This window comes from Apium graveolens, chromosome 9, assembly GCF_009905375.1.
Source record: "Apium graveolens cultivar Ventura chromosome 9, ASM990537v1, whole genome shotgun sequence".
Lineage (NCBI taxonomy): Eukaryota > Viridiplantae > Streptophyta > Magnoliopsida > Apiales > Apiaceae > Apium > Apium graveolens.
The window spans coordinates 128,899,582-128,971,670 of NC_133655.1; positions in this window are offsets into that span (position 1 = coordinate 128,899,582).

Consider the following 72,089-nt stretch of genomic DNA (forward strand, 5'->3'; position numbering starts at 1 on the left):
TATATCATTTATAAAGCTACTTGAACTACCACTGTTCAAAGTATAATGAGCTTTCAACAGTTCATCACATAGATGAGACTACCAGACAAGATTTGAATAGATTAAACCTTTGAAATATTATTAAAGGAAATGAAGTTATGATATACTTCATTAAGTTCTGATATATATATATATATATATCCACATATACATCTTCTTTATACATTTCCTGAAAACCTCTGTCATGTAAAGTATGAACAGAGTTTGAAACATCCAATAAATTTTGGGAAAGGAAAAGAATTTTGGCATAAACCAGGTATCTCGCTGATCAGGCAAAGATACCAATAAGTAACTTTTTCTCCTAGTAGATGGACGAATTCCCCACTGGTCATCACCCTGGTCGTAATAGGACCTTATGTTGGACTGCCACTCAGCCACTTATGCATTTGATGGACTCCCACTGAGCCACTTACACTATCATGGACGCCCACTGAGCCCATGTTGCTTATGCCGACTCAATAGATGGACTTACTTCCCGAACGTTGGGTAAGTAATCAATTCATTTACCAAAACTGCAACCTTGTCGCGAATATAAAATACACCACAGAGCTGGATCCCTCAGGTTTTGAGCGAGTATTTAAATCCCCTTAAAAAGGAAGATCTTAAATATAAAAATGAGTTTTGGGATCCGCTCTAACTTTTAAAAATCATTTTGAAGACTCGAAAACACTTTAAAGAGTGTTTGGAGTAAAGCTGATTTAATGAAGTAAATCAGTCCCCAGTATATTTAGAAAATGTCTGAATATTATTATTTAAATAATATTCCCATAAAGAATAATCTTTATAAAAATAATTGAAGTAGAAGTATTAAAACTTATACTTGAAACGAGTATTAAATAACCAAAGATATACTTATACGAAAGTACTATCTTTATTTGAATAATCAAAAATAAGTTTGATTATCGACACCTTATTCTTTAATATAATAAAGAATATTAATAAGTAATAAGCGGAGTCATAATACCTCGAATGAATATTATAAATAATATTCATAAAATAAAGGAGTCATACATCCTCAAATGAATATCCAAGTAATATCCAATAATAATATAAAAGAGTCATAAGCCCTCGAATAATATTCGAAATAATATTCAATAAATAATATAAAGAGTCATAAGCCCTCGAATGAATATTCAAATAATATTCATAAAATAAAATAATGTTATCGAATAAACCTTATTCGATTAATAGTTTTGAAAACTATGACCATATATATATATAAATATATATATATATACGGAATCTACTCGGGATCCTCGACTCCCGGTTTTAGAAAATGTTTTCACATTTGGGTCCCTATACTAAGGGTATATGCAAATTACCGCTATCCTCTAGCATAGGTATTATCAACTGAATCAACAATTATATACGGCAAGAATACGAAACAGGCATGCATATGTACCATATAACATGCTACAATATATATAGCAAGGATCTGCTATAACACATATGCATTTAACGCAAGATCATGCATATACACAAATACATCACAACAACAGTTATAACGGGTAGAAAACTTGCCTGAGCGACTTGGGGTGATAAAAGGCTCGGGACGAGTTTGGTAACCTATAAACAACAAGTAAGTTGGAATTAAACCAAAGTCACTTGTAAATCTATACTTTAACTAACTTAGACTCTAACGCTTGTTTTGCGCTTACTGATTCGCTTAAGTCACTCGGGTACCCTCGGCTCCACCATTTTTAATATTTTAACCTTTATGAGTTTTAAGGAGATTCCTTCGCGAGTGTCTTACCAACTGCCTAACACACTTACCATAAATGTTTAATATATTAATTAACCCTTTTTGGTCTTTAACCTATGTTTCAAAGTAAGGCGAGGGGAAAAGTTTCGTTCGCGAAACGCCGTTACTTGAAACGGTCGTTTCTCCTAAACCGTGCATCGGAATCGAACGAACTACATATCAAAATGAAGCTCGTAACACGAACTATCTAAACATGGCAATGGTCAAAATCTAGCAGGGGGATCTGGTCCTAATGTTATGCACAAAAACAGTCTAAAGAAAATCGGACGCTACGACGGCTATGTTTACGCGATTTCCCAATTTAAAACCATTCAAAACCAACCCAATTCAACCTCAATCCAACATTCAACCAACATCCATCCTTATCACATCATAACAACCCCAACCAATTCAATTTTAACATTTATACTTATGCCTAAGCTTGAATTTAACTATACTACATTCTTTTAACCAAAACAACAAGATTTACCAATCCGATTCAATACCATTTCAATCCCAAACTCTAAATCACAAACATCAAGCTACAATATCACCCTACTAATCAAAATCATCTTATAATACATAGGAATCTAGGGTTTGGAGATGATATACCTTCCTTGAAGTGGTGGGAGGAGCTAGGAAGCCTTAAGAAGCTTTGAGAAGTCTTAGGAATGCTTGGATCTTCAAGGAAATCAAGAAAAATTTCAAGTTAAAAACTTGAAAACATTATTCATTGTCTTCTTCTTTGATTAAATGAAGAAGATTGAGAAGGAATTGATGGCTTAAACTCATGATATAGCCCTAACTAAGCATAAGGATGATTAGGGAATTAACTCACCAATTTAGGAAGCTTGGATCTTTGATTTTGAAATTCCTTGCCTTTAAAATGTTAAAAAGCCGAGAGCATGAAGAACAATGCCTTGGTTTCTTTTTTTTTTGATTTTGATGAAAGTGATTTGCTTGGCTTGGTTGATTGGTTTTGTGTTTGATTTAGTTAATTACCTTGTTGCCCTTGATTTTGTGTGGTTAAAAAGCCACCACATCTCCTTCCTTCCCATGTCATGCCCATGTCATGTGGTGATGTCATCCTTCCCTCCTTGTCCTCTTCTCATTGGTTGGGTGACATCACTCTCTTTAATCCCTTTGATTAACTTCCTAATTGTTTGCCTAATGACCGCTGATCTGTTATACGGTTCGCTTAACTTTCATTCTCGTTTATCGTTTGAAGGATCATACCCGGGATCTTATTACTTAGGTTCCCTTAACCTTTCTCAATACATTATATTCCTTTTTATGATCCTCTATTATAATCCTTTAATTTAAATCATTTTTATCTTGTTACCTTATACTCAATTCTTTCCGCATCTAGGGTATTTCCGGGAAAAACCAAAGTGTTCGGAATTGGATTCTGACGATCTTTACATACACTCATATACCGTATAGAGTACTAATAAAATCTCATAATATCCATAACAGAACCCCTACATAGTGTGGCATGAAAAGTTTTCTCATTCAGGTAAAACACTATTCACAAGGGTTACAAAAAGTTGAAAATTTTGGGGGTTATTACATTTCCTCTTCCTATAGGGGCTCTTTCATTTACATCTTGAAGTTGATTAAGAATTTCCTTATGTTGTCTAAGCATCTCTTAATTTGTCATGTTAGGAAAATCATCAGCTAGATGAATAAGAGCTCTTCTTTCTTCCAACTGTTCAACTCTTCTATCCTTGTGGTAGATAGTGATTTTAGCACCAACTTTTATTCTAAAAGTTCTGTAAAACCTCTGTGCATCATCAGTATTATCAATTATCATTTCATATCTATTAGGATTTGCATATACTGATTGTTGCTTTTTCATCCAGATCTGAGAGTGAGTAATTGTTTAAGTTTTCACAGTTCTTGCATCATTCTTAAAGACATGAGTTGACTGTGTAGTTTGAGTTTGAGTTTGTATCCCAGTTCTAGATTGAACTACCACATCATCATAGGTCTCTTTACCTTAATTATCACCATCATTATTAGGATTGGCATATTTACCCAAAACTGATTTAGTTGTGTATTTTATCTTGGCTACCATCTCCCCCTTTTTGGCATCAAGACCCTGTAGTAAAAAGAAGATAGCATCCAGTTTCTGATTAGTAGCTTGCTGACTTGCTTCAATAGCCTCCAATATTTCAGTCATCTGTTCCTGTTTAAACTTCATATTCATCATCCTTTTTATTAAGTCATTGTGCTTGTTAGTGCCTTTAATGGTCACAGAAAGATCATCAATTTTCTCTCTTATATCACCATTTGAATTCTTTAAGGAAGAGATGGAAGAGTGCATCCCTTTGACCAACACAGTAGTAGTTTTAATTATATTCTTCAGGTTAGGATTTTGAGTAGAGTTAGCAACATGATCTGCAAGAGATTGAGCATCTTCTTTTGAGATTCTTTCACTGGGAAGCATCCAGGAATGATTCCACTCATGTACTCTATGAGGATCAAGAGTAATATGGCCTGATGAAGATCCATTAATAGACAATTTGGAAGCCTCAATAGCAGCCTTGAGTTGGGCATTGGTAGATCTTCATCATCAGAACCAGTATCGGAATCAGAGTCAGAAAACTTGTCAAGAACATCAGGAAATGATTCATCTAATTTGCCTTTCAGTTTTAGATCAGGAACTGATTTAGAAGGCCTTGCTTCCTGTAATAAACCTGAAAAAACGGAACATGGAACACCTAAATCTCTTTGTTCTTTTAAAGTGATCTCATCACTTCTCACACATATATTACCTTTGAGAGTAATATTTTGCTCACTTGTATCACTCAAATATACCTCTCCTTTTTCCAGTTCAAGAGACTGCCTATCAGAAAAGCCCAGTTCACTCACAAGAGAAGAAATAAGAGGGGCCAAGAAAAGTGTTCTGCATTCATATAAATAGGGGTATCCTTATATAAGGAGCTATTTACAGTGATACTAGCAGATAAAGTAGCAGTATGAGAAAGAGATGTACCTTTGATATTTGTTTCCATTGGAATAGCAGTAATTAGAGGTACTCGAATTTCTCCAGTGTTGTTCCTAACAGTAACCAATTCAACAGGATGATCAGGAATTATAGTGTCAAGAACAGCAACATCAGGATTAACATCAGGATTTGACTTGTCAGAAACTACTGTGTCAGGAAATGACCTTGTGTTAGGATTTCAAGATTTGTCTGCATCAGTACTTTGAACTGATGGTTCTTATGTGACTAGAGGTTTAAAAGCTTCTTCAACACTTTGAGTTGAAGGTTCTTGTATGCTTCCCTCAAAGATAGGATCATCTATAATAGCATCCAGTCTAGCTAAGTTCTCCTGATGAGCTTCCTTCTATTGAATTGGTCTGTAGCTTCAACTTCCACAAAAATGAAACTCTCTTGAGCATTGTATGGAATATTTCTTTGTACATGAATGCCTTCACCCTCACTTTGAGCATTTTGAGTGGGTGGTTCTTGTGTGGCTGGAGCATCAACAGCTGCACTTCCATTTTAAGGAAGTGGTTCTTATGGGCTGTGCTCCTTCTGTGAAGATTGAGTCTTTGACTTCTTTCTTTAAAAGACCTCTGTAGCCTCAGTTTTTCTCTTGATAGCAGTATCAAGACCAACATGTTGAGCTAACTCCCTCATCCTCTCATATGAGATATCAATAATTTTGGCTGGAGGTCAGTCAGTATTGGCTTGATCAAGAATTAAAATAATTTCATCAGGAACTGATGATGTTGTTCCTTCAGGATATAATATAGTCTAATCAGAAGTTGCATGAAGTGGCATTTACATCTTGACTGTCGTCTTTTGAGCTTTAACCCTGACAGCCAGTTTCATCAATTTCTTTTTTTTCTTGGGAACCTGTTCTTCAGAAACAGTCTTTGTACCCTCAGCAACATCAGCTTGTGTATCCTTACTAATAACACCAGTATCCTCTACTGGTTTAACCCTGAGCTTGAAAAAAATAGGCCTTTCATCACTGTCAGTATCTGATGACTCATCTATCAGTTAATACCAGCTCTAGATTTTCTTTTCTTAGCAACCAAACCTTGTTTGCCTCTGTGAGTTGGCACATGCTTAGTCCTGATTTCACCTTGTTTCTCCAGTGATGTTGGTGATGGTGAACAAATTCTTGGACCTGATTTCCCTCCTGACACATTAGTCTCAGCTAGTGGTTTTGATTTTACAACTAATTCTTTTTGGGAAGAACCAGAGGTGGAAATATGTTTAGATTTAGGAGTGGAAACAACAATACTTGGGTCGGGAACATGGTTGGATGTATCATATTACATAGTGTCAGTATTTGTTATATTGTATTTATGTGGCATTACCCTTTTCAGGAATTGCCACATCTCCCTTGGTAAAGAAGCTCCACCTACAAATTTATCCTTTCTTTTGACGAAATATAGCAGTGATTTGGATGTAATTTGGAAAACCGTGATTAATTCATACTTATCAAAAGAGACATCATGTAACAAATAAATAAAGATCAATTGCAAAACCTAGTATAGCCTATGACACCTTCTTTGTCACCTATCCTAGCTATCATTAATTGCATAATGATATTTCCATAATCAAATACATGACCATATATCATTGAATATCCAATCTGTAGAGATACAAGAAACAATGCATCAAAGTTTGTTACCTTGTTCAGAAATGCACGACTAATGCAATCAAAATAGAAGTTCCATTCCTTCTTCAATTTTGTCCTGAATAGTTCCCTCACCTTTGTAAATTCAGTACTATGCCCAATACTCCTGACAAAATTGAACAGTGTGTTTGTAGGAGTCATTAAAGTAGTTTAATCATCAAGAATAGGAAGACCCAAAGTTTTCTCCACCAATTCAGATGTAATAGTCTATTCCTGATTATCATAAGTGAAGACAATAGTTCCTTTTTCAGCATCAGTTTTTGTAGTATCCCAAATTTGCATTACCTGCTCAAACCAAACCTTGGATGAAGAAGTTAAAGCATAGCCAATGTGGCTTTGCTTAAAAAATCAGAGATCATGTTAACCTCAAACGGAGTATCAGGATTATCCAAAGGAGCCTTAAAGTTATTAGCAGCAAAAGTCTTCTCATTAAACACATATTTAGTAGAGGTAAACTTAGAAACAGATTAGAGCTGGCCATTATGAGAATTACGATTTTTTTGTGAAATTTTAGGGTTTGAAAATTTTCAGAGTGAGGGAGTTTGAGAAGATGAACAAGTGTGTGTATTGTGTGTATAGTGAATTTGATTAGTTTTGTCAAAAACTGATCGAGAGCGAATACACAGCTAGACACAAGTACACATGGAAACAATTAATTGGATGTAATAATTAATGGACCAGTTAATGTGTAAAACTAGTTAATAGTGCAGGGCTTTTAAGAAATAATAATGTGATTGTGTGCTTAATAACCAGCAATAACAATTACACACCAATTTGAATTATAAACGTCTTTATAATTATGCACAAAAAATGGTCTCAAAAATCAAGTATTAATTAAATCAAGTATTAATTAAGAAAAATAATTGTAAAAAAATTAAAAATTACTCACAGTCAGTATCTGAGCTTATCAGAATTACATTACCTCATCAGGATTTGACCTTGTCAGGATATGACATACCTCGTCAGGATTTGATTGTCCATGTCAAGATTTGACTCACCTTGTCAGGACATGGTATGTCAGGATCTGACTAGTACAATCAGAATTTGATAGATCATTTTCGGTCATAGTTGATCATTCCAAGTTCATGTCTGAGCTTCACAAAAGTTATTTTTGATAATGGCTTCGTGAAGATGTCAGTTACTTGTTGATCAGTTGGAACAAAATGAAGCTCAATTGTCCCTTTCATAACATATTCCCTGATAAATTGATATTTCATACTGATGTGTTGAGAGTGTTGCACTGGATTTCCTGTAATAGCAATTGCACTTTAATTGTCACAATAGATAAGGATCTTTGAGTAAGACAATCCATAATCCAAACGCTGATTTTTCATCCAAAGAATCTGAGCACAGTAGCAACCTGTAGCAATATATTTAGCTTCAGTTGTAGATGTAGAGATGAATTTATGTTTCTTGTTTTTCCGTGTAACAAGTCTTCCACCCGAATACTGATAGCCACCTGAGGTACTCTTCCTGTCAATTTTGCATCCTGTAAAGTCAGTATCTAAATAGCCTATCAGACTAAAATCTGTTTCTCTTCTATACCATAACTGTGGCGCCCTCCAAGCCCGGGTCAGAAGTTTGGGGTCCACAACACACACACACACACCATATATAAACTTGTTTATGAAATATTATGTATGCAATGACCCTACGTACCATAATCCACGGATCGGAACAGTTTAAAGTCTTCCCACAAGCCACAACCTTATTTATATTAGAAACGTAACAAATCTCAGTTTATTTATCTTATAATGGAAGTAAACTTTATTACAAACTATCAACACAACTAATCCAAACATCATCTGCTAGCTTATTCCATTCCAACCTGGAAACCTAGCTCGTGCACTTGTCTGGGGATCCTTGCTACCACCAATTTCTTTTTTAACTGGAAAAGAACATTAACAAATTTGCAAGAGTGAGCTAACTAGCTCAACAAGTCACACTGACAACACTGAGATTAAACAATGATCAATTGAAATGATATAAGGAATCAAGTTTCCTGATAAGCAATGATTAGAATTGGATATTCACTTTTATTTTAAAAATCAAGGTTAGGCTGCTGATCAGTCATGCACTAACCCCGAGTAAGGCTCCCAGCTTTGCTCTATATACTGGATCCAAGGCGCATTGGCCTATTATGACCACAAATCTGGTCCGACCACGAATATGGTCCATATTTGAAAACAATCCAATCCTATAATAACAACACGTTAAACAAGGTAAATTCAATAAGCTGAATCATAAACAACATTTATCTCGAAGTATAAGGTGATTCATAACATCCTGAAGATATAACAACGTAAACAGGAAGATTGACTTTTAATGCAAGGAAAGAATCAGAAAGTAGAAGACCAAGGGTTCAATGGTTTCAAGGATTGGTCTTCTGTTATACAAGGCATAAAGGTTCATATGTTATGCAATTTCATATCACGAATCAGTATGTGGTAGATATGTATTTGTGGAGTGGTATCGTATATGTGTGGTTTGTATCTGAGAATTTCATAATCAATGGTTTACGAAGAATAAGGCTTACCGCTCAAGATCAATAACAATAATCAAGGTTCAGGGTTAAGTATTTCAAAGTACTTGCAATATAGGACAAGAACTATTTGAAATACTTGCAACATAATGAAGAGAGTTCGAAAATACTTGCAATTAAACTACAAGAAAGAGCTGAACCACTTGCCTAATCAATTCGCTTTTACTATACTTGCACTCGTCAATTAGTTCCCACTCACTGACCACTTGCTTTCCCTTTCTACGTCTCGCTTCCTCTGTTAAATATCACATGTATGTATCAATATTAATTGTAATATCCGGGGCATGACGTGTAATTGTTTTTATCAATAAGTGATTATTATGTGATTATTATGTGAATTTTGGTGAATTATTTGATGATTGGTGTGGTTATGTGGATGTTTATATGTGGTAAAGTCTAGGTATGTTAATTTTATTATGTCCAGAATAAAATATAGAGAATTAAGGTATTTTTCTAGTAATTTTTGGAGTATTATATGATTTTATATTGATTTATGAATTTATTAATTATTTTCTGAATAATTACAAAACTATTTTATAAAGCCGGGAATCGTCCAACCTCAACCGTTTTTACGTTTTACAACCCGAAACTCTTCCGAAAACTCCTTCCTAACCTAATTTGGTAATTCCGGATATTTTCCATGTTTTGACTTTTTCGATCCGGATTACGGTTTTACCCGTGCGCGGCCCGGCGCAAAATTTTGGATACAATATCCCTTTTCGATAACATTGTCTTCGTACAAAGCGTTTTATAAAAGCCCGGTTTTGATAATTATCCAAAACCTTTTATGCTTATCCAAAACAGGAGAATACTTATCCAAAATAGAATAATGTTTATCCAATCCGATAGGATCGTTTTTATAGTTACTTAGCGGCAAAGAAATGTATTTATCGATCCAACACGATCCAGAACGTACTAATATTCCGTAAATATAAATAGCCCTTTTCTTATTTCATTTTACTCATAAAATCATAATTAGACAGTACAAACCAGTAAAACACAGAAAAAACCCTAATAAAATGTCGCGTTCTTGAAAATCAATCGCACAAACGAAGGCATTATCGAACTCCGATTCGGGTATGCAATATATCAAAACGAAACTCTCGAAAAACTCTTTCTGAATCAACCATCTATTTTTGTGCACAAATCAAGGAATTTTTATTATTTAATTATTTTATTTCGAATTATCTATGGATTAAATTAGGAATTTTTGTTCTTGATGTTTTTGATATGATTTGATGGCATAATCATGTAGATCTTTTCTTCCTGGTCATTTTGGTATATTTTATGTCAAATTTGGAGTTCAATAACATGTAGAAAAGTTGGTTTGATCTTTGAGTTTGAATGTTCTTGGTGTTCTTGAATAATTTCACCCGAAAATTATTATTGTTGGCCGGATTTTTGATCCGTTAAACCTGGGTACATACAACTTGCATCAATGAATAGATCGTGTTATGGGAAATCGTATCATGTGAACAAATCATATGTTAAAGGCCGGAATCGCTCACCGAAATTTGGGGAAGCTCGCCGGTGGCGAAGCTTCAACCTCATTTTCCGGCCAATCGGTTACATTTCTGGACAATTCAAGGACAACAGCAAGTTCTTGGGGATGTAACAATCAATTCTTGCTACTTTTGCATGATCCTAGGCAGGTTACAGTCGCCGCCGGCAAGCTCGATGGCGGCGGCCATGGCTGCCGGTGGCGAGGGTGAAGGTGGTGGTGAAATTTCATTTTCATCACCCACTTTTCACCTATTTTGCATTTCAGTCCTTTCTTTTTAAAATCATTTCAAAAACGATATTCTGTTATTTTAAAAATCAGAAAATTGTTTATTTAATTATTTTAAATTCTGAAAATTCTTTTTAATTATTTATTTACTAAAAAATTAAATTTGATTTATTTTATTAATTAATTTTAATTAGTTATTAATTATTTTAATTAATCGATTAATTTAATATTAATTGATTAATTAATTTAATTAATTATTGATTAATTTTAATTGATTTAATAATTGGATTTAATTAATTATATTTTAATTTAAAAATTCCAAAAAAGTTTCGAGCTTTAAAATATTATTTTAAATTATTTTAAAGGCTCGATATTTATTATAAAATTATTTTAAAGTCAGATTCAGGTGTTCGAACCCTATTATTTAATTATAAAATGATTCGGAGTCCCATTTTAATTCCGAAAAATGTTTAAAAATTCGTAATAAATACCTGGAAAATCATTTTAACCCCGAATCTTCTTTGAAAAATTATTTTAATCAAATATCTTACATGCCATGTGCTCTATGTGGTCTGATTGCTGTATAATATGATTGTATATGCGTTGTTTGACTATTTTTGTTGTAACTTTTAATCCGTACATTGAATTTGGGTGAAACGAAGGGTAGATAGTAGCTTGTATCGAATAGAATGAGATGAAAAGTATTGTTGATAAGTATATGTGATGTCTACCAGAGGAAGCGAGATGAAGAAAGGGAAAGCAAGTGGTCAGTAAGTAGGAACCAATTGACAAGTGTTAGTAAAGTAAAAGGGAATTGATAAGGCAAGTGTCCTTGAACTTTCTTGTAGTATAATTGCGAGTACTTTTGAACTCTTTTCATTATGTTGCAATTATTCCCAGTAGTTCATATTCTATATTGCAAGTACTTTGAAGTACTTAACCCTAAACCCTGATTCTTATTGATCTTGAGCCGCAATCCTGATATCTTATAAATCATTGATTGTTGAATTATTGGATACGAACCACACATATCCGATACCACTGAACAAATACATATCTACCACATACTGATCCTTGATATTAGATTGCTTAACAGACGAAACTTTATGCCTTGTATAACAGAAGACCATTCCGTGTAACCTTTGAACCCTTGGTCTTCTACACTCTGATTCTTTCCCTGGATTGAAAGTCAATCTTCCTGTTTACCTTATTATACCTTCATGGTGTTGTGAATCACCTTATGCTTTAAGATAAATATTGTTTATGATTCAGTTTATTGAATTACATTGTTTATCATGTTATTATTATAGAATTGGATTGTTTTTAAATATGGACCAGATTCGTGGTCGGACCAGATTCATGGTCATAATAGGCCAATGCGTGCCTTGGATCCAGTATATAGAGCAAAGTTGGGAGCCTTGCTCGGGGTTAGTGCGTGATTGATCAACAGCCTAACCTTGGTTTTTAAAAATGAAAGTGAATATCCAATTCTAATCATTGCTTATCAGGAAACCTGATTCCCTATATCATTTCAATCGATCTATATTTAATCTCAGTGTTGCCATTATGACTTGCTGAGCAAATTAGCTCACTCTTGTGAATCTGTTTATGTTCTTTTCCAGTTAAGAAGGAAAATGGTGGTGGTGAGGATCCTGAGTCGAGTGTGCAAGCTAGGATTTCAGGTTGAAATAGAATAAGCTAGCGGAAGTTGTGTGGCTTGGTGCGTGTTAAAAGTTTGTAATAAAGTTTGACTTCAGATGTAAGATAAATAAATTTGGGACTTGGTACGTTTGTAATAAATAAGATTGTGGCTTATGGACATACTTTGAACTTTTGTGATCCATGGTTATGATAAGTAGGGTCATTGCATATATTATTATATTCATAAACAAGTTTAAATATGGTGTATGTGTGTGTTGTGGATTCCAAACTTCTGACCCGGGTTTGGAGGGCGCCACAGGTTTGGTATCAGAGCTATAGTTTAAAAGTCACTGCCACAAGTCTAGATTATCGGGAATGGGTAGAGGGTTAAGATTAGAATTAAGAAATGGAAAAATGGAACGTCGAGAGGTTGAGTGCGGCTAAATAGTAGTTTTTAGAATGATTCGCGATAAGATTCGAGATTCTTATCTAGCAACATAACTTTCAGATAGTGGCGATGGCAGATTCCTTTGTCCCGACGTCATCTGATCACTCGAAACCTTCAGTCGCGGGACCGTTTGCGACGCCCTCAATCTCGGGGTTAGGAAATGAGGACTCACACACCTCCAATCTAGTAATTAAATAAGCGTAAACCCCGATTAACTACTAACAGGATCAACAAGATAAAGTATAAGACAAGATTACAACTACCAATCATAAAATATAACTTACAAACCCAAAATATTATTAAATAAACAATATCAATTCTGGCTGGGAACCGACAGATAACCCATTGTATCTTTAAACATTTCCTTCTAGGCGCGAGCTCACTCACAAATACCACTACCTGCTCTGGCAACCAGAAGCCCTCAACACGGTAGGGACCACCAGGTACGCTCTTACGAGCAGTGTGCCTAAGCCTGGCCATCTTCTTGCTTAACTGCCATGGTTAGAACAAAACAAATGAGTATAAAACTCAGCAAGTAACTATATAGCAGTTCTGCAATATCAATTCACAATATGCTTTACCAAACTCAGGGCATTCTACTTTATTTGAGCTAGGTGGCAGATTTCCAGCTTTTGGGTTAAGGAAAGGTTTTGAAGGATAATGTGGGGCTTTCAAGGAACAAGGCTCAATGCAGGACGAAAGCCGACATTTATCACAAATCATTAAAGGATCAGAATAGTTCTTTCAAGAGAGGAAAGCAACAGTATTTCAATATATGGAATCAATCATATGATCAACAAATTCAAGAATCAGGGTTCTCGAGCTTTAAGCTTCACATTGACATAATCAACTCTATTCAAAACAATATGAACCCTTTTCATTTTCAAGAATCAATTTTACTGAACAGATAGTTTCAGTTCCCTTTTTAAATAATCATTTAGAACCCTTGATTGGATCACTTTATCTTTCCATTTCATTATGTACGGGTGATCAGCCCGTACCGACCTCCATTCCGGTCTTTAAGGTACCAATCGACATAATTTCAGCCTTAAGTTGGACTAGCCCCGCTAGCCTCTTACCATGACTGGACTAGTCCCACTAGCCTCTTATGTCCCAATCCAATCCATCAGGAATTCATTTGGAAAACCTTGAGTTGGAACAACAAATAGGTTTTCTAAAATTCATTTTATCATTACCAAGAATTTGAAATTATTCGGACACTTTCAAGTCGAAGCTCATTCTTAATTCAGATTTTAAGGAAACAAAGTTCAGGGAGTGATTCAAATATATGCAAGGAACAATTCATAAGGATTCTGTATCAGGGATAATAAAGCACTTAAGTTAGAAGGATCAACATCTGTTTAGGGATCAATAGGGTGATCAGGAAAATAGTGTATCATTAAACAGGGTTAACAAGGATAATCAGAGGATTCAATATAATCCATGGCTTAATAGATAACTTGAACAGAAAGGACAGATTATCAAAGGGTTGAATCATTAAGCTTATCAATAACGGTTTCTCAAGAACAAAGGCAGGGTATCAATATCAGGGTTTCATAATTAAACAGTTCAATACTCTACATGGTATGAACAACATTCTCTTTATAAACATTTACATAAGTAATCATAGTTACTTGCCTGAATTTGTTTTCCTGAAGGTTGAACTACTACCACCTAGTATATCCTTTCCTTTCCTAGCCTGAATGCCCTCACGCTCCGAATCTACAATCAAAACCAAAACCTTAATCAGTTTCTTAACTCTCGTTCTCGGAACGATCACTCGATTATGATAACTCGATTATACTGTTGACTCAAATGTACGAGTATAGCTTATACACATAAGCACATAGCACATCATATACTATATTATTAACCTTTTCACCTTTATATATATATTCGACAATCGACTTATAAACATCCATATCTCGACTCGAAATCAAATCGTACTCTATATTGGTACACATAGCTCCTTATACTTGAAATTCTTATACAAATAAACAAACGACAAAACTAATAATGACAACCATAGTTATCACAGATCAGTCATTCCCCTTTCTCTTATACTTTAATTCGAACCAACATAGCAAATTAGGCAAAAATCTCACATACAATCCTTAACTAATCTCCATGATCGATTCAAGCACTTAAATTAGAATTTGACCCTTTTAAGTACTATAAACCATTCGGCCTTTCTATAAACACCTTCCAAATTCAAGCAAATTTTCATACCAAATCCACATAACATATAATCAATCAAACCTTCACTTAATCCAACTTAATATTTCCAATTAAAACAACCGTATCATTCGAATTTTCAAGAACAACGACATGCATTTCAATTTTTGATCTCATACATAGCATGCAAGCATCTTTCCATAGTTTTAATCCTAAATCCTAATGAATCCAAGCAAGAACAACACACCAATTTACTTCTTCTTTCTTATCAATAAAATTCGAACCAAGGCAACTTACAATCTCATATTTATGTTCGAATTTCTCATCCCTAATTCCATTAAACACTCTATTTAACTTGTCATTTTCAAACAACCATCAAGCAATCTTTTTTTTTATCAACTAAAATCAATTCATTCTTGATAAATCAAAGCCCTATACGGCTTTTACTTCACATAAACACATGCATGGTCTATTTTTGCTTTAAATTCATCCAATCATTCAAATCAAATCATAATTTATAGACTTAAACTTTAACAACTCATTCCTACCAAGTATTTATCAACTTAACTAAAAAAATATCAAAACCCTTTTTGAATTTCAAACCAACCAAGCATGCAAACACAAAATAGTCGATTAAATACTAGAGCTCAGTGTTTAACATCATTGCTCACCACCGGTTCACCGGAGTTCATCACCGGTGGCGGTGGCATCTCGGTGGTGCCCCCATTCGGGGGTTTCCAACCATCAACCACCAATTTTCTCAAGTAATACACACATGCAAACACATATCTTTTTTCTAAATCATTTAAGAGAGAGAGAGAGAGAGAGAGAGAGAGAGAGAGAGAAATCCGAGAGGATTGAAGAAAATGAGAGAAAAGAAAGAGAAGAGAGAAGCTCGGGTGAAAAAGAAAGAAAAGAGAGGGTGGGTGTGATTATATACTACCAAGGGAGGGGTAGTATGGTAATTGGGTTATCTTGTTTCTGATTTGCTTTTTATTCTTGAAAGAAAACATTTTTGATCTTCAAATATCTCTCTCGGAAAAGATGAATTTGATACGAATGTTAATTTTAAAACGTAAATCTCAAAATTAGCTTTTTAACCATTACCCATAATGGATTTTTGAGCGGGCGGTTGATTTTATATGAATTTCGCAAGCTCGCTTTAATAATAACATTTTCCACATAAAAATCAATTTAAAATGCAAGGACCACCAAATAAATCCACTCTTCATTTTTAAAAAGTCTCTAGGACCACCGTGAAGATAACAGAACAAATCCCATGTTTTTTTCTTACTCGGATGATTTTATAAAAATGCACGAAGATTAAATAAATCCTTACATAATTCTCTTAATTTCATAAAAATGTCACAGAGCACATAGTCATGCACACAGTCAAGCAATCACACATATACAATCAAATAACGACTCAGGTCTGATCATAGAATTTATCCATCTTTAATCTTTTATCCTTTTTACGCGTACCGGGTCACGTTCAGTCTAATGGCCCGACGCTCAACATTTCGATTATGCTTCTCATTATCATTATCAATCGACACGTCACTTAGGACGAAATACTTTATTTAAACATTCATTTCATTCAATCACACATAATTCATATTTTATATTCTTTAACTCCTTATTAGGACGGGTTTCGTTCTACCTGACGGCCCGACACTACAGCTTAACTTCTAAGCTGACTCTTTAAATTGGAACGTTTTTATTTACGCTCCTATATTCTAATATACAGAAAAGACAATTAATCAGCACTTAGTCACATAATTATAATCACATCACATAACACATACTTTATTGACTTAATTACGTCGCAAAATTCTCAGTCGTCACACCATTAGCTGATCAACGCCCTGCTCCTCCACCGGTGTCAGCTATAGTACCTGTTGTGACGGTTGCACCATTACAAGCTATTCCACTTCCTGGAGTGAGACCACCTATTCGAGGACCCCCACCTGCTGATTCTTACTCTATCAGACTTTCTGTAGCGGGTGCATCTTTTCAGTTTAATCCACACCCTGTCCCATGTTATAAATATGAGGCTCTTCTTTTAGAACGAGAAGCCTTGTTGGCCCAGATTCAAGAGTTACAGCACATCATAAGGACTATAGATGTTGACAGGAAAGTAAAGGAGTTTCAGAATGAGATTCAGGTGACCCATAAAATACTTGAGGCTAGATTTCATAGAGCTACTTGCGAGTATGCAGCCCCAGATGCTCTTAGGGGGTGGTCCAGAGAAGCATTGGAGGATTTTGAAAGACTTGGTGGACCAGAGTTTCCATAACGCTAAACGACAGGAATGATGCAATAAGTGATCTATGTAAAATAATATGTAATGTGTATTATTAGACTTTTGGTGAGCACGGGAATAATCTAGACTTGTTGAATAAGGAGTAGGCTTGTTGTACCTTTGCCTTTAAAAAAATGTTTTGCTCTTGTACCACCAAACTTTGATATATATATATCAGTACCTTTCCTTTCCAACATTGTCATTTACTTTACCATACCTCTTTTACCTTACTGCACCAGTTAGGAAACTTTTGTGATAACATGTACCCTATTCCGCTTAACTGTTTACATTCTGTAAAGAAGCATGCAATTTAATTAGTTCGACTATTGAAAATGTTTTTGAAAGAGATATTTTCTGTACTACAGGATATTTTCATAAAAAGGATTTTCTTTTAAAGGCTAAATAAGTTGTTTGATTCTTTACAGAAAATGCCTCCCAGAAGAAATACCCGTCCAACCAACCAGAATGAATAAACCAACAACAATAACAACACTCAAGACAGCACAACCAAAATGCCAACCCAAGTCCCATAGACCCAACTGTAGATCAGATTCTTCAGATCTTGGCTCAACAAACAGTTCACCTGACTCAACAACAGTATAGGCAGACCAACCCTCAGGTAACCTTTAAGACCTTTCAGGCGGTAAATCCACCAGAGTTTAGGGGTTCTGTAGATCCTATTGAGGCAAGAGTCTGGTTGAAGGAAATTGAGAAGGCGTTTGCCTTAGTTAAAGAAAGAGAGGAGCAGAAGACTGAGTTTGTGAGTTACTATATGAAGAATGAAGCCACCTACTGGTGGGAAACTGTTAAGATGTTGGAAGGTACAGATGATGTTACGTGGGATAGATCTAAGGAGCTGTTTTTAGAGAAGTATTTCCCTCAGTTTGTTCAGGATCAAGTGGAGTTGCAATTTCTGGAGCTAAAGTAGGGAAATATGTCAGTGGCAGATTATGAAAGTAAATTTGAGGAGTTATTTAGGTTTGTGCCATTATATGTGGATACTGATAGAAAGAAGGCTAAGAGGTTTCATCAAGGACTCAAGCCATGGATCCGAGGGAAGGTGGCCATATTTGAGTTAGATACGTATGCGGGAGCTGTGCAGAAGGTTATGATTGCAGAGACGGGGAATAAAATGTCTCAGAAGGAGAAGGAAGGTAAGAAGAGGAAGTTTGAGGGAAGTGAACAAAAATCCCAAGCAGGGAAGTTTTAAAATTTTAATCAGAGAAAGGGCAAGTTCCAGCCCGGAAGAAATTTTAACAGACAGAATGCAGGCAACGAAGGTCAAGGTAACCACCCAACCATTGGGAACCAGCCAACCGAGCAGAGACCATCTATACCAGACTATCAAGTCTGTGGAAAGAAACATGGCGGAGTTTGCAATAAGTTGAATGTGGTTTGCTATAGATGCAACCAGAAGGGACACTATTCAAGGGAGTGCCATAATCAGCCAGCCAGAGAGCCAGTCAACAAGGACCAGCCTACCACGAATTAGGCAGGAAAGGTTCTAGCAATGGGATTTACTTGTTTCAAGTACGGGAAGCCAGGACACATAGCAAGGGATTGCAAAGCACCAGTTTCATTCAATAATACACTGAAAATCATGGGAACTACTCCAACAGTGAATTAACCTCCTAGAGCTAGAGTTTATGACATGTGTGTGAAGGATGCTATCGTGGACACTGATGTGGTGGCAGGTACGCTTACTGTGAACTCCTTATGTGCTAAAGTGCTAGTAGATTCGGGAGCAACTCAATCAATTATTTCTTAAGATTTTGTTGATAAGTTAAATTATCATGTCAAATTATTAAGTGAGATTATGACGGTAGAATTAGCAAATTAGGAACGTGTACCTATTAACCAAGTGTGTAAGAGCTGTGAGATTGAGATTTCTGGCCATAAGTTTGATGCTGACTTGATACCATTTAAGTTAGGAGATTTTGACGTTATTTTTGAAATGGACTGGCTATCTAAGCATGATGCTCAGTAGACTGTCGTAATAAGAAAGTAATCTTAAAGACCCCAGATGAGGATGATTCAAGCGAAGAAGTTATTACGGCAAGGATGCGAGCATTTCATTGCTTATATAATAGATATAAGTCAAGAGCCAGCAAAGCTGGAAGACAGTCCAGTGGTAAATGAATTTCCACACGTATTTCCAGATGAATTACTAGGACTTCCTCCAGACAGAGAAATCGAATTTGCAATCAACTTAGCACTTGGAACGGAAGCAGTATCTAAGGCCCCATACAGAATGGCATCAGTTGAAATGAAGGAATTGGCAAAGCAATTGCAAGAATTATTGGAGAAAGAAGTGATTAGACCTAGTGTATCCCCATGGGGTGCACCGGTACTCTTTGTTAAGAAGAAGGACGGAAGCATGAGATTATGCATCGACAATCGAGAACTTAATAAGCTTATGATCAAGAACAAGTATCCATTACCTCGAATTGACGATTTGTTTGATCAGCTGAAAGGAGCCAATTATTTCTCTAAGATTGATTTGAGATCCGAATATCACCAGTTAAAGATCAAACCTGAAGATATACCAAAGACAGCTTTCAGAATAAGGTACGGTCATTATGAATTCTTAGTGATGTCTTTTGGATTAACCAATTCCCCAGCAGCATTTATGGACTTGATGAACATAATTTTCAAGGAATATTTGGACAAATTTATAATTGTGTTTATCGATGATATTTTGATCTACTCAAAGTCAACAGAGGATCATGTAGAGCATCTAAGGATATCTTTGGAAATTTTAAGACAGAGATAAGTTGCATGCAAAGTTTTCAAAGTTTGAATTTTGGTTACAAGAAGTTCAATTCTTCGGACACGTGGTAAGTCGTGAAGGAATCAAAGTGGACCAGCAAAAATCGAAGCTGTTATGAATTGGGAAAGGACAAAAACACCAACAGAGGTGAGAAGTTTCTTGGGATTAGAGGGATATTATCGATGATTTGTTTAAGATTTCTCAAAGATTGTGACGCCTTTGACGAAGCTTACCAGGAAAAATAAGAAGTTTATAAGGAATGAGAAGTGCGAAGAAAGTTTTCAAGAATTGAAGAAGAGGTTAATCACGACACCTGTTTTGTGACTTCCAGATGATCAAGGAAATTTCATAATCTATAATGATGTTTCTCATAAGGGATTAGGTTGTGTCTTGATGCAGCATGACAAAGTTATTTCATATGTATCTCGAGAACTGAAACCTCATGAGCAGAAGTATCCTACTCATGACTTGGAACTAGCGGCAATAGTCTTTGCCTTGAAGATTTGGAGACATTATCTATATGGAAAAAATTGTGAGATCTATATGGATCATAAAAGTTTGAAGTACATATTCACACAAAAGGAGCTTAACATGAGACAGAGGAGATGGTTGTAGTTGATCAAAGACTATAATTGCACGATTAACTATCATCCGGGAAAAGCGAATGTGGTGGCAGATGCGTTAAGAAGAAAGAAAAGACTGAACATGTTGATGATACCTGAAGAGTTATACAGAGAATTTCAGAAATTGGACTTGGAAGTCAGAATTTGTAAACCTGATGAAGCAAAGATGTACAGTATGACTTTTCAACCATAATTGTTAGAAAAGATAAAAAAGTGTCAAGAGGAAATAATGGATCAGGATATCAATCGTTTGGTTGGAGAAGAGTTATGCACTCAGAAGGACGATCAAGGTATTCTCAAATTTTCATCCAGAATTTGGATACCACCAGTGACCGAATTGAAGAATGAAATTCTACAAGAATCTCACAATTTAAAGTATTCCATTCATCCGGGAAGTACCAAGATGTACAGAGATTTAAAGGAAAATTATTGGTGGCCAGACAAGAACAGAGAAATTGCGGAATGGGTTAGTAAATGTTACATGTGTCAGAGGGTCAAGGCAGAGCACCAGAGACCAAGTGGATTATTGCAGCCACTAGAGATTCCAAAGTGGAAGTGGGAGCACATTGCTATGGATTTTATAGTTGGCTTACCAAGGACAAAAGCGAACCACGATGCTATTTGGGTTATAGTGGACAGACTAACCAAATCAGCGTATTTCTTGCCTATTAATAAAAGATTTTCACTGGATAAGTTGGTTCACATGTATTTGAAGGAAATAGTAGTGCGTCATGGGGTGCCTGTTTCTATTGTGTTTGATCAAGATATACGATTTAATTCAAAATTTTGGAAAAGTTTTCAAGAATGTTTGGGAACTAACTTGAATATGAGTACGGCTTATCATCCGCAGACAGACGGCCAAAGTGAGAGAACAATCCAAACAATTCAAGACATGTTACGTGTGTGTGCCATTGATTTCAAAGAAAATTGGGATGAGCATTTGCCCTTAGTGGAGTTTGCTTACAATAACAGTTATCATTCCAGTATTGGAATACCTCCCTATGAAGCTCTTTATGGACGCAAATGTCGATCACCAAAATATTGGGACGAAGTCGGAGAACGTAAGATACTTGGACCCGAGTTGGTACAGAAGATAAAGGAAGTTGTTGAGATCATTCAGAAAAGGCTAATTGCAGCTCAAGATCACCAAAGGAAATACACAAATCAATTTAGGAAGGACGTGGAATTCGAAGAAGGAGATCTAGTGTTACTAAAAGTGTCACGTGGAAAGGATTATCGAGATTCAGAAAGAAAGGAAAGTTGAGTCCCAAATACATTGGACCTTTTGAAATTTTAAACCGTGTCAGCAAGGTAGCATATGAGTTGGTGTTACCCCCACACATGGAGCATATTCATAATGTTTTTCACGTATCGATGCTTAAGAGATTTAATCCAAACTCTAGGCATATAATTGAGTATGAGCTGATAAAACTTATGGCTGATTTATCGTATGTAGAGAATCCAATAGAGATTCTAGAAAAGAGAGAGAAGGTATTGAAAAATAAAGTTGTGAATTTATTAAGAGTATTGTGGAGAAATCCAAAGGTTGAAGAATCAACCTGGGAGTTAGAAAATGATATGCGAGAAAAGTACCCTCAGTTGTTAACTTAGGAGATTCTGAGGAAAGAATCCTTTAAAGGGGTGGAGGATGTAATATCCGGGACATGACGTGTAATTGTTTTTATCAATAAATGATTATTATGTGATTATTATGTGAATTTTGGTGAATTATTTGATGATTCGTGTCGTTATGTGGATGTTTATATGTGGTAAAGTCTAGGTATGTTAATTTTATTATGTCCAGAATAAAATATAGAGAATTAAGGTATTTTTCTGGTAATTTTTGGAGTTATTAATTATTTTCTGAATAATTACAAAACTCTTTTATAAAGCCGGGAATCGTTAAACCTTAACCGTTTTCACGTTTTTACAACCCGAAACTCTTCCGAAAATACCTTCCTAACCTAATCTGGTAATTTCGGACATTTTTCATGTTTTAAGTTTTTTGATCCGGATTACGTTTTCACCCGTGCGTGGCCCGACGCAAAATTTTCAATACGATAACCCTTTTTGATAACATTGTCTTCGTACAAAGCATTTTATAAAAGCCCGGTTTTGACAATTATCCAAAACCTTTGATGTTTATCCAAAACAGGATAATGTTTATCCAAAACGTTATCCGATAGGATCGTTTTTATAGTTACTTAGCGGCTAAAAAATGTTTTTATCGATCCAACACGATCCAGAACGTACTAATATTCCATAAATATAAATAGCCATTTTCTTATTTCATTTTACTCATAAAATCATAATTAGACAGTACAAACCAGTAAAACACAGAGAAAACCCTAATAAAATGTCGTGTTCTTGAAAATCAATCGCACAAATGAAGGCGTTATTGAACTCCGATTCGGGCATGCAATATATCAAAATAAAGCTGTCGAAAAACTCTTTCTGAATCAACCATCTATTTTTATGCAGAAATCAAGGTATTTTTTTTATTTAATTATTTTATTTCAAATTATTTATGGATTCAATTAGGAATTTTTGTTCTTGATATTTTTGATATGATTTGATGGCATAATCATGTAGATCTTATCTTCTTGGTCATTTTGATATATTATATGTCAAATTTGGAGTTCACTAACATGTAGAAAAGTTGGTTTGATCTTTGAGTTTGAATATTGTTGGTGTTCTTGAATCGTTTCACCGGAAAATTTATATTTTTGGCCGGATTTTTGATCGTTAAACCTGGGTACATACAACTTGCATCAATGAATAGATTGTGTTATGGGCAATCGTATCATGTGAACAAAGCATATGTTGAAGGCCGGAATCGATCACCGGAATCTGGGGAAGCTCGCCGGCGGCGAAGCTTCAACCTCATTTTCCGGCCAATCGGTTACGTTTCTGGACGGTTCAAGGACATCAGCAAGTTCCTGGGGATGTAACGATCAATCCCTGCTACTTTTGCATGATTCTGGGTAGGTTACAGTCGTCGTCGGCGAGCTCGATGGCGACGGCCATGGCAGCCGGTGACTAGGGTGAAGGTGGTTGTGAAATTTCATTTTCATCACCCACCTTTCACCTATTTTGCATTTTAGTCCTTTCTTTTTAAAAACATTTCAAAAACGATATTTTGTTATTTTAAAAATCAGAAAATTGTTTATTTAATTATTTTAAATGCAGAAAAAAAATAATTATTTATTTACTAAAAAAATAAATCTGATTTATTTTATTAATTTATTTTAATTAGTTTTTAATTATTTTAATTAATCTATTAATTTAATATTAATTGATTAATTTAATATTAATTGATTAATTTATTTAATTAATTATTGATTAATTTTAATTGATTTAATAATTGGATTTAATTAATTATTTTTTATTTAAAAATTCTGAAAAATAGTTTCGAGCTTTAAAATATTATTTTAAATTATTTTCAAGGCTCGATAATTATTATAAAATTATTTTAAAGTCATATTCGGGTGTTCGAACCCTATTATTTAATTATAAAATGATTCAGAGTCACATTTTAATTCCGAAAAATATTCAAAAATTCGTAATAAATACCTGGAAAATCGTTTTAACCCCGAATCTTCTTTGAAAAAATATTTTAATCATATATCTTATGTGCTATGTGCTATATGTGATCTGATTGTTGTGTAATATGATTGCATGTGCGTTGTTTGACTGTTTTTGCTATAACTTTTAATTCGCACGCCGGATTTGGGTGAAATGAAGGGTAGATAGAAGCTTGTATCGAGTAGAATGAGATGAGAAGTAGTGTTTATAAGTATATGTGATGTCTAACAGAGGAAGCGAGATGAAGAAATGGAAAGAAAGTGGTCAGTGAGTGGGAACCAATTGACAAGTGCTAGTAAAGTAAAAGCGAATTGATAAGGCAAGTGTTAGGAATATGTTGTGAACTTGATGATAAATTAAAAAAAATCACCTTAATAGATATAACTTAGTGAAATTTGTAGCTATCGATGGATGATCTAATATAGTCCTGACGGATGAACTTTATAGTCCCGACGGATGACAATTTAACATCTATCGAGAGTGTAGCTTATGTAACAAATAAGTATTGTAGCACATTTCTGCAAATAACATATTTTAGTCTAATAGATTGTGTAGGGTTTTCTAAGTCATGTTGACTACTAGATTGATATGCAGAATAGGTTGACCAATTGTAAATATGAGATGTCTTATAATTCTGTATAAGTGAAATAGAGTCAAGTGGCAGATAGACTCCCGACGGATGATCTACAAGACTCCCGACGGATGATCAACAAAGCTCCCTACGGATAATCATCAAGACTCCTGACGGATGACCAACATAGTCCTGACGGATGATCAAATTCAAAATAGTTGTTGACAGTGACAACACAGTCACATGCGTTGGGTGTTTGCAAAAGGAATGTGGCAGCCTGTTAAGCGGGATTTTGAGAACAAAGAAGCATTACTATTTCCATGCAAATGTGAAGATATTCAAAGATGCTGGAATAGAGTAGTGAAGCAGCATCGAATTAGGCTAGATATATTTTTGTTTTATTATCTTGTCTTACTCTCATGTAACTTGGTGATATATAAACCAAGAGTAGCAAGTAGAACAATTAACTAAGAAAATACATTTTCTCAGAGAAACATATCAAGCTGTATTCTATAAGTATTTCGCTGAAGTTTGTTTGTTCAACTTGTAAAGCAACAGTGAGCTATTCAAAGCTTCACAGAGTTCTCATTCTAATATATATATATATGGTGGATATATTTAAATCCACCAGAAAGTTTTAAAACTTGTGTTTTATTACCTAGTGTTTTGATTTCAATTATCTGTCTATTCCGCACTACAGCAAATCAAACACTTTTATATGTATTAAGTTAGAACTGTTTTAAAATCTCGAAAAGAAGCCAGAATTACATTCAACCCCTTTTATGTAATTCTTGTTGTATTGTTAGGGAATAATAATTGGTATCAGAGCAAGCTCTTGAAGAACAAAGAGTATAAAGATCACAACAAACAACAAGATGAACAAAAAGGATGTTGGAGTAAAGATCCCATTTCTGGACAAATATAATTATCACCACTGGAAGGTGAAGATGCACCTACATCTTCTTTCCCAAGATGAGGCCTATGTGGACTGCATAGAGAGAGGTCCTCATGTACCAATGAGAGCTGCAACTGGCAATGAGCCATCTGTTCCAAAACCTAGGCATGAATGGTCAGACCCTGATATTGAGCAAGTCAGGAAGGACAAGAAGGCCATTAATATATTGTTCAATAGAGTTGATGGTGATATGTTTGATAACATCATTAAATGTAAAACAACCAAAGAGGTTTGGGACTCAATACAAATTATCTGTGATGGTACTGAGCAAGTAAGAGAGAACAAGATGCAGCTCCTGATTCAGTAATATGAGCATTTCCACTGTGAAGATAGTGAGTCACTCACTGGTATATTAATAGATTTCAAAAACTACTAAATGCTCTAAAGCTGCATGGAATAGTCTATCAAACAAAAGACTCTAACCTCAAGTTCCTTAGATCTCTCCCAAAAGAGTGAAAGCCAGTGACAGTCTCATTGAGAAATTTACAGGATTAAAAGAAGTTCACCTTGGAGAGACTGTATGGCATCCTGAAAACCTATGAGCTTAAAATAGAGCAAGATGAAATGATGGAAAAAGGAAGGAATAAAGGAGGGTCCATAGCTCTGGTTGCTGAGTTAGAGAAGGAGAAAGAGATGAAGGTAGAAGCTGTTGAGTCTACTTCAAAGGTCTGTGAAAGCAAGGGTAAAGGGCCGGTAGCTGAAAATGAAGATCATTTGAGCCAAGATGACATGGATGATATTGAGGAACATCTAGCATTCTTATCCAGGAGGTTTGCCAAGCTCAAATTCAAGAAGAATTTTGGAGCAGCCAAGCCAAATAGAAACATGGTTGACAAGTCAAAATTCAAGTGTTTCAAATGTGGCTTGGCGGGTCATTTTGCCAGTGAATGTAGAAAGTCTGATTCCATCAAAAAGAAGTTTGAGCCTGTTGATTATAAACATAAATAATTTGAGTTGCTCAAACAAAAGGAAACGGCTTTCATCACACAAGAGAATGACTGGGCTGCAGATGGATTGGATGAAGATGAAAAAACAAGCTATGTCAATCTAGCCCTAATGGCCAAATCTGATGAAACAGAAACAAGTTCTTCAAGCAATTAGGTAATCACCACTAACCTTGCACATTTATCTAAAGCTGAGTGTAATGATGCAATAAATGACATGTCCACAAAAGTATATCACATGCGTGTTACACTTAAGTCCCTCACTAAGGAAAATGCAAAAATTAAATAAAACAATTTGTTTTTAAGTGAGAGGAATAATGTGGTAGAGTCTCAGTTTATTGAATTTGAAAAATTGAGAATTGAGTGTAAGATTGCTTAGGATGAATTAACTGAGTTCTTGAAGAAAGAAGATATTTTAAAAAAGGAGCTTGAACGAGAACAGGAAGTGATTAAGGCATGGAAATCATCTAGAGATGTTCATGCTCAAATCACTAAAGTTCAAGGTATTGAGTCCTTTTGTGATGCAGCCTGGAAGAAGAGTAAAGAGAAGCTTGAGTCCAATTTGGTTGAAGGATTGTTGACAGATGTGGACTCGACGGATGATGAAAATCATCTGTTGGATAATCAAAAGGATTATACATCGAGAGACAAGGAGCCACATCCGTCGGCTGTGAGTAAACCGGTTAGCAAAGCTAAGCTAGCTAAGTTGAATAAGAAATATGGATCAGTTTCTAAAAACTTTATTCCAGGAGAATCAAGTCAAGTCAGAAAAGAAAAGAAAGTTAATGTTGGTCATTTGTCCATCAAGCAATTGAATGACATATTAGAAAAGATTGAGGTTAAAACAAAAGCTAAAAAGAAAAACAATAGAAATGGGAAAGTAGGAATTAAAAAACATAACAACTACACGCCTGATAAATATGCACCAAGGAAAATATATGTTAAGTGTGGTAGTGTTAATTATTTATCTGTTAACTGCAAATTTACTACGCCTACTCCCATGTTTGCACCCTCCTCTTTTCCCAACATGACTACCATGCCTATGAATGTTATGTCTACTCAGAATATGAATGCACAATTTGCTAATATGCCATTTGCACCTAATCCTTATTATGCTGCATTTAGTATGCCTCAAATGCCATTTAGCATGCCTTACTGGAATAACATGTTTTCAAATAGCATGCCTTTTCATGTAAACCAAAATATGCATGATAATTCTGTTTTAATGACTGGTTTCAAAGATTCAACTCAAATGACTAAGGATGAATCTGAAATTCCCAAGTTAAATGAGATCAAACCCAAGAAACCAAAGAAGAAAGCTAACAAGGCAGGATATAAGGAAATTTGGGTACCAAAATCAACTTGATTTGATTTTGATGTGTGCAGGGAAACAGAAAGAATCTTTGGTATATGGGTAGTGGTTACTCAAGGCACATGACTGGAGATTCTACCCTGCTCACTGAGTTCAAGGAAAAAGCTGGCCCAAGTAGTACTTTTGGAGATGACAGCAAAGGTTATACTTTGGGATATGGATTGATTTCAAAGGACAATGTCATCATTGAAGAGGTTTCCCTAGTGGATGGTCTCAAGCATAATTTGTTGAGTATCAGCCAGCTTTGTGATAAGGGCAACTTAGTTACTTTCAATTTAGAAGCCTGTATTGTGACAAACAAAAAGAGCAACAAAGTGGTTCTCGCTGGAGTGAGAAAAGGAAATGTGTACCTAGCTGACTTCAACTCATCAAATGCAGAATCTGTCACTTGTCTTCTCAGTAAAGTAAGTCAAGATGAAATTTGGCTATGGCACAAGAAGTTGTCCCATCTAAACTTCAAAACCATGAATGTGCTTGTCAAGAAAGAATTGGTTAGAGGTATTCCTCAAGTGAAGTTTACTAAGGATGGATTGTTTGATGCCTTCTAGAAAGGAAAGCAGATCAAAGCATCATTCATAAAGAAGCTTGATTCAACAATTAAAGAACCTTTATAATTGTTGCACATGGATTTGTTTGGACCAGTTAATGTATTTTCTATCTCAAGGAAAAGATTTTGCCTAGTAATTGTGGATGATTTCTCAAAGTTCTCTTGGACATATTTTCTAAAGTCCAAAGATGAAGCTTGTGAAATCACCATCAATCACATAAGGAAAGTCAATAATCATTCTGACTTCAAGGTTAGAAGAATCAAGAGTGACAATGGAACTGATTTCAAGAATTCTGTGATGAGATCATTTTATGAAGAAAATGGGATTATGCATGAGTTTTCTGCAGCAAGAACTCCACAACAAAATGGAGTAGTGTAAAGGAAGAACATATCTCTTATTGAAGCTACAAGGACAATGCTTAAAGAATCAAAGTTACCAACATATTTTTGGGCTGAAGCTATGAATATTGCTTGCTACACTCAGAATATCTCTTTGGTTAATCAAGAAAAATGCATGACACCCTACCAATTGTTCAAGAACAGGAAGCCAACTCTAAATTTTCTTCAAGTCTTTGGCTGTAAATGTTATATCTTAAGGAATCAAACTGATCAACATGGAAAGTTTGATGCTAAAGCAGATGAAGGAATCTTTCTTGGATATGTTGTTGGAAAAACATATAGATTCTACAATCTAAGAACCAACATTGTTATGGAATCCATACATGTTGTGTTTGATGATAAAAAGATTGAAGGACTGCAAGATGGAGATTTCCATGAAAGCCTCAAGTTTGATAATGTGGAGATGGTTAGTGATGACAGTGATGATTAAAGTGATCAAGAGACATTGGCTAAGGTAATGCAGAAAAATCTATAACTAATGAAGCACATAATTCAACATTTGTCGAGTTAAAAAATGCTTCAACCGTTAGTAGATAATCTGCCTCATCCATCGGGAGACAATCAGCTTCATCTGTCGAGATACAAAGTGCATCATCCATCGGAACAATGAGAGAAGCTGAAAGTCAGAATAGATCATCTACAGAAAATACCCCTTTCTCAAATCAAAGATTCACAAACTCAGGGGGAGTTTCTCATAATCAAAACTCAGTCACACATCAAGACAATAATGAGCTCTCTTTATCTAGAGCTAATCTACCTCAACAAAGAAAATGGACTAGAGATCATCCTTTTGAGCTCATCATTGGTGATGCATCTTCTAGAGTTCAAGCAAGGAAAATAACTCAAGAAGAATTTCTATATAGCATCTTTCATTCTAAGAAAGCACCAAAGAAGGTAGAAGAAGCTTTGTTGGATCCTGATAGGGTTTTAGCTATACAGGAGGAGCTAAACCAATTTGAAAGGAACAAGGTATGAAAGCCGGCACCCAAACCTAAAGGAAAGAATCCAATTGACACCAAGTGGGTATTTAGAAACAAGATGGATGAAAATGGCATAGTGGTCAGGAACAAAGCTAGATTGGTTGCTAAGGGCTACTTTCAACAAGAAGGAATAGATTTTGATGAAACTTTTGCTCCTGTTGCAAGACTTGAAGCCATCGGAATTTTTTTAGCCTATGCAGCCCATGCCAATTTCAAAGTCTATCAAATGGATGTCAAAAGTGCCTTTCTGAATGGAGATTTGAAGGAGGAAGTCTACCAAGTGGGTATTTAGAAACAAGATGGATGAAAAAGGCATAGTGGTCAGGAACAAAGCTAGATTGGTTGCTAAGGGCTACTTTCAACAAGAAGGAATAGATTTTGATGAAACTTTTGCTCATGTTGCAAGACTTGAAGCCATCAGAATTTTTTTAGCCTATGTAGCCCATGCCAATTTCAAAGTCTATTAAATGGATGTCAAATATGCCTTTCTGAATGGAGGTTTGGAGGAGGAAGTCTATGTCAGTCAGCCTCCTGGTTTTGAAGATCCAAATTTTCCAGAATATGTCTACTATCTTTTGAAAGCACTTTATGGATTGAAGCAAGCACCTAGAGCCTGGTCTGACACCTTATCAAAGTTTCTTTTGGAAAATCACTTCACAGGAGGTACTGTTGATAAAACTTTATTCTTTAGAAATGATAATGGCTCTAGTATACTTGTTCAAATTTACGTAAATGATATTATATTTGGCTCTACAGATAAAACACTTTGCAAAATGTTTTCCAAATTGATGCAAAATATGTATGAAATGAGCATGATGGGAGAGCTAACTTACTTTCTTAGTTTACAAGTTAAGCAATTTAGTAATGGAATATTCATTAGTCAAACCAAATATGTTTATGACATTTTAAAGAAGTTTGATCTAATGGATTGCACATATGTGAAAACTCTTATGGCCACTGCAACTAAACTTGAATTAAACACTATTGAAAAGTCTATGGATATTTCAAGCTATAGGGGCATGACTGGCTCACTTCTATACTTAACAGCTAGTAGGCCAGATATAATGTTTGCTACTTGTCTTTGTGCTAGATTTCAGGCTGATCCTAGAGAATCTCACTTAGTAGCTATTAAGAGAATTTTCAGATATCTCAAGAAAACACCAAAACTTGGCATTTGGTCCCTAGAGATTCTGGTTTTGATCTAACTGGTTATTCAGATGCAGATTATGCAGGTTGTAAAATTGATAGAAAAAGTACAACAGGAACTTGTCAATTTTTGGGGAACAAGCTTGTGTCCTGGTTCAGTAAAAAGCAAAATTCAGTTTCTACTTCTACAGCTGAAGCTGAATTATTGCTGCTGGTAGTTGTTGTGCACCGATTTTGTGGATAAAAAACCAATTGTTGGACTATGGTCTACAAGTGGACAAAATTCCTATTTTCTATGATAAAACAAGTGCAATTATCATCACTGAAAATCCAGTACAGCATCCAAGAACAAAGCACATAGACATCAAGTACCAGTTCATTAGGGAACATGTGATGAATGGTACTTTGGAACTTCATTTTGTTCCAAGTGAAAAGCAGCTTGCAGATATCTTTACCAAACCAGTTGATGAATCCACCTTTTCTAGGTTGTTAAGTGAGTTAGGTATGCTTAATTATTCTTAAACCATTTCAGATATTTTTGCAATTTATAATGCAGCCAGACACTTAATTGATTTTTCTGTTTTAGATGAAATTTAGGCTAAGTCATAATTTACATCCCGACGGATGCTCATTATCCATCGAGTTTGATCATCCGTCGAAATAGAATATATTAATAAAAATCAATTACTTTTCTGGATTATTTTATACCCGACGGATAATTGCTTTATTCTCATTCGTCGAATTGTCTCAATCTTAGCCGTTGGAACTCTGAACATTATCCATCGGATATACTTACAGTCTGTAAGTATATTACGATGGATAATTGACAGAATTTTGACAGTTTATTTATTTTAAACGGCTATTTTGGGCTATTTTGTTTGGTTATTTTATTTTACTTTAATACTTTTGATAGTTTATTTTTGAGATGGTATAAAAGGAATATTCATTTTCATTCTTTTCTTTTATAATTCTCAAATCAATTGCTCTAACTCTCTTCTTCTCCAAAGCAAATACTCTCATTCTCTCTGCAAATTCCCTTACTTTAACAATGGCACCAGTAGTCAAAATCATATCCCAGTCGGGATTCATCTATTAAAAGAACAACTTCATAGCTCTTGTGAACAAGGAAATTCCACAATCTGAAGAATTTCACAAAATGATGGATTTTGTGAAAGGTTGCAAACTCAGTTATTCTATGCTGGAATCACCCACAATTTACTGTGAAGTTGTGGAGGAGATATGGACAACTGATGTGTACCAGTCTATAGACAAAACCATATCTTTCACTCTCAAAGGTAAGCAATTCTGCATTAACAGTGACATAATTCAAGCATGTTTTAAGATTCCTGAAAACACTACTATTGCTCCACACACAGATGTTAATTTAGTTACCATGCTTAATTATGTTAGCTATGCACTCCCTACCTCTAAGTTAAGTGAGATTAGGAGGCTAGGTCTTAGAAAAAAATGGAGTTATATGTGTGATGTAGTTACCAAGGTATTTTCTGGTGAGATAAGTAATTTTAATTCTGTCAATACTGCCATGCTTAACATGCTTTATATGTTAGTTACTGATAATTATCATAATTTCAGTGACATGGTTATGTTTGAATTCGGCTATAAGTTAGGGGAAGCTAATAAAAGAGGTAAAAGTGTCTATCATGCTAGATTCTTTATGATGCTTGCTAACCATCTTATTAAGAATATTGCTATTGAGAACCCAACCAACAAACTGAATTTTCGGGTTCAAGAAAGAAGAATCATTACAAATCTCAACAGAGCAAGTCACCACAAAGAGGTGCCCCTTTTCTACTTTCCAATCATGGAGGGCCCTTAGGTAAGTGAGGTAAGCACCACTGTCACTACTCTTCCAACCTCACAAATTTCTTTGCCTTTAAGTGTAGCTATGGCATCTGTGTCAATGACCCAACAGGTGCCTACCCAAGCTACCAAAACAAAATCTTCAAAATTCAAAACAAAGAAAGCCCCCTCTGGTTTCTCTCAAAAGAAACCAGTTGCAAAATCTACCAAACCTAAAGAGGAGAGTGTGCAGGGTAGTGAGTTGGGTGAGGGATAGGGTGAAAATCAAGGAAACACTAAGATAAGGTTGGTGAGGAAAGTGTACCCAAGCCTAGCCACAACAAACTGTGAAAGTTAATAAGGAAATTAGCACAATTCTAGTTTCATCCTCCCAAAAGGATGTTGCTATTGAAACAAGCTCCCAACTAGGAGCACAGGCCAAGAGGGTAAGGGACACAAGTTCACCTCAAACCTATTCCAGAAAGAAGAGATCTAAAACCCTTGGGGATGCACAGGGAACACATACAGTGTAAACTAGAGCAAAAGACTTAGTCACTGCACCATCTCAAATTCAGCTTTATGTGACTCCAATAAATGTGGGGTCACAGCCAAAATCTTTAGTGATAGAAGCACCTCAAACACCAAACTCTCCCACAATTTCTCTGGATGTAAATATGATAAATACATCAATTCCCGATTCCCCTTCTTTAACTCTGTTGGGAAAGCCAAAATCTAGTACAAGTGAGCATCATCTTTTAGATGATTTGTTGGCTCACTTACCAATTCTTTCAGGATCTATTGAGACATCTGTGCCCAAATTTTCATCAATCTGCACAGAGTCTACAATAGTCTCCACTCCAAACTCATTCATTTCTTCTATTCCGGTGGATATTGTTCATCCGTCGGCTAGTGATTGTATCCCGAAGGATGTGTGTTAGTCGCTAAACACGCGCTAATAATACACGCAAGTATATGAGTTTGCAAGTAGTATAGAATCTTTTCTAGTTCGTTCCCACAGAGACTGTATTGCTTAACTAATTAATTCATGCACTTAAGCAACAATGTATGGTTATTATTCAATGCTAAGACGATAACAAATTGAGGTTGTTTATAACTAAGAATTGACTGAAAATTATAACTAAGAGAATAAAATTGGTTGAATTAATATATATGACAAACATGGGATTCTAACTTCATTAAATACTTCATTCAATAGCCTTATTGTTCTTAACCTTAGCATGCAATAGTGATGACACAAATCAGATAACACAAAACTGATAAACGCCAACTTTCGTTGCATGAGTACCATACTACCAGACATCCACAAAAGAGATAGAAGCTGAATAGACACCAATTATATTGAGACTCTATATGTCTATAGAATTTGACAACATAACGATTTAAGCACAAGTTATCTATCTTGATTACATAGGGCAAGTAAGATGGTTAAAATTACCTACGAATCATGTATAACAAATACATGAACCTATGCTAGCATGGCAAGTTCTGAATCCTTAAATTCATTTTCGCTTCATTAAGAATTAACACGCTATCTTATAAGTTCGTGACGCTTATAAGACGAATACGCATAACCAATACTAGGATATCAATCAATCACCACATACTAAGGCATCAAAACAATTTGACTAAAGAAATCCATAAATAAATCCGCTAGAACCCCACGATAACGATTACCCCATAATCGGACTCATCATCAACGTGGGTTCCGATGAAAGCATGGTGTAACAAACGTAGTCTTTATAACGAATAAATAAAACCAAGTACAAAACAAGATTAAGGTTCACAAGTAAGAAAACTAGCATCCAAATACAACTTAAAAGAAAGGTTCAGAAGTAAAAATAAGGTCTTCTTCATCTTCGTTGAATTGTGCTAAACGGTCTTCTTACGGCTCCCCTTGATATGACTCTGGCTTGATATAGCTTAATTATTTTTATTAAAAATGACCTAGAGATGTTTATTATAGCAGCCTCATACAGTGCAGAATTCTTTCTCTCAGAAACCAAGTAGAAATAGGAATCTGTCATCCCGACACGACGCGGCCGCGCGCTTGATCAGCGCGGGCGCACTGGCTTTCTGTACTTCAAGCTCGGTCGCGCGCTTGATCAGCGCGGGCGCGCTGAGATTCTGTCAGAATTTATTTTCCTCATTTTTCTTGCAGCTTCGAGCCGGCTTTCAACGAGCTTTTATTCCAACACCACCTTGACAACAAATTAGCACCAAAACAATGTTAATTCACCTGATTACCTAGATAATGCCTGAAATGCAAAAACACTCGAAAACACGTTAAAACACTTAACAACTTGAGTACAAACGCATCAATTCAAAGCTTATTAGAGCATTATAAAGTGTCATAAATGCCACTCAACAATGTGACTAACAGCAGTCATCCGTTGGCTAGCCTAACTACTATCCCGATAGATGTTCCTCATCTGTCAGTACTCTCTACACAGATTGCAATTTCAACTATTGTTACAAGTGTAGATGAGTTAGTAGTTGTGCAATCACTCTTAGGACTGAGGGAAGGGAGTGAAATGAGTGAGAGGTTGAGTTGCTCCCTGACAAAATGAGAGGAAAAGAGTGACCAATTGCAGGCTATTTCTTCCAGCCTGGCAAAAGAAAGTGAGAGGAGTTCCACCTTCGAAGGTGAAGGTGAGAGTGTGAGGGTGGTGAGCCAAGGGGAGCCCTTGATGCAAGAAAAGAGAGATCATGAGAGAAATGTAGGTACAGGAGTTATAAGGGTGGACACCATTGCTAGTGAGTCAATGAATGTCAGTGAGGAAGAAAGGGAGAGACTATTTCAGCAAGAACATCAAGTTGTCATAGATTTTCTCCCTGGATGCTGAGACATTTACTCATCCTGTTCCAGCTTATCAAACTCTAGCTTGATAGGGCAATGAGGAGGCTGAAAAGATGCTGAACTTGGTGCATACAACTGCTTTATTATAAAGGGCAAAGGATGCAATAACTATTATGCCATCTACAACTGGCAGTGAGTTTGAACTGGCTGAAGACTCTTTTGAGGATAATGGTGGGGATGATGAGGATGACAGCATGAGCATAGGGGGAGATGCATATATTTCTTTTTGGATGCTAAACAAAAGTGTTCATATTCACATCTCCAATCCACATTATTCAAGCTTATTCATGACATCCAAACAGCCCTCCATGCATCCACAAGTGCCAGCACTAAAAGGTTACTTACAGCACATCTTGAAGCTCTACAGCGGCACAAGATTCAAGCTCTCCAACACAGTCAAAGTGTGGATATAATATATGGGATATACCGTGTAATTATTTTGCTAATAAATAATTTTTATGTATGTTTAGTATTTATTCTGTGAATTATTTGTTAAGTGTTAAATGTGTTTGGATGTTTAAAAATAATATTAATTGAGTATTTTAATTTTTATATGTCCAAAATAAAATATAAATAATTGTCATATCTTCCTATTTATTTTTATGTTGATTTATGATTTTATAGGAAATATATGGATTTTATAAAATCTTTTTCCGAGTATTTAAAAACTATTTTATACAATCGGGAACCAACCGACGTCATCCGTTTTTACGTTTTTATAACCCAAAACTCTTCAGAGAACTCCTTCCTAACCTAATTGCAATATTCCGAGCATTTTCCATGTTTCAACTTTTTCGATCCGGAGTACGGTTTGTCCTGTGCGGGTCCCGGCATAACATTTTCGATACATTATTCGTTTCGGTAAATCAATAAAACTCGTATTTTTGATAAACGGGATCTTTTTATTAAACTATCACAATTATCACCTCGTAATACGTGTAACCAGGCGCTGAGACCAAGACCGCAGTATAAATTGTACTGATTTGGATAATTATCCCGAAAACCGGTACCGTTTGGATCAGTTTTTATAAATAAATGTACCATTTTATATCCGGAATGATCCAACATGATACTAATTTTTCGTAATTATAAATAGCCTTTACCGTATCTTATTTCGTACCGAAAATCATTTGCAAACAGTAATTATATAGTTTTTATAGAGAAAATTCATATATTCATAAACCTTTCTGAAAATCCAACCAACAAATCGAGGTGTTAGTGATCTCTGTTTGGAAAGCTCGAGTAACCAAATCGAAGGTCTTGAGGAGTACTTTCAGAACCTGTGATCCATACACCTGCAGAAATTAAGGTTATTTTCTATAATTTTTATTATTTTCGAATTATTTTAATTAAAAATATGAATTTTTGTTCGGATGATTGTTTGAATGATTTGATGATTGCATCTTGTAGAGCTTGTTTTCCTGATGATTTTGATATATTATATGACTGATTTGGAGTTCAATAACATGTTCAAAATTGAGTTTGATTTTCGAATTTTGAAATTAGGGTTTATAACCCGTATGAATGTTCTTAATTGAAATTTAGGGCTTTTTGATCTAGGGGTTATTAGATGTTGATATATAGTGGGTTGTGTTCCTTATGAAATTTTCAATTGATTGGTATATAGCTCGTTAACAGAGGATTCGTGAATCGAACGAAGTTGTGATTTTAAGTTCACGTCGAGTTCGCCGGAAACCGGCGAACTTCTCGGCCAAATTCCGGCCAACTCAGGGATGGGTTGTGTGATTTGATGGCATGGTTAGATTCCTGGTGTGGTGTAGATCATATATGGAGGTGGTGGTGACCTGAGCATCCCTGAATCGTCTTCTCCGGCGAGACAGGGCATTTTCCGGCGACCCCCTGTAAAATTACAGTTTGATACCTAAACTTTTGGGGACGATGCAGTTTGGTCCCTGAAGTTTCCAGAGTTTGCACAAATAGGATTCCTGTTTTAAAAATATTAAAAATCATATTTTCTATTTATTTTAATTATAAAAATTCATTTTTTATAATTTATGAAAATTCCAAAAATTATTACTTTAATTCCAAAATTTATTTTTAATTCAAAAATAAATCTGAATTAATTAGTTAATTAATTTTAGTTAATAATTAATTGATTAATTGGTCAATTATTTCAAAAATTAATTGATTAATTGATTTAATTAATTATTAATTGATTTTAATTAATTATTTAATTAGATTTAATTATTTAAAAATGATTTAAAAATTCCGAAAAATAGTTTCGAGCTTTAGAATATTATTTTAAATTGTTTTCAAGGCTCGATAATTATTATAAAATTGATTTGGAGCCAGATTTGGCCAACCGAACCCTGTTTATTGCTTTAAAATTTATCGAACGACCCGTTTTAATTCCGAAAAATATTTTAAAAATCATTTTAAATACCCGAAAGCCTAAGACTCCTTTATAAATAATATATAATTGATTGCTTGACATGTTTCGTGTTATATGTGACTTGTTGATTGATTATCGGTCTATATGTTCAGTGTTTACTTGTTTATTGTGTAACTTTCAATCCGTTAATCGGATTTGGGTGAAACAAAGGGTAGATAGAAGTGTGTATCGAATAGAATCGTATGAGTTTAATATTGATAGATGCTTATGTGAGCAGAAGAGGCAAGGCGTAGGAAAGGGAAACAGATAGTCGAGGAATAGACGGTTGTAATTGGAAGTTAGTGTAGTATAGCAAGCCAGTACCAGGCAAGTGTTCTGAACTTTCTCGAAATATATTGTAGTTGCTTGATAGTCCTGTTTTATATTGCAAGTGCTTTGAAGTATTGAACCCTAAACTCTGATTCCAGTTATTGATCTTGAGCCGTAAACCTTATTCTTTCTAAACCATTGATTGTTGTATACCCAAATTTGAACCATAAATATACGATACTACTCCACAAACTAAATACCAAACACTGAACCGGATTACTTACATATTCAAACCATTGTACCTTATGCTTTGAGAGACCAAATCCTTGAAACGTTGATTCATTTGTTATCCAATTCTTTCGTTACTTAACAGCCAAGCTTTGAAATTACCACATTGATCCTTTGTGAAGATTGAAACCATTTTATTATCAAACATCCATTGCTATTTATGATTCTATTTATTGCTTTACATTGTTTATTCTGTTATCATGTTAGAATTGGATTGTTTTTATAAAATTATGGACCAGATTCGTGGTCAGACCATATTAATGGTCAAGTTAGGCCAATGTGTGCCTTGGATCTAGTACTTAAAGCAGTGCTGTGTGCTTTGCTCGGGGTTAGTGCGTGACTGATCAGCAGCCTAACCTTGATTTTTAAAATAAAAATATAATATCCAATTCTAAATCATAATTCATTGTTCACTTGATATCATAACCCTTTCCACTTGATGATCATTATTCTTAGTCTTGTCATTGAGACTTGCTGAGCTAGTTAGCTCATTTGTGCGATGTTGTTTATGTTCTTTTCCAGTTAAGAAGGAACCAGTTGGTAGCAAGGATCCCCAATCCAGTGCGAGAGCTAGGGGTCCAGATTGATCGAGTTAAACTAGCAGGCATCTTTTGAGATAATTTAAGTTTGTAATAATGTTTAATACTCAGTTCTGAGTTTGAATAGTTGAGATTTGGACGTTTATAATATAAAGTGTGTGTGTGGCTTGTGTACATACTTTAACCTGTTGCGGTCTGTGGTAGTTGGTAAGTAGGGTCACTGCATATTATTATTATCTTTATTATTGTTATAAGCAGGTTATATATAAGTTATGTGTGTGTGTGGACCCCAAACTTCTGACCCGGGTTTGGAGGGCGCCACATGGATGAAATGAAGCAAGAAATTTCTAAAGTCAAACAGGATTTTGTGGCAAGATTGAATGTCAGACTTTCAGGAACCACTATGACTGAGATAGCTCAAAAGTTAAGAAAAGAAGTTGATCTAAACAGAAAGGTTGAGGCCATGGACTCAAGGTTGTCTAATGTGGAGAAGTCAATGGCCAACATACTTGCAAATAAAGAAGCTCAGACTGTTCTGCTCCAACAGTTGGTGGATGCACAACTCCCTTCTTCTCAACAACTTGATGTTAACAAAAAGGGGGAGAGAGGTTCTTCAAGTGAGGGGGAGAAATAGCTCAATATTCAAGTCAGCAAAGTAATTATGCCAGCAATTGCTTTCACTAAGCCACCAGCCATGGATAGCATTGATCTCATCAATCTGGCATCACAAAAAACTGGAATCAAATGACAAACTGACAAATATTGATGTAGCAGCAGCTAAGAAGGAGCTAGATGAGAAATGGAAGAAGATTGATGCATATATTGAGAAGAAATTTGGTCAACTACAGAAACCAGACAAGACTTTTCACCACCATTCTCAAGTCAAACATATCTCAGTGTATGAAATGAGTCTAGGCAACTTGGAAAAGGCCAAACTTCATGAATCAAATCTCCAAAAGCTAATCTGATTTTGAAGCCTAAAAGGAACTATTTAAAGCTCTCAGACAAAAATCCTGTGGATCTTATGTTTGAGACACGTAGGCCAGATGAAAAGAAGTTGTTGGCAAGGTCAATTGCATTTTACAAAGATGCATCTGATTCAGTTCAAAAGAAGAGAATTGCCAAAATTTACAGGAATGGAAAAGAGATCTGTGTGGTGGATGGACACCCTCTGTTTGTAGAAGCTAAGAAGGAAGAAAAGGAAAGGATCAAGGAAGAAAAGAAGCAGGCTGCTCTAGTGCTAAAAAGCTCAAACAAAAGAAGGAGCAAGCTGCTATCTTGGCCAAACTTCAAGCTGTCAAATCTACAACTGAGATTTCTGAAAAAACACCTGTGATTACTGAAGCTCAAGATCAACAAATGTAAAATGAACCCCCCCCCCCCAGAAAAGAAAATTTAGATACAAGCTTCACTCCAAAAGAAAATTGGACTTCAGTGATAAGGAAATAGAAGACTACATTCCAAAACAGTCTACAACTTCAACTCAAACAACCAAGCCCTCAGTGGAAAATGAGGAATTCAAGGTAGATCCGACAAAGAACTTTCATGGTGAGCCTATTATTCCCAAGAATGAGCCAATAGACTGGGAAAGTATGCCAATTCCTGAACTAAATTTACCTTTCTTCAACAAGCCAAAGAAAACAAAGACTAGAGCAATCAAGAAAGTGAAGACTGTGACTCTTAGATACAAGACCCTAACCAAATCTCAATCCACATTCAACACGGAGGATCTCTTATACATCTGTGATATCAAGGAGTTTTCTGAAATAAACTTCTACTTGGATGAATTGGAAGAAGTAAGAGGGATTGATGCTCACAGACATCTTCCTGAAAGGCTGGTGTTCAAGTACAAGGGAGGGAAAGAAATCACATGGCCACTTCACAGAATTCTTCAAGAAAGCTAGTTTATTCTGATAAAAGTCTTCTCATCCTTTAAAAAAAACTTTGGGTTCAATGTAACTGCAAGGAAACTGGATCTATAGAAGATAAAAGATCTAAGGAGTAATAAAGCCAAGAATGCACTTCCAAGAACTCTAAAAATTCCCTTCATAGGAAAGACAGTGCATTTGAGGCCTTATTAGCCGATGGAATTCATGGATGATAAAGGAGTTAAAAGATTTTTCAGACTGGATGACCAATTGAGTATCTCTAGAAATTAGAGTCTATTGGAAATGCAAGAAATGCTGGATCTATCTAAAGCTGATGAACTTGAATTCCACAGAAAACTCCAGAATCAAATAGAAGAAAACAACAGGAAGCTTGGGAAGAAATCCAGACAATCAAGGAAATAGAATCATCTGCTCAGACTAGAGGAGCTCCTTTAAAATAATTGTGAGAACTCTTTGTACACTTTGCTTTTTTCAATTTTCAATAAATTTTGTAGCACTTATCAGTTTTATCTACTACTCTTTAATATGTATTTTTAAGGTGTTTTGTTATCATCAATGATCTCTTAATTTATGGCTACAATACCAGTAGACATAAATTGGGGGAGATTGTTGGGAATATGTTGTGAACTTGATGATAAGTTAAAAAAATCACCTTAGTAGATTTAACTTAGTGAAATTTGTAGCTCTCGACGGATGATCTAATATAGTCCCGACGGATGAACTTTATAGTCCCGACGGATGACAATTTGACATCCATCGAGAGTGTAGCTTATGTGACAAATAAGTAATGTAGCACATTTCTGCAAACAACATATTTTAGTCTAGTAGATTGTATAGGGTTTTCTAAGTCATGTTGACTATTAGATTGATATGCAGAATAGGTTGACCAATTGTAAATATGAGATGTCTTGTAATTCTGTATAAGTGAAATAGAGTCAAGTGGCAGATAGACTCCCGACGGATGATCTACAAGACTCCCGACGGATGATCAACAAAGCTCCCTACGGATAATCATCAAGACTCCCGACGGATGACAAATATTGTTCTGACGGATGATCAAATTCAAAATAGTTGTTGACAGTGACAGCATAGTCACATGCGTTGGGTGTTTACAAAAGGAATGTGACAGCCTGTTAAGTAGGATTTTGAGAACAAAGAAGCATTACCATTTTCATGCAAATATGAAGATATTCAAAGATGTTGGAATAGAGTAGTGAAGTAGCATAGAGTTAGGCTAGATATATTTTTGTTTTAATATCTTGTCTTACTCGCATGTAACTTGGTGATATATAAACCAAGAGTAGCAAGTAGAACAATTAACTAAGCAAATATATTTTCTCAGAGAAACATATCAAGTTGTATTCTATAAGTATTTCTCTGAAGTGTATTTGTTCAACTTGTAAAGCAGCTGTGAGCTATTCAAAGCTTCACAGAGTTCTCATTCTGATATATATATATATATATATATATATATATATATCTGGTAGACACATTCAAATCCACCAGAAAGTTTTAAAACTTGTATTTTATTACTTAATGTTTTAATTTCAATTATCTTACTATTCCGCACTATAGAAAATCAAACACTGTTATTTGTATTAAGTTAGAACTGTTTTAAAATCTTGAAAAGAAGTCAGAATTACATTCAACCACCCCCCCTTCTGTAATTCTTGTTGTATTGTTAGGGAATAACAGCAAGTATCCTTGAACTTTCTTGTAGTATAATTGCGAGTACTTTTGAACTATTTTCATTATGTTACAATTATTCCCAGTAGTTCCTATTCTATATTGCAAGTACTTTGAAGTACTAAACCCTAAACCCTGATTCTTATTGATCTTGAGCTGTAAGCCTGATTTCTTGTAAATTATTGATTGTTGAATTCTTGGATACGAACCACACATATCGGATATCACTCCACAAATACATATCTACCACATACTGATCCTTGATATGAGATTGCTTAACAGACGAACCTTTATGCTTTGTATAACAAAAGACCATTCCTTGTAACCTTTGAACCCTTGGTCTTCTACACTCTGATTTTTCCCTGGATTGAAAGTCAATCTTCTTGTTTACCTTGTTATACCTTCATGGTGTTGTGAATCACCTTATGATTTAAGATAAATGATGTTTATGATTCAGTTTATTGAATTACATTATTTATCATGTTATTATTATAGAATTGGATTGTTTTTAAATATGGACCAGATTCGTGGTCGGACCAGATTCATGGTCATAATAGGCTAACGCGTCCTTGGATCCAGTATATAGAGCAAAGTTGGGAGCCTTGCTCGGGGTTAGTGTGTGACTGATCAGCAGCCTAACCTTGGTTTTTAAAAATGAAAGTGAATATCCAATTATAATTATTACTTATCAGGAAACCTGATTCCCTATATTATTTCAATCGATCATTATTTAATCTCAGTGCTGTCATTATGACTTGCTGAGCTAGTTAGCTCACTCTTGCATATCTGTTTATGTTCTTTTCCAGTTAAGAAGGAAACTGGTGGTGGTGAGGATCCCCAGTCGAGTGTGCAAGCTAGGTTTTCAGATTGAAATGGAATAAGCTAGCGGAAGTTATGTGGTTTGGTGTGTGTTAAAAGTTTGTAATAAAGTTTAACTTCAGATGTAATATAAAAAAATTTGGAACTTGGTACGTTTGTAATAAATAATATTGTGGCTTGTGGACATACTTTGAACTATTGTGATCCGTGGTTATGGTAAGTAGGGTCATTGCATATATTATTATATTTTTAAATAGGTTTAAATATGGTGTATGTGTGTGTTGTGGACCCAAAAATTATGACCCGGGTTTGGAGCGCGCCACATTAATTCTCATCTTATTCTACACATTACAAACTTTTATCTACCCTTCGTTTCACCCAAATCCGACGTACGGATTGAAAGTTACGATAAAACCGTCAAATAATGCACATACAAGCATATTATATAGCAATCAAATCATATATAATACATATCACATAACATATTCTATCTAAATAATTTTTCAAAGAAGATAAGGGGCTAAAATGATTTTCCAAGTATTTAATACGAATTTTTGAACATTTTTCGGAATAAAAACGGGTCTCCTAATCATTTTATAATTAAACAACAGGGTTCGAACTCCCGAATCTGACTTTAAAATCATTTAATAATAATTATCAAGCCTTGAAAATAATTTAAAATAATATTTTAAAGCTCGAAACCATTTTTTTGGGATTTTTAAATCAAAATAAATAATTAAATCTAATTATTATATCAATTAAAATCAATTAATAATTAAATAATTAATTTATCAATTAATATTAAACTAATCAATTAATTAAAATAATTAAAAACTAATTAAAATTAATTAATAAAATAAATCAGATTTATTCTTAAATAAATAAATAATTAAAAATAGTTTTCTAAATTTAAAATGATTAAATAAATATCTTGGAATTAAATTAATAATTAAAAGAAATTTTGAAATAAAGAAATAAAGAAATAATTTAAAATATTATTTTAAAGCTCGAAACCATTTTTTTGGGATTTTTAAATCAAAATAAATAATTAAATCTAATTAATATATCAATTAAAATAAATTAATAATTAAATAATTAATTTATCAATTAATATTAAACTAATCAATTAATTAAAATAATTAAAAAGTAATTAAAATTAATTAATAAAATAAATCAGATTTATTTTCAAATAAATAAACAGTTTTCTAAATTTAAAATGATTAAATAAATATTTTGGAATTAAATTAATAATTAAAAAAAATTGAAATAAAGAAATATATTTTTGATTTATTTTTAAAACAAAAATCTAGAAACAAGTTTTCAAAAACCAGATTAGGTTTTTACAGATCAAAGCGGGTCTTCTAATTGGATAAACGGGTCGGGAAGAAACCGAGAACCCGGTCGGACGAACTGTAGAATCTGGTGGCCGGAGAATTATCCGGCGAGCTCCGATCTCCTTCTAAACATCGTGATTTTGCTCATGGTTTGACTGGGTTTTGTTTAAAACTATAACAGAAGTCTGGCTATGGCAATAATAGCAGCAAAATATTCTCAGAACCGAAAATCCGGCGAAACCGCCATTAACGACGGCGAAGCTTCGAGCTTTTCTGGCGGGTCGATTCAAGCCTCCAAAATCCGATTTGTTTACATGGTTTGATTTCTCATGACACGATCTACAGGATGGTACTAATCAATCATACCCAGAATTAACCAAATTAAAAATCCCAAATTCGATTAAGAACATTCAAACGATTTAAACCCTAATTTCTTTAATCACGTAATCAAACTCACTTTTCTACATGTTATTGACCTCTAAATTCAACATATAATATACCAAAATGATCTTGACAAAATTATCTACAAGATTAAGCCATCAAACCACATAAATAATAACAACATCAAAAATTCCTCTTTTAATCATTAATTAATTCGAATTAAAATAAATAAATAAGAAAATAACCATAATTTCTGCACTGAAATTGATGATTGATCCCGAAAGAACTTTTCAAAAGCTTCGATTCGGTATATGGCACGCTTGATTCCGAGTTCGGTAACGCTTTCATTTTTGTATTTGATTCTCAAGAACGCAACGATTTAACGGGTTTTTCTCTGTAATTCTATATTTTTACTGATCGATTATGATTATACGAATAAAATAAAATAAGATAAAGGCTATTTATATTTAAATAATATTAATACTCATTGGATCGTTACTTAGCCACTAAGTAACTGAAAAAACGATCCGATTTGATACCCGTATTGTATAATTATCCAAACCGGGCTTCTTATAAAATACATTATCCGAAAATAATGTAATAATATCCCATCTTTGGAAAATACGGGTTTTATTGATCTACCGAAATGATTATCGTATCGAAAATTTTGCGCTGGGACGCGTACGGGTTAAACCGTACTCCGGATTGAAAAAGTCAAAACACGGAAAATGTCCAGAATTATCAGATTAGGTTAGGAAGGAGTTTTCCGAAGAGTTTCGGTTTGTAAAAACATAAAAAAAGATTGAAGTTGGATGATTCCCAGTTTTTAAAAAATAGTTTTATAATTATACAGAAATTAATTAATAAATTCATAAATCATATGACAATCTAAAAATTACCAGAAAAATATCATAATGATCCATATTTTATTTTGGACATATTAAAATAAAATACTCTCATTTTATCACATATAAACATCTAAATATTATTATCAATCATCAGATAATTCACCAAAATTCACATAATAATCACATAATAATCATACAATAATTATTTATTGATAAAAATAATTACACGCTATTTCCCGGATATTAAATCCTTCCCCCTTAAAAGGGTTCTGTCATCAGAATCTCCTTAGTAAACAAATGAGGGTACATATCTCACATATCACTTTCTAACTCCCAAGTTGACTCTTCAACCTTTGGGTCTCTCCACAACACTCTTACTAACTTTACAATTTTATTTCTTAATACCTTCTCTTTTTTTCTAGAATCTCTATTGGATTCTCTACATAAGATAAATATGCCTGAAGTTCTATCGGCTCGTATTCGATCATATGTCTAGAGTCTAGATTATACTTCTTAAGCATTGATACATGAAATACGTTATGAATGTGTTCCATTTGCGGGGGGTAACGCCAATTTGTATGCTACCTTGCCGACACGTTTCAAAATTTCAAAAGGTTCAACGTATCTAGGACTCAGTTTTCCTTTCTTTCTGAATCTTGACAATCCTTTCCATGGTGACACTTTTAGTAACACTAGATCTCCATCTTTGAATTCCATATTCTTTCTGGATTGGTCCGCATATTTCCTTTGACGATCATGTGCTGCAATTAACCTTTTCTGGATAACTTCCACAACTTCATTTGTCTATTGCACTAATTCAGGTCCAAGTATCTTAAGTTCACTGACTTCGTCCCAATATACCGGTGATCGACATTTCCGTCCATAAAGAGCTTCATAGGGAAGCGTTCCGATACTGGCATGATAATTGTTATTGTAAGCAAATTCCACTAAGGGCAAATGGTCATCCCAACTTTCTTTGAAATCAATGGCACAAACACGTAACATGTCTTCCATAGTCTGGATCATTTTTTCGGTTTGGCCTTTAGTTTGTGGATGATAAGTTGTACTCACGTTCAATTTAATTCCCAAACATTCTTAAAAACTTTTCCAAAATCTTGAATTAAATCATGGATCTCGATCAGACACAATAGACACAGGGACTCCATGACGGACTACTATTTCCTTCAAATACATGTGAACCAATTTGTCCAGTGAAAATCTTTCATTAATAGGCAAGAAATGAGCTGATTTGGTTAGTCTGTCTATTATTACCCAAATAGCATCATGGTTCACTTTCATCCTTGGTAATTGGACTATAAAATCCATAGCAATATGTTCCCATTTATATTCTGGAATCTCTAACTGTTGTAATAATTCACTTGGTCTCTGGTGCTCCGCTTTAACTCTTTAACATGTGTAACATTTGCTAACATATTCACTAATTTCTCTTTCAAATCTGGCCACCAATAATTCTTTTTTAAATCTCTGTACATCTTGGTACTTCCTGGATGGATGGAATACCTTGAGTTGTGTGCTTCCTGTAGAATTTCATTCTTCAATTTTGTCACTGGTGGAATCCAAATTCTGGAAGAAAATCTGAGAATACCTTGTTCATCCTTTTGAGTGCATAACTCTTCTCCTACCAAACGATTGAAATCTTGATCCATTATTTCCTCTTGGCATTTCTTTATTTTCTCTAGCAATTCTAGCTGAAAAATCATACTATATATCTTTGCTTCATTAGGCTTGCAAGTTCTTACTTCCAACTCCAATTTCTGAAATTCCTTATATAATTCTTCTGGAACTGTAAACACGTTCAGTCTTTCCTTTCTGCTTAACGCATTTGCTGTTGGATTTTAATCGCAGCGGAGGCATGGTAAAACACTTTTTACACATATAAAATCCAAATAAAAGCATATAAATCGTGATTAAAACATATGAATCGATTACTAACCTTTAATAGCGATCCAAAAGCAACGATCGGAGATCCTTAGCAGCTGCTCCTCAAACGTGAAGCACTCTACCGGTATCCACCACGAAAACGACGTTAAGGAGGAGGAGGAGGTGGAGAGAATTAGGTTTTCTAAAAACGTTTTGGGTTGGAATAAAAATAGGGTTTATAATAGTATATTTATAGGCAAAATTTTCAGCTGAAATTTTCCACAAAATATTATTATTATTAACCCATTTATTATTCTCATTAATAATTAAAACACCTTTTAATTATTAATCCTTTTTCTAAACACTTTAGAAATAATTCTCTCTCTTGATTTAATTTCCAAAAATTAAATACTTAATTAATAATATTAAGAACTTTTCTTAATTAATTTAAAATCAATTAAATCTTATTTAATCAATTATTAAATTTTCCAATTAATTATTTATTTTATAAATAAATAATTATCAGCTATTATTAATTAATTCCTCCACTATTAAATCATTCTCTTTTTATGGTGTGACCCTGTAGGTTCAATATTAAGCCGGTAGTAGAAATAAATAATAATAAAACTATTTTATCATTATTTATATAAATTCTCTAATTTATTAAATATGATTAATTAATTAATCATATTTATTCTACATCGTGAGGGATACTTCTCAGCATATCGCGACTATCCGGATAATACGAATTCACTGCTTAGAATACCAAGAACCTATTCAGTGAATAGTTACCGTACAATAAACTCCTTCTACCCTACAATGTCCTGATTAAATACAAGGCATGGATCTTGTGTCAAGCCTATCTAATTTAATCACTTGCTTACCATTTACTATGCTTAGTTCTATGCAAATTAGAAACTCCTTTCTAATTTCATTCACTCTGGCCAGAGATTCCTGAACTAGCATAAGTGGATCAGCCTTGAACATTCTCTTCCTTCACTGGAAGGGGTAGATCATTTATTGATCATACACTATCTTCTTGTACAAATTCCTATACCCAGTAGAGCCCTAATAATTGTCCCTAGAGACTAAGAACTAAACCAAAGCATAGTTCAGTGTACACAAGATGACTATGATGACCTCAAGTCTAAGGATACTTGTACAACTATCACTATATGAACAACTGCTGACACGTGAGTGAACTCCATCAGTTGTTCAGCTGTGCGAGTCATGTTTAGTGAACTTATTCTATAATAAGCACCTACATACTAGCTATAGTGTCACCACACAAATGTCTATGAGAACATGCATCCTTCATAATGAAGCAAGAATAGTATGTATCGATCTTTACGGATTATTAATTACCAGTTAGTAATCTTATGACCAGGAACTATTTAAGTTTAGAGTTATCATCTTTTAGGTCTCACTATTATGATCTCATCATAATCCATAAAAGCTTTACTCTAAACTGTGGTATATCTTATTTAAACACTTAAATAGATAGAGCCCGTAATAAAAAACAAAACAAGTCTTTTATTAATATCAATGAAATCAAAACAGGTTACATAAAAAGTTATTCCTAAATCCTTATACATGATTGGACTTAGGACATATTCCTTTCAATCTCCCACTTGTACTAAAGCCAATCACTCTGGTATCTAATACCCATCTTATCTTTATGACGATCAAAGTGACTTTCATAAAGTAGCTTTGTGAGTGGGTCTGCTATGTTGTTATGTGTGTCAACTCTATTTTAATACAACACAAGAAATGTTATCGCGCTCTCACTAACCCTTTTGTAGACACATGGTTCATCTACGTTTTTCATAAAATCAAACTCTTTGATTGTCTCATCAAAACGGATGTTCCATCTACGAGAAGCTTGCTTTAAACCACATATGGTTCGCAGCAGCTTACACACTAGGTTTTCATTTCTCTTGGAAAAAAAACCATCTGGCTAATTGCCAGATCTCATAGTCGTAGTAAGCAGCAATCGCAAGCCAAATCCGAACTGATTTTAACAGGGCTACAGGTAAAAGGTTTCATCAAAGTCAATCCATTGCCTTTGTTTGAATCATTTTCCCAAAAGCCTGGCCTTAAAGGTCTCCACCTGGCCATCTGCTCTAATCATTCTTTTGTATCCCGTATACATAGATTTCATTCCGGATTTCATGGCACTATGCCATTTCTCTGATTCAACACTACTCATAGCCTCATTATAGGTCACAGGGTCGTCATCATCAATGATCGACAACTCATTATCATCCTCAATGACAAGGCCATATTTCCTCTCAGGTTGGCGAGACACTCTCCCTGACCTACGAATGGGCTGTTCCACAGAAGTTTGTTCAGTCAGAACAGGTGTTTCCACTTGATCCGTAGTAGTTTGTGCTTCTTGAACTTCATCAAGTTCAATTTTGCTCCCACTGTTTCCTTCAAGGATAACCTCCTTTTCCAAGAAGGTAGCATGTATGGAGATAAACACCCGATGATCGATATAAAAGTAATACCCTAAAGTCTCTTTAGGATATCCCACAAAACTACATTTTACGGATCGATATTCCAGCTTATCTGGGTCAACTTACTTGACATAAGCTGGACATCCCCAAATCTTAACGTGTTTAAGACTCGGTTTCCTTTCTTTCCATATCTCATACGGAGTTTGAGGAACAGATTTGGAAGCCACCTTATTCAGTAAATATGCTGAGGTTTCCAATGCATAACCCCATAGGAATACTGGAAGATTTGCATAGCTCATCATGGACCGAACTATGTCTAACAAAGTTCGATTTCTCCTTTCAGATACCAATCTGGAGGCGTTCACTGGGAGACTATACCATTTACTTTGAGATAATTCAGAAACTCTCCATTCAAGTATTCACCACCTCGATCTAATCGAAGAATTATAATACTATGTTTGGTTTGTTTCTCCACTTCATACTTATACTCTTTGAACTTTTCAAAGGCTTCCGACTTGTGTTTCATCAAAAACATATCTGAATCTAGATCTATTATCCATGAAAGTAATGAAGTATGAAAATCCACCCATGGCTTGCGTAGACATTGGTCCACATACATCTGTGTGTACCATTCCTAGCAAATTTGCAGCCCTCTCTCCTTGTCTATTAAATGGAGACTGCAGTGCCACAATGAAGTGAGATTTTCATCATCCCTTTTCTTTTATTAGTTTGTTCAATCTGAAGTAAATTATGTCACATTTATACAGACCATTATTTAAAGTACCACGTCCATAAAGAATATTATCTCTAAGAATAGAACATTCATTATTCTCAATAATAAATGAACATCCAGCCAAGTCTAACATGGGAATAATATTCCTCACAATCGAGGGAACAAAATAACAATTATTTAAAAAACAATAGTCTTGCCCGTAGGCATATGTAAATGAAATGATTCTATATCTTCAGCAGCAACTCTTGCTCCATTTCCCATCAGTAGAATCACCTCATCTTCCTCAAGAGTCCTACTTCTCCTCAGTCCCTACAACAAATTGCAGATATGAGAACCACAGGCTGTATCTAATACCCAAGTAGAAATTTGATTTAATGACATATTCACTTCTATCATAAACATACCTGAATCAGAAGCGGTAGTCTCACTACCCTTCTTCTTCTTCAATTCTGCAAGGTATACCTTGCAGTTCCTCTACCAGTGCCCCACCTTGTTACAGTGAAAGCAAATAACTTTGCTCTTGGGGTCTTCAGCTTTTGGTGGAACCGGCATTTTCTCACCTATTCTTCTTCTTGGAAGGGTTCCTCTTCCTTTTCTTAGGATTGGAACCTTCACCAATTAGAAGAACAGAACTCTTCTTTGGGGGAAAATTCGATTCCGCAGTCTTCAATATGTTGTGGAGTTCAGGCAGGCTGACATCCAACTTATTCATGTGAAAGTTCACAACAAACTGCGAGAACGAACTCGGAAGCGATTGCAAGACCAAGTCTTGGCTCAGCTCCCCATACATGGCAAAACCAAGTTGTCCAAGACGTTCAATCAAATTGATCATCTTAAGTACATGGTCATTCACAGATGATCCTTCAGACATCCTACAACCGAACAGCTCCTTCGATATCTCATATCGAGCTGTCCTCCCTGCCACATCATACAACTCTTGTAGATGCATGAGGATAGTGTGAGCATCCATATGCTCATGTTGCTTCTGTAGCTCAATGTTCATGGAAGCTAGCATGATGCATTGAGCAACATTTGCATCATCTACCCACTTATGATACACAACATGTTCATTATTATGTGCATCACTAGCAGGTTCAGTAGGCTTAGGTGAGTCAATCACGTATTCCAGCTTCTCAATCCTGAGAACAATTCTCAAGCTTCGAAGCCAGTCAGCATAATTAGGACCAGTCAACTTGTGAGCATCCAGTATGCTCCTGAGTGATAGTGCAGAAGACATAATATATATTGTAAATTTGTAAATGATAAACACATAACAACACTAAGCAAATATTCGATTTCATTTTAAAACACTATATGAATCGGGTCTTCATTCATAAGTGGCTCCCACTAGTTTACCTAATTTATTCAACCCCCTAAATGAAAAATTAAGCATTCATAATGCTAGTGGGAATAGGGATCCTACATTCCATTACACAACCCCGGCTGTAGCACGAACCGCCATGTAATGTTCAATAGGAAGACAACTCTTGTCAATTACATCTTATGTTATTCCCTAATCAAACTTTAGCCTCTTGAATAATTGAGTCACGGCTGTGGCACGACAAACTCAATATTCTAAGTCAAGTCTAACCCAACATTCGGTACAATTGAATCAGTCCCCAACGGCCCACGGCTGTGGCACGTATCGACCTTTAGATTCTAATTCAATGTACACATCTCTATGCAATAGACAAGTATTTCTTATTTCGAAATCAAAGCCCTCGGCTGTAGCACGAACCGACAATGATTCAAAAATAAGAACTACTTTTCTATCATGTTGGAAGGCTATGACCGACACAAGCCCGTTGTGTCATTGGCCAATTACTACTTGATATTATTTAATTTTAGAGGGATTATATTACGTTACAATCATAATCATATTATAAAGAGATTCTTCCTTTTAAATTAAATATTTCAAATCAATAATCAATAATCAGATGATTCCCAAATCGGGTGGAGCATTGTCAAGAGGCGTCACTTAATAACCCTTTCTTACAGATAGAAATCTGTTAATGACAGAATCATCCTTTCTCTCATATTGAAAATTCATATTCAATTACGTGTTTCATAAACACAAGAATCACATGATTGTATTCATAATATTATTATTAAGGTTATGAAACAATTTCACTATACTAGATTGTCTAACAAGCGCCTTATGTTCATTTAAGTTCACCTAAATCTATCATCGCATGATAAACTAAGCATATATCACATATATTAACATGAATAAACATCAAGGTAGGCATGTTACATCATCTAGCTTATTGGTCTAAGCGTTATACATCTCTATGTATCACATGAAGATGTATCACATGAAGCATTTAAAAGCTATTAAAACAGTCAAAAAAACAGCTTTAAAACACTTCTGTTAGTTATAAATAGTTCAAAACAATTTCATAAAATATCATACAATATACCATTAGAAGCGTCTCGAAAAGACGAATCCAACGGCACCAAAAACACCCAATTCTGAGCTGGCACGCGCCCTACGTGCTTCACGCGCCTACGACACATATAAAATCCAAATAAAAGCATATAAATTGTGATTAAAACATATGAATCGATTACTAACCTTTAATAGCGATCCAAAAGCAACGATCGGAGATCCTTAGCAGCTGCTCCTCAAACGTGAAACACTCCACCGGTATCCACCAAGAAAACGACGTTAAGGAGGAGGAGGAGGTGGAGAGAATTAGGTTTTCTAAAAACTTTTTGGGTTGGAATAAAAATAGGGTTTATAATAGTATATTTATAGGCAAAATTTCCAGCTGAAATTTTCCATAAAATATTATTATGATTAACCCATTTATTATTCTCATTAATAATTAAAACACCTTTTAATTATTAATCCTTTTTCTAAACACTTTAGAAATAATTCTCTCTCTTGATTTAATTTCCAAAAATTAAATTCTTAATTAATAATATTAAGAACTTTTCTTAATTAATTTATAATCAATTAAATCTCATTTAATCAATTATTAAATTTGCCAATTAATTATTTATTTCATAAATAAATAATTATCAGCCATTATTAATTAATTCCTCCACCATTAAATCATTCTCTTTTTATAGTGTGACCCTGTAGGTTCAATATTAAGCCGGTAGTAGAAATAAATAATAATAAAACTATTTTATCATTATTTATATAAATTCTCTAATTTATTAAATATGATTAATTAATTAATCATATATATTCTACATCGTGAGGGATACTTCTCAGGATATCGCGACTATCCGGATAATACGAATTCACTGCTTAGAATACCAAGAACCTATTCAGTGATAGTTACCGTACAATAAACTCCTTCTACCCTACAATGTCCTGATTAAATACAAGGCATGGATCTTGTGTCAAGCCTATCTAATTTAATCACTTGCTTACCATTTACTATGCTTAGTTCTATGCAAATTAGAAACTCCTTTCTAATTTCATTCACTCTGGCCAGAGATTCCTGAACTAGCATAAGTGGATCAGCCTTGAACATTCTCTTCCTTCACTGGAAGGGGTAGATCCTTTATTGATCATACACTATCTTCGTGTACAAATTCATATACCCAGTAGAGCCCTAATAATTGTCCCTGGAGACTAAGAACTAAACCAAAGCATAGTTCAGTGTACACAAGATGACTATGATGACCTCAAGTCTAAGGATACTTGTACAACTATCACTATGTGAACAACTGCTGACACGTGAGTGAACTCCATCAGTTGTTCAGCTGTGCGAGTCATGTTCAGTGAACTTATTCTATAATAAGTACCTACATACTAGCTATAGTGTCACCACACAAATGTCTATGAGAACAGACATCCTTCATAATGAAGCAAGCATAGTATGTACCGATCTTTATGGATTATTAATTACCAGTTAGTAATCCTATGACCAGGAACTATTTAAGTTTAGAGTTATCATCTTTTAGGTCTCACTATTATGATCTCATCATAATCCATAAAAGTTTTACTCTAAACTATGGTATATCTTATTTAAACACTTAAATAGATAGAGCCCGTAATAAAAAACAAAACAAGTCTTTTATTAATATCAATGAAATCAAAATAGATTACATAAAAAGTTATTCCTAAATCCTTATACATGATTGGACTTAGGACATATTCCTTTCATTTGCCACCACATTCGCTTTTCCTGGGTGATAGTTAATCGTGCAATCATAGTCATTGATCAGCTCTAACCATAATTTCTATCTCATGTTAAGCTCCTTTTGCGTGAATATGTACTTTAAACTTTTATGCTCCGTGTAAATCTCGCATTTTTCTCCATTTAGATAATGTTTCCAAATCTTCAAGGCGAATATTATTGTTGCCAGTTCCAAATCATGAGTATGATACTTCTGCTCATGAGGTTTCAGTTGTCTAGATGCATGTGCAATAACTTTATCATGCTGCATCAAAACACAACCTAATCCCTTATGAGAAGCATCACTGTAGATTACAAAATTTACTTGATCATCTAGAAGTGACAAAACAGGTGCCGTGATCAGTCTCTTCTTCAATTCCTGAAAACTTTCTTCACACTTCTCGTTTCATATAAACTTCTCACTTTTCCTAGTAAGCTTCGTTAAAGGTGTCGCAATCTTCAAGAAATATTGAACAAATCGTCGATAATATCCCGTTAATCCCAAGAAACTTTTCACTTCTGTTGGTGTTTTTGGCCTTTCCCAATTCATAACAGCTTCAATCTTCGCTAGGTCTACTTTGATTACTTTATTACTAACTACGCGCCCTAAGAATTGAACTTCTTGTAACAAAAACTCACATTTTGAAAACTTTGCATACAACTTCTTCTTTCTTAGAATTTCCAAAGATACCCTTAGATGCTCCGCATGATTTTCCGCTGACTTTGAGTAGAACAAAATATCATCAATAAACAAAATTACAAACTTGTCCAGATATTACTTAAAAATTATGTCCATCAAGTCCATAAATGTTGCCGGGGCATTGGTTAATCCAAAAGAAATTATTTTCATCAAGTCCATAAATGTTGTTGGGGCATTGGTTAATCCAAAAGACATTACTAAGAATTCATAATGACCATACCTTGTTCTGAAAGCTGTCTTTGGTGTATCTTCAGGTTTAACCTTCAATTGGTGATATCAAGATCTCAGATCAATCTTAGAGAAATACTTGGCTCCCTTCAGCTGATCAAACAAATCGTCGATTCACAGTAATGGATACTTGTTCTTGATCGTAAGCTTATTGAGTTCTCGATAGTCGATGCATAACCTCATTCTTCCATCCTTCTTCATAACAAATAATATCGGTGCACCCCATGGGGATACACAGGATCGAATCACTCCTTTTTCCAATAAATCTTACAATTGCTTTTCCAATTCTTTCATTTCAACATGCACCATTTCGTACGGGGATTTAGATACTGGGTCCATTCCAGGTGCTAAGTCGATCGCAAATTCAATTTCTCTATCTAGAGGAAGTCCTGGTAATTTGTCTGGAAACACGTAAGGAAAATCATTTACCACATGAATGTCTTCCAGTTTTGCTGGCTCCTGAATTATGTCTATCACATACGCAATGAAATGCCCGCATCCTTGTCGTAATAACTTAGCTTGAATCATCGTCAAGAACTTCTTTGCTTACCTCTAACCTTTAAACGTTACCACTTTCTCGCCTGGCATCTTCAAAATTACCTTCTTATTACGATAGTCTATATGAGCATCATGCTTAGATGACCAGTCCATTCCTAAAATAACGTTAAACTCTCCTAACTTAAATGGTATCAAGTCAGCACCAAACTTATTACCCAAAATATCAATCTCACAGTTCGCACATACTTGGTTAACAGATACACGCTCTTGATTTGCTAATTTTACCGTCATAATTTCACTTAGCAATTCAATTGGACAATTCAGCTTATCAACAAAATCTTGAGAAATAAATGATCGAGTTGCTCCCAAATCTATTAGCAATTTAGCACATAAAGAATTCACAGTAAGCGTACCTGCCACAACATCAGTGTCCATGATAGCATCCTTCACAGACATGTCATAAACTCTAGCTCTGGGAGGTTCATTCACTGTTGGAGTAGCTCCCATGATTCTCAGCGTATTATTGACTGGAACTGGTGTCTTGCAATCCCTTGCTATATGTCCTGGCTTTCCGCACTTGAAACATGTATACCCAATTACTGGAAACTTGCCTGCCTGATTCCTGGTAGGCTGATCCTTGTTGACTGGCTCTTTGGCTGGCTGATTACGGCACTCCCTTGAATAATGCCCCCTCTGGTTGCATCTATAACAGACCACATTTAGCTTGCTGCAAACTCCTCCATTTTTCTTTCCACATACTTGGCAGTCAGATAAAGCTGGCCTTTATTGGGGTTGTTTGTTCCCAGTGGATGGACGATTACCTTGTCCTCCATTGCCTACATTCTGCCTGTTAAAATTCCTTCTGGGCTGAAACTTGCCTTTCCTCTGATTAAAATTTGGAAACTTCCCTGCTTGTGATTGTCCTTCATTTCCTTCAAACTTCCTTTTTTTACTTTCCTTCTCCTTTTGTGACATCTCACTCTCTCTCTCCGCAATCATAGCTTTCTACACAACTCCCGCATACGTATCTAATTCAAATATGGCCACATTCCCTCGGATCCATGGCTTAAGACCTTGTTGGTACCTCTTAGCTTTCTTTTTATCAGTGTCCATGTATGATGGGACAAACCTAGACAATTCCTCAAACTTACTTTCATAATCTTCCATTGACATATTCCCCTGCTTTATCTCCAGAAATTTCAATTCCATTTGATCCTGAACAAAATGAAGGAAATACTTCTCTAAAAATAACTCCTTAATCTATCCCACGTAATATCATATGTACCTTCCAATGTCTTAATAGTTTTCCACCAGTAGGTGGCTTCATTATTCTGATAGTAACTTGCAAACTCAATCTTCAGATCCTCTCTCACCTTGACTAAGGTAAATGCCTTCTCAATTTCCTTTAACCAAACTCTGGCCTCAATAGGATCTACAGAACCTTTAAATTCCGGAGGGTTCACTGCCTGGAAAGTCTTATAGGTTACCTAAGGATTAGTCTGCCTCTGTTGTTGTTGACTCAGGTGGACTATTTGTTGGGCCAAGATCTGAAGAATCTGGGTTACAGTTGGGTCTATGGGACCTGGATTCACATTATGGTCATTGGTGTCTTGGTCGTTGTTGTTAGTTTCTTCATTATGTTGTTGTTGTTGGTACTTGTAATATAGGACAAGAACTATTTGGAATACTTGCAACATAATGAAGAGAGTTCAAAAATACTTGCAATTAAACTACAAGAAAAAGCCGAAGTACTTGCCTTATCAATTCGCTTTTACTTTACTTGCACTCGGTAATTGGTTCTCATTCACAGACCACTTGCTTTCCCTTTCTATGTCTCGCTTCCTTCGTTAAATATCACATGTATATATCAATACTAATTCTCATCTTATTCTACACATTACAAGCTTCTATTTATCCTTTGTTTTACCCAAATCCGACGTACGGATTGAAAGTTACGATAAAAACCGTAAAATAATGAACATACGGGCATATTATACAGCAATCAGATCACATATAACACGCATCATGTAAGATATTCGATCAAAATAATTTTTCAAAGAAGATTCGAGGTTAACAATGATTTTCCAGGTATTTAATACGAATTTTTAAATATTTTTCAAATTAAAACAGGTCTCCGAATCATTTTATTGTTAAATAACAGGGTTCGAACTCCCGAATATGATTTTAAAATCATTTAATAATAATTATCGAGCCTTGAAAATAATTTAAAATAATATTTTAAAACTCAAAAATATTTTTTGGAATTTTTAAATCAAAATAAATAATTAAATCTAATTATTATATCAACTAAAATTAATTAATATTTAATTTAATTAATTAATCAATTAATATTAAATTAATAAATTAATTAAAATAATTAAAATTAATTAATAAAATAAATCAGATTTATTTTCAAATAAATAAATAATTAAAAATAGTTTTCTGAATTTAAAATAATTAAATAAACATTTTGGAATTAAATTAATAAATAAAAGAAATTTTGAAATAAGAGAAATAGATTTTTGATTTATTATTAAAACAAAAATCCAGAAACAAGTTTTCAAAAACCAGATTAGGTTTTTACAGATCAAAACCGGGTCTTCTAATTGGATAAACGGGTCGGGAAGAAACCCAGAACCCGGCCGGACGAACTGCAGAATCCGGTGGCCGGAGAATTATCCGGCGAACTCCGATCTCCTTTTAAACATCGTGATTTTGCTCGTGGTTCAACTTGGTTTTGTCTAAAACTATAACAGAAGTCTGGTTATGGCAATAACAGCGGCACAACGTTCTCAGAACCAAAAAATCCGGCGAAACCGCCATTAACACCGGCGAATCTTCGAGCTTTTCCGACGGGTCGATTCAGGCCTCCAAAATAGCTTCGCCGGCGGGTCGATTCAGGCCTCCAAAATCCGATTTGTTTACATGGTTTGATTACTCATGACATGACCTACAGGATGGTACTAATCAATCATACCCAGAATCAACCAAATTAAAAATCCTAAATTCGATTAAGAACATTCAAATGATTTAAACCCTAATTTCTTTAATCACCTAATCAAACTCACTTTTCTACATGTTATTGAACTCCAAATTCAACATATAATATACCAAAATGATCAGGACAAAATCATCTACAAGATTAAGCCATCAAATCACATAAACAACATCAACATCAAAAATTCCTCTTTTAATCATTAATTAATTCGATTTAAAATAAATAAATAAGAAAATAACCTTGATTTCTGCACTGAAATTGATGATTTATCCTTAAAGAACTTTTCAAGAGCTTCGATTTGGTATATGGCACGTTTGATTCCGAGTTCGGTAACGCTTTCATTTTTGGTTTTGATTCTCAAGAACGCAACGATTTAACGGGTTTTTCTCTGTAATTCTATAGTTTTACTGATCGATTATTATTATATGAATAAAATGAAATAAGATAAAGGCTATTTATATTTATAGAATATTAATACCCGTTGGATCGTACTGGTTCAAAAAATAAGTTACTTAGTCGCTAAGTAACTGCAAAAACGATCCGATTTGATACTCATATTGGATAATTATCGAAACCGGGCTTATTATAAAATACTTTATCCGAAAATAACATAATAATATCCCATCTTTTGAAAATACGGATTTTATTGATCTACTGAAATGATTAATGTATCAAAAATTTTGCGTCGGGATGCGTACGGGTCAAACCGTACTCCGGATTGAAAAAGTCAAAACACGGAAAATGTCCAGAATTATCAGATTAGGTTAGGAAGGAGTTTTTCGAAGACTTTCGGGTTGTACAACGTAAAAATGGTTGAAGTTGGACAATTCCCGATTTTTATAAAATAGTTTTGTAATTATACAGAAAATAATTAACAAATTCATAAATCATATTAAAATCATATAACAATCTAAAAATAACCAGAAAATTATCACAATGATCTATATTTTATTCTGGACATATTAAAATTAACATACTCTCATTTTATCACATATAAACATCTAAATATTATTATCAATCATCAGATAATTCTCCAAAATTCACATAATAATCATACAATGATTATTTATTGATAAAAATAATTACACGCTATATCCCGGATATTACAATAACCCAAGATATTGAGTCCCCTTCAAGTATCTCAGAATTCTTTTCACAGCAATCAAATGAGGTTCTCTAGGTTTGGCTTGAAATCTTGCCCACGAACAAGTTACATACATAATATCTGGTCTACTAGCAGTTAGATATAATAATGAGCCAATCATACCTCTGTAAGCAGTAATATCCACCTCATTACCTTGGTCAAGATCTAACTTAGTAGCATTGGCCATTGGAGTTGTAGCTATAGTACTTTCCTGTAAATTGAGTCTAGTCAGTAAATTCTTTGTATACTTAGACTGATTATTGGAAATTCCCTCATCAGTTTGTGTTACTTGTAGTCTAAGAAAGTAACTCAGTTCCCCCATCATGCTCATTTGATACCTTGACTTCATAAGATCAGAAAATTTCTTGCACATCTTGACGCCACTTTCAATCAGAAATTTGGCAAGTGTTTCATACCAGATCCTTGGTGCTTGTTTGAGTCCATATAATTCTTTGTCAAGTATGTACACATGGTTAGGAAATTTTGGATCAATGAACCGGGTGGTTGCTCAACATACAACTTCTCTTCTAACTCTCCATTCAGAAAAGCACTCTTGACATCCATCTGAAAGAACTTGAATTTTTTGTGTGCAACATATGCCAAGAAAATCCTGATAGCTTCCATTCTTGCCACAAGAGCAAATGTTTCATCATAATCAATGCCCTTTTGTTGTGAATAACCCTTTACAACAAGTCTAACTTTATTCCTGATTATAGTGCCATCTGAGTCTGTCTTGTTTATAAAAACCCATTTTGTGCCAACTATTGATTTGTTCTTTGGCCTTGAAATAACTTTCCATACTTCATTCCTTTCAAACTCATTCAACTCTTCCTGCATTGTTTGAATTCAGTCGGCATCTTTGAGTGCATTCTCTACTCTCTTTGGTTACTCCTTAGAAAGAAAGTTATGATATAGGCATTCATGTTCAGTTGCACTCCTTGTTTGAACACCAACATCAGGATATCCAATAATAAGATCAGTTGTATGATCTTTTTCCATTTGACAGCCTTTGGAAGTTCAGTCCCATTTCCTGATGTTCCCCTGCATTGGATGCATCATCTTCATATGAAGCTCCCCCTGTATCATTGCTGTCATTTCCTGATTGTGAAGAACTTCCATTTTTGGACTGTCACCAAATTGATCTTGATGCTCAATCGAATGATCTCCTCATGATGAGCTATCATTAGTTGAACTGGAAGAGTTCCAGTTGATCCAGTATTACCTGATTCATCAATATCATCAGGATTTGATTCATTAGAGTTGTTATTATCTTGATGTTACTCCCCCTCAACATTTGCAACTTTAATAATCAACTATAGATCAGGATCAGTATAGTTATCAGGATTTGACTCAAAGTTAGGATTTAAATTATTGTTAGGATGTGACTCATCAATTCTTGGATTTAGATCTTTTCTTGACTTGAGCTTTTTGTTGGCAAATAAAAGCTTCTCATGAGTGTCTTCTTCAATTCCAGGAACCTTCTTATCATCAAAGGAGACATGGATCGATTCAACAATTGTTCTTGTTCTTAGATTGAATACTTTATAGGCTTTGGAAGAAGGATATCCAATAAAAATAGCCTCATCAGCTTTTCTGTCAAATATTCCAAACATTTCAGGATGAGTTCTTAGAACAAAGCATTTACATCCAAAAATATGAAGATGCTTCAAGCTTGGTTTCTTTTCCTTGATCATTTGATAAGGAGTTAGTCCATGTACGTTAATCAAAGTCAGAATCTGAGTATAACAGACAGTGTTTACAACTTTAGCCCCAAAGTATGTTGGTTGATTGGCTTCAACAAGCATTGTTCTTCCAGCTTCAATCAAGGTCATGTTCTTCCTTTCTACAACACCAATTTGCTGAGGTATTCCAAGAGCTAAAAATTATTGAGATATACCCTTGTATCTGCATAGCTCATCCATCTTGTTATTCTTGAACTCAGTGCCATTATCACTCCTAAGTATTTACACTTTGTACTTGGAACCATTCTCAATTAATCTTAGATGATCCAAAGAACATTTGGAGTTTCATATTTGTTGTGCATGATAAATACCCATGTACATCTGGTATACTCATCAACAACAACTAAAGTGTACCTTTTCTTGTTGATTGACATGACATTGACAAGGCCAAAGAGATCTTGATGTAATATTTGATATGGCTTCTTGATGGATGATTCTGATTTGCTCTTGAAAGAGGTCCTTCTTTGTTTATCTTATTGACATTCATCATACAAACCATCAGGGAAGTAGTACATATTTGGTAGACCTCTAACCAAATTTTTCTTCACCAATTCATTAAGATTGTTGAAATTGAGATAAGAAAGCTTCTTGTGCCAGTTTCAACATTCATCTACTGATGCCTTTCTAATCAAACAAGTTTCAGGTCCATCAGTTTTTGCATTGAGTTCGGCTTCATAGATGTTTCCATGTCTATATCCCTTAAAAACAACTTTCTTTGTAATATTATGAACTACTTCACAGTGAGTGTTATGAAATACAACATAGTGTCCTCTGTCAGTAATTTGATCGATGTTCAACAAATTATACTTCAGTCCTTCTACCAGAGCTACATCTTGAATGATGACATTTCCAATGATTACGTTGCCATATCTCAGTGTTTTTCCTACATTGCCATCACCATAGGAAACCATTAGGCTAGCCTTCTCCTCATACTCTAACAGCAGGGACTTATTTCCAGTCATATGTACAGAGCAGCCACTATCCATTATTAGCACACTCTTTCTGTTACCCTGCAATCAGAAATATGGAAATTAGTTAGGAATTTTAAGAACCCACACTTGTTGGGTCCTATTTGACATCTTATATTTTGCAGCAGAAGACTTTCTATCAGGATTTGGTCTCTCGGGATTTGATCCATCAGGATCTGATCTATCAGAATTTGTCATGTCAGGTTTAACTCTATAAGATGCATAATCATTCAATTTGACAGATTTAGCAGAAATAACTATTTTATTGAACTTTGGTAAGGGGTCATAATTATTGTGATACATATTATGATAATCCTTACAAGTATAAATAGAATGCCAAATACTACCACAGTGTAAACAAGGATTTTATGGTTTATAAAATACTGATCTACCACTAATATCAGACTTAGGAATAACAGTAGCTTTCCTTTTACTCTTCATGCAATCAATAGCAATATGATTAGTACTTCCACAGTTAAAACAAGCTTTCCTAAGAGCATCAGAAATGTATTTATAATTGCTTCCTTTATTTATACCATATTTACCATTTCTACCTCTTTTTACACTTGATTGTGAGGCTTGGCAGTTGCTTCACAAATCTTCTTTCTACTTGGATTTAAGAAAAGTCCTATATTTTTATCTTTCTTTTCCTTGACTCTAAATTCAACTTTCTTCTTATCAGGAACTCTAGAGGTAGAACATACTTCATATACTGACTTGACCCCATTTACATCAGTACCGACAAATTTAACATGTGTAGTGTTGGTTATATTCTTATTAATATTTTTATCAGTAAATTTATTATATCCCAAACACCCTTTCCAGTTTTTGTCATTTATGAAGTTGTGAATCTTTCTACCTGAAGTCATCCAGGTTTTAAACACTTCTCTTTCCTTCTCAAGTACTTCCTCTAGCATGACATATTTAATGTGCATCTGAGCTTCATTGTGTGTGTCTTTTATACATGCATTTTCATTTTCATGCATACAAACAAGCTCAGCTTCTAAATGGTCATTTTTTTCTGAGTTCTTTATTCTCATAAATTAAACTATCATTTTTTAATTGACTTGCTCTTAAAACTAGCATGCATAGAATATAAGAATGTTTTCATTTTAGACAGACTATCAGTATTTATATAAAAATAGTCATTTATAACTTATCAGTGGAAGACACATCATCTCCATTAGTAGTGATCAAGGCATAATATTTATCATCATTTTCTGATCCTGATGAGTCCATCCAGTCTTTGTTGGAGCTTGAAGTGAACAATTCATTTCCCGTTGACTTAGGACATTATGTAGCCAAATGTCCTCTTTCATTACAGTTGTAACAAGTCACCTTGGTCTTATCAAACTTCCTTCCTTTAGAATACTGACCATCATTCTTCTTGAACTTGCCCTTGCCATCACCAGAGTACTTCTTGTTAAAGTCACCTTTTCTTTATGACCTTCCAAACCTCATTCTTCTAAATCTTTTAACCAACATGGTATCCATCTAGACAACTTGAGGATCATCCAATTCAATATCAGAATCTTCATCAGTGTATGTGTTAGGATCTGATGACTCAGTGTCAGGATCTGACTCCTCAGTTACCTGCCTTCTTCTTGAGCTCTCTCTTACTCTTTCCTTGCCTTTGTGAGCTTTAACATTTAGAGCAACAAGCTTCATTTTATGTCCTTTCATGTTCTTCCTTTGTTAAATTTCAAGATCATGGGTTTTCAGCATCCCATAGACTTCATCCAGTGGCAGTAAATCAAGATCATACTGATGCCTGATTATAGTTGCATGTGTGTCCCATTCTTCAGGAAGAGCTCTCAGAAATTTGGTGTTTGAATCCTCCTTATCATACTATTTTCCAACCAATGACAGATCATTCAACAGTGTCAGGTTTCTATCATAGACATCAGTTATGATCTTATTAGGTTTAGCATCAAAGTGTTCATATTCTTGCACAAGAACGACCGTTCTGTTCTTTTTTATTTTCAATATTCTTTGACACTGAGTTTCCAAACATCATATATAGCCTTGGCAGTTTTGCAAGAAATCACCCTATTTGATATTACATTGTCTAAACTATTGTGCAGAATATTCCTGACTTTTGCATCCTTAAGCATTGTAGCTTTCTCAGGATCTAACCATTCAGACTTTTCTTTCCTAATGTAGTGCTTAGGAACTGTGGTTGTCATTTGAACAACCTTTTGAGGATAAGGAAGTCCACTGTGAATTATACCAATGTATGCATCATCAATGGCTTCAAGAAACATCAACATCTTGACTCTCCTTGTGGAATAGTCAGCATTTTTGAGAATTGGAATTTTCATGCTTTCATACTTACTTCCAGACATGTTTGGTATTTTCTAATTAACAATCAATTAGCTTGCTCTGATACCACTTGTTACCCAAAATATGATAATTATTTAAGGGGATTGGATACAATTATCAAATAATTTGATTATTAAGGAAGTAAAGTAAGAACAATATAGATGAAATAACAGTTTATTAAATCTTTATAAACTGTCATAGAACTCTCTCAAGAAACAGGATTCTCAAGAGCTGCTAGGTTATGAATAATACTCGAGATGTGTACCAACAATGGTAACCTAATCTGTGTTTAAATATTACACAGCTACAAAATCAATCTTTATCAATTACAAGATATGTTACAGTATGGTATATCTAGTTTTTATACATATCTACTCATTCCTAAAAGTCAGGAACCGACTATATGAAACTCCTCCAATACTGGGACTATATTAATCAAATATATTCTGACTTATCTTTTAGTACAGTCATATCCTGACAGTGTCACATCCTGATGTATGCAGATCCTGACTGTAGAGAGATCCTGGCGCTTTGACAGATCCTAACTGACTTGTGCAGATACCGATCCCAATCCCAGCATATCCTGATTTCTGACTTCGATATTTTCTAACAAAATCCTGATGGACTTGACCATAGCAACTAGTGAAAAAGTCTCATCATAGTCTATACCATGAATTTGTTTGAACCTTTTTATCACTAGTCGTGGATTATAGGTCTGTACTTTACCATTCATCTTAGTTTTCTTCTTAAAGACCCACTTGCACCCTATAGGTTTTACCCCTTCGGGTGGATCAACTAAAGTTCATACTTTATTTTGATACATGCATTCCATCTCGAATTTAATGGACTCTAACCATCTCTCGGAGTCTGGACTGTTAATAGCTTTTGGTAGGTTAGAGGCTCATCATTGACTATGAGCATCACATCATCATCTTGAGTCAAGAGAAATCCATAATATCTCTTTGGATTATGATGAATCCTATTATATCTACGAACAACCTATGTTTCTAGAACATGAATATCTTGATGTACATCCTGCCCACTTTCCAACTCTGGTTCAATTTTATTTTTTATATCTCGATCTTCATCAAGATCTATATTCCTCCCACTATTTTTCTTGGAAAGTAACTTTCTTTCAAGAAATACAATGATACGAGCAACAAACACTTTGTTCTTAGGAGGATAATAGAAACTATACCTTTTTTATTTCTTCAGGATATCCCATAAAATAAAATTTATCAAATTTTGGTCCTAGCTTGCCAAAGACCAAGTGTTTCACAAATGCTTCACATCCTCATACTTTCATCAACGACATGCTATGACGTTTCTCAGTCCATATCATATATGAAGTCTTTTGAACCGATTTATTTGGAACTAGGTTTAGTATATATCCAGCCATTTTTAGAGCGTAACCCTGGAAACTTATTGGAAGATCTTCTAGACGCATCATTGATCGCACCATGTCGAACAAGATACAATTTCTCCTCTCAGAAACTCTGTTCCATTGAGGCATTCCAGGAGAAGTAAGCTGTGATACAATACCACACTCCTTCAAAATACCTTTAAACTCGAGGCTTAAGTATTTTCCTCCACGATCCGATCGTAGAACCTTTATACTTTCCCCTGTTTGCTTTTCCACTTCGGCCTTGTATTCTTTGAACTTTTCAAAATAATCGGATTTGTTCTTTAAAAGTAACACATATTTGTATCTACTGAAATCAGCAGTAAATGTTATGAAGTAGTAAAACCCACCTCTTTTAATCATACGTATTGGACCACATACATCACTATGTAAAAGTCTTAATCGTTCGGTGGCCCTTTCACCTTGTCCGGTAAACGGAGCTTTGGCCATGTTTTCAATGAGACAAGATTTGTATTCTTTGTATGATTCAAAATCAAACTTGTCCAAGAAGCCATATTGATATAACTTGGAAATCCATTTCTCATTTATGTGGCCTGAATGACAATGCCAGAGGTATGTTTGATTTTAGTCTATTGTTATCATTACTATTTACATTATAAACAAGAGTATCAAGATCAAGAATATATAAACCATTAAACAAACGTGCAACCCCGTAGGTAACATTATTCAATAAAAAGGAACAACTACTGTTCCGAATCAAAAATAAAATACCATTTTTTGTCCAACCAAGAAACTGAAATTATGTTTCTGCAAATCGCAGGCACGTAAAAACAGTTATCTAGTTATAAAATAAGCCCAGTCGGCAATGATAAATGATAAGTCCCTATAGCTAAACCAACAACATTTGCTCCATTTCCAACACGTAGGTCGATTTCTCCCTTTGTCAATGTCCTACTAACCTGCAGTTCTGGCACATTTATACAAATGTGAGAACCACATCCAGCATATAATACCCATGAAGTAGAAGTAGAAAAATTAACTTTTATAACATAAATACCTGAATCAGAAGCTCCAGTAGCCTTCTTCTTCTTCTTCTTCAGATCCTCCAAATAAGCATGAATGTTTCTCTTCCAATGACCCGGTTTCTTGCAATAGTGACAAGAATCACCCCTTGCAACACCACCTCTAGGCTTTAAAGCCTGTTTGAGAGAAGTTTTAGGAGAAGCAACAGGTTTGGATCCCATCCTCTTCTTGCCTTTCCATTTACCTTTCCCTTTGGCACTCCCTTTGTTCACCATCATTATAGGAGTAGGGCCTTCTAAATGTTGGTCTGATCAGTTTTTAATATAGCCAACAATTCGGTAGGTGTCTTTTCTATCTCATTCATGTCATAATTCATTACAGACTGAGCATAGTTGTTGTTCAAAGATTGCAAGATCATATCTATCTGGGCTTCCGGACCAATCGCGGATGCCATAGTAGCAAAGTACTCCATATATCCAATTATATTTAGAACATGCGGTCTAACAGGATCACGATCACCATGTTTGCATGCATATAAAGCTTTGCTCGTATCAAACCTCTCTTGACGAGCCTATCCTTTAAACATACGTTTAAGGTTCTCAATCATGACATAAGCATCCATATGCTCGTGTTGTTTCTGAAGTTCAGGACTCATAGTCGCTAACATCAGACAGGTGAAATCCGTGTCATCATCAATATGTTTCTGATAAGCAGTCTGTTAAACACGCGTTGCACCTTCAGGAAGAGGTTCAGGGCGAGGAACATCAATGACATGGAGCTTTTACTCATGCCTGAAGTTTATCCTCATTTCCTTTTCCAATCAAGGAAGTTTGTTCCTGTCAGCTTGTCCTTCTCAAGGACTGATCGCACAGAGAAGTTGTTTGAGTTCTTTTCTATTTGATATCTACAATATTAAAATGCATATAATGAATTAGTATACAGATGATCATTAAATAATGTTCAAGTGATTATTCATATATATATATATATTTATAATATATATCTCACGCTATATTTTTATCAAATCAATGGCCCTAACTATTAATTTGGAAAGAATATCTTCTATATCATTTCTAGTGAGCCAACATCCAAATTTCATAACGGCTTAGTTCATCTTTGGCTTTACTCCTAAAATATGATTCAACAAGGTAGACAATATTTGTCAATTATATCAACTATATAACTCTTGGATAGTTTGGTGGAACAATATTTGTTCATATTTATCTAATAAATATCGCCAAACTCCATGCCTCTAAGTTCACAATCCAATTGTGGTAACTTAGTTAAGTCAAGCCCAATAGTCAGAAATTATCAATATACTTCAACGCATCTCCCATGATAGATGGGGGTACTTCGCTCTGGAGAACCCAATCCTTATCGATCTACGGGTTAACGCGTTGGACATATTGGAAGGCATCTAAACAACTTAATATAAATTTTAGGATTTTGTTAACTTTAAAACGATCATGCTCCCATCATAAAGAGATTCCCAAATTTTCCTTGAATAAAATACTTCAAATCAATATTCATTAATGGTTTGATTTCTAGGTAGTGAGGGAGTCACATCAGTCTCACTTTAAGCCCACAACCTTACAAGTTCAATGAACCCATTTTTTATAAAATTTCCCCATGTCGGAAATAAAGAAAATTTATATTTTATTCCGTGTTTCTAAAACACGAGAATCTCATAATCATTTGTTCATTTTTAAAATCTTGAATTGTTACAGATTTTATATTGTTTAGCAGGCATGGCATGGGTGATGTATCTAATACATACATGATTAATCTAATTAAGCAAGCATCATGCTAACTATTCTACACATACATATGTAAAGTGCAATAAAATAAACGTGGTAGGTTATGGCCCCATCATATGTGATCTTCATCAAGCTCATGATAAAGATTATGGTCAATTTAAGGTGGTTAAGTACATAAATACAATTATCTATAATATCATATATCTTCTTGATTTATTTGTTTCCTTGTATAGCTTCCTTAGATCAACTCCTATGAACTCTTTCTTTAAGTCTTCCAGTCTTCAAGTATATTACATATTTGAAATGTAAAAGACTAATATAATAAACTTATAAGAAGAACTCGAGTTATATTCGAGATTTAATATTACAAGAATCAAACGACATGCAAGTCGTATTTAAAAACCAAAACCACAATTAAAAAAAAATTAATCCAAGGGTCCAAAGGCCATAACCATCCACCATGCTTAAACAACATATAATAATATAATAAATTATTTATTTATCATGATTCATCTAATTATTCATATCAAGTAAAACATATCTGAAACACTATTTTGCGGATCGAACTCCGCTGTGAGTTCGCGGGGGATACGAAGGACCGCGCGCCCCCGTTTGGGGTTCGGGGTGATGCCCTAAAAAATGTTTCAGAATCAAAGCAGAACCTTTATGCTTGATTCTTCATATTTGTATCATCGTATCATATACATACAGTATGTTCCATTTCCCTATTGTGTCCATACACAATTAATCATAACAAAAGTCATCTCAGATCATCAACACAGGCATAATATCTTCATATCTATCATGGAAGATCATCAACATACATAATATCATCATATTTATCATGGAAGATCATCAACACATGCATAATATCATAATATTTATAATGGTAGATCATCAACACATGCATTATATCATAATATCTATCATGGCAGATTATCAACACATGCATAATATATAAATCACATATAATATGGTAAATTCAGAGGTTCAATAAATTCGAAAATCCTAGTTATTATTATTTAAGTCTTACTTAATCATCCAATAACTCAATTTTGGATTTAATAGTAAATTCAAATTTTTATTTATTTAATTAATTAAGTATTACTTCATTAATACCAAATAATTCAAATTACTTACATTAAATTTAAATCTGAATTTAAATTAAATAATCCTCCGATTATTCTTCGTGTGACTCTTTAGGTTATTATTACGTTGGCAACAATTTTAAATCTAATTTAAAATCGCAAACAATGAGCGGCATCTAGTAATACATCATTGCTACCCAAGTAATAATAATTAAACGGTGACCGATTAACTTTCGTGAATAATGGGCAATGTAATTTAATCTCTTTAACCATATATTATAGATTAAACTCAAGGAATGTTATGTGTCATTCTCTTCATGGTTTAATCCAGGTTTTCTTGATCAATGAGTAGACTATCATTTCAAATCAAGCGGCGCCACGCATTTCATAGTCTAGCTCACACAAGAGGCCAATAATATCTTTTCAAAATTAAGAGGGTTAAATCCTTTCTAGATCATTCATATTTCTCACCTGATTCCTAATATACTTGAAGTCCACTTTTATCATTACCCGGTCACAGGTAACTTTTGATGTAATCAAAATATATTAATCATCGTATAGAAATATAATGATTTTAAGTCAAATGACCATTACATGATTATCACTGTGAGAATTACTTATGACACAACAGACATATAGAATCTCACACTGGGTCTATCTAGCACCATGTATATTTACATCTGCCTGTGTTTTTGACTTTAGTATCACTATACCTATGATCAATGAGATGTAATCATCATTCAACAAATATACTA